This window comes from Physcomitrium patens, chromosome 5, assembly GCF_059467195.1.
Source record: "Physcomitrium patens ecotype Gransden chromosome 5, ASM5946719v1, whole genome shotgun sequence".
Classification (NCBI taxonomy): domain Eukaryota; kingdom Viridiplantae; phylum Streptophyta; class Bryopsida; order Funariales; family Funariaceae; genus Physcomitrium; species Physcomitrium patens.
The window spans coordinates 3,944,387-4,016,011 of record NC_143414.1 but is presented as its reverse complement, the minus strand read 5'-3'; the positions used below and the strand labels follow the sequence as shown (position 1 = coordinate 4,016,011).

At 35.1% G+C, this 71,625-nt stretch overlaps 4 protein-coding genes and 2 long non-coding RNA genes across 27 annotated transcripts in view; 2 read left to right on the top strand and 4 right to left on the bottom strand.

Annotated features, from left to right (window-relative positions):
* The window catches only part of LOC112282691 (uncharacterized), a 3,640-nt gene extending 167 nt beyond the window's left edge, over nucleotides 1-3,473 (top strand). The window contains exons 1-8 of the mRNA XM_024520652.3: nucleotides 1-191; nucleotides 563-625; nucleotides 753-911; nucleotides 1,020-1,208; nucleotides 1,808-1,954; nucleotides 2,286-2,411; nucleotides 2,613-2,816; nucleotides 3,049-3,473. The exon at nucleotides 1-191 is cut by the window's left edge and continues 167 nt beyond it. Coding sequence (XP_024376420.1) covers nucleotides 123-191; nucleotides 563-625; nucleotides 753-911; nucleotides 1,020-1,208; nucleotides 1,808-1,954; nucleotides 2,286-2,411; nucleotides 2,613-2,816; nucleotides 3,049-3,276 — 1,185 coding nt within the window. The 5' untranslated portion in view covers nucleotides 1-122 and the 3' untranslated portion in view covers nucleotides 3,277-3,473. The remainder of the gene's footprint in view (nucleotides 192-562; nucleotides 626-752; nucleotides 912-1,019; nucleotides 1,209-1,807; nucleotides 1,955-2,285; nucleotides 2,412-2,612; nucleotides 2,817-3,048) is intronic.
* Nucleotides 3,474-5,387: 1,914 nt separating this feature from the next.
* Nucleotides 5,388-9,748, bottom strand: LOC112282690 (autophagy-related protein 18c). 2 transcript variants are annotated; one of them, XM_090250288.1, is made up of 7 exons: nucleotides 9,594-9,748; nucleotides 9,216-9,403; nucleotides 8,192-8,577; nucleotides 7,521-7,995; nucleotides 6,622-6,901; nucleotides 6,137-6,263; nucleotides 5,388-5,945 (listed from the first exon to the last, which is right to left on the bottom strand). In XM_090250288.1, exons 3-7 carry the CDS (start codon nucleotides 8,518-8,520, stop codon nucleotides 5,840-5,842), a joined length of 1,317 nt encoding a protein of 438 aa, XP_090106414.1. In that variant the 5' UTR covers nucleotides 8,521-8,577; nucleotides 9,216-9,403; nucleotides 9,594-9,748; the 3' UTR covers nucleotides 5,388-5,839. The 2 variants fall into 2 exon arrangements, with proteins under 2 accessions (XP_090106414.1, XP_024376418.1); XM_024520650.3 differs by lacking the exon at nucleotides 9,216-9,403.
* Nucleotides 9,749-12,675: 2,927 nt separating this feature from the next.
* LOC112282671 (uncharacterized) lies at nucleotides 12,676-16,197 on the bottom strand. 17 transcript variants are annotated; one of them, XR_012217579.2, is made up of 5 exons: nucleotides 15,952-16,182; nucleotides 15,567-15,786; nucleotides 15,071-15,287; nucleotides 14,838-14,974; nucleotides 12,676-14,288 (listed from the first exon to the last, which is right to left on the bottom strand). It is a non-coding gene; the product is annotated as an uncharacterized LOC112282671 (long non-coding RNA). The 17 variants fall into 17 exon arrangements; XR_016502863.1 differs by having other exon boundaries at nucleotides 15,071-15,786; nucleotides 16,111-16,197; XR_016502867.1 differs by lacking the exon at nucleotides 15,071-15,287 and having other exon boundaries at nucleotides 16,111-16,197.
* A 27,192-nt stretch (nucleotides 16,198-43,389) lies between these two features.
* On the bottom strand, nucleotides 43,390-48,041 carry LOC112282988 (uncharacterized). Of its 4 annotated transcripts, none has more exons than XM_090250285.1 (8): nucleotides 47,863-48,041; nucleotides 46,903-47,712; nucleotides 46,301-46,618; nucleotides 45,761-45,905; nucleotides 45,510-45,609; nucleotides 44,414-45,220; nucleotides 44,093-44,166; nucleotides 43,390-43,925 (listed from the first exon to the last, which is right to left on the bottom strand). In XM_090250285.1, exons 2-6 carry the CDS (start codon nucleotides 47,450-47,452, stop codon nucleotides 44,711-44,713), a joined length of 1,623 nt encoding a protein of 540 aa, XP_090106411.1. In that variant the 5' UTR covers nucleotides 47,453-47,712; nucleotides 47,863-48,041; the 3' UTR covers nucleotides 43,390-43,925; nucleotides 44,093-44,166; nucleotides 44,414-44,710. The 4 variants fall into 4 exon arrangements, with proteins under 4 accessions (XP_090106411.1, XP_090106412.1, XP_090106413.1 ...); XM_090250286.1 differs by having other exon boundaries at nucleotides 44,093-44,153; nucleotides 47,863-48,032; XM_090250287.1 differs by having other exon boundaries at nucleotides 46,903-47,641; nucleotides 47,863-48,026.
* Nucleotides 48,042-50,475: 2,434 nt separating this feature from the next.
* LOC149989237 (uncharacterized) lies at nucleotides 50,476-51,712 on the top strand. 2 transcript variants are annotated; one of them, XR_016502857.1, is made up of 2 exons: nucleotides 50,476-51,100; nucleotides 51,449-51,712. It is a non-coding gene; the product is annotated as an uncharacterized LOC149989237 (long non-coding RNA). The 2 variants fall into 2 exon arrangements; XR_016502856.1 differs by having other exon boundaries at nucleotides 50,741-51,100; nucleotides 51,589-51,712.
* A 557-nt stretch (nucleotides 51,713-52,269) lies between these two features.
* LOC112282183 (uncharacterized) lies at nucleotides 52,270-56,165 on the bottom strand. The gene is made up of 3 exons (XM_024519531.3): nucleotides 55,359-56,165; nucleotides 53,896-55,124; nucleotides 52,270-52,716 (listed from the first exon to the last, which is right to left on the bottom strand). Exons 1-3 carry the CDS (start codon nucleotides 56,148-56,150, stop codon nucleotides 52,599-52,601), a joined length of 2,139 nt encoding a protein of 712 aa, XP_024375299.3. The 5' UTR covers nucleotides 56,151-56,165; the 3' UTR covers nucleotides 52,270-52,598.
* Between the last annotated feature and the right edge of the window lie 15,460 nt (nucleotides 56,166-71,625).

Below are 71,625 nucleotides of genomic sequence, written 5' to 3'. Positions count from 1 at the left end.
TTTGATGCAGTTTCAGTGTTGATATCATAAAACACGCAACTCTTCCTGAATTTCATGGATTCATAGAACTGTTGTGAAAGTACGTGTTAGTGTGCATGTGATTGTGGTAACAAGCAGCATTCATGGAGGCCGTCAGTGTTCACCTGGGCGGCAGTGCGCCCATTCATGCTATTGCGACGAAGCAAGGAATCGTAAGATCATTCCCAGGATTGGCTTGCGTTGGTAGTAATTACTTCAATTATGGTGTGAGTAGATTTGTATTAAAGGAGGACGCCAGTAGTTTTTTACACCACGGTAAGGCTTTCGATTGGCAATTTCACGTGCGACGGCAAGGAAGACGTGCAAGATTATTGCTGGAGTGTCGATTGTGCTAATTTCATGAAACTAAATGAACGCAGTATCCTAAGGCAATCTATTTTAAGTTCGGTTGATTGTGCTTCATTTGTAACAATGAGGATTGTACACACATGTCAATATGAAAAACCTCTAGTATCGAGTTCCACTTGCAACTGAGTTGTGGTGCCACTGTACATCATTCGATAAAATGTGTCCATGCCTGCAGATGTTCTCAATGAGCCAAGTTGCAGTGGAGGTATTCAATGAGAATCCAGCAGCGTTTGGCAAGGTGGAGTAGCCTTCCTTGCCTTTACTGAGTCTTTCTCTGGATGGGTTCTGCCCTAATATAACATCGTGCAGTGAGTTAATAGCAGTAGTGCTTGATCGCTAACTTAATCTTTCATGTTTGAGTACAGGAATTGCGAAGGCAGAGATACCCACGAGTTCGCACTATTGACACTGTGACTCTAATGCGGTTGGCACAACTGGGCATTCCACCTGAATCTGCAAATGTAGTAGGAGCCACATTATTGCCGCCGAATTCGCTACTGCGCATCCTTGACGATAGACGCCGGGTAAGAGAAATTGGTATTATGTTCATATGGCAAGCTCATGAACTAATTTCTGCCTTCATCTAAGGTGAGAATAATGTTGCAAACTTCTAATTCTCATAAATTTTGCAGATGGATTTGATTCCTAAAGTGCAAGCTGCTATGTTGAAGATGATCACCAAAACGGTGACGGATCTGATTACCAGGGGCCACTACGAAGAGGCATTGCCTTTTGCAATGGATGCAGTTGCCAAGGGACAGACCCTGTATTGGCCAAGAGAACCACTCAGAATGGTTCCATTGTACCTTCTTGCAGTCAAGGTTAAACGTGATCTGCAAAAATAAGGCTGAATATTGCAATTAGCGTGGTCGGGAAGTGCGGGAACATTATGCTTATTCCTTTTACTGGCTCCACCGTTCTGTAACCCTGATTCAAGTAGCCTTTCGCCTCTACCTGGAGGTCTACAGTCGAGTTCCTCTCCACGAAAATTCTAATACGAATGAACCTGCGTCCTCGCTTACTAACCATTTCCCATCGGTTTTTAATAAAGTATCAACGTGCATGGTTTAGGAGGTAACACCAAAGGTTGCTAAAGAAGACCAGGAATCGTATCCCAGTGTCTTGTGTTACTACAGACATAAAAGTATTTAAATGTAATAGAGTTCTTGGGTCAAACTGATAACTAGGCTTCTCAAGGGTATATTGGCCTTCAGGGAAGAAAAATTGGATTGAATTACTCGTAGGATGGTCCAACTCTTAAGCAAAAGGCACTGAGCTTAGAAAGAGATTGTTGTTGTTTTGAAGGTCCAGTATCCTTCAAGTTAATTTTTGGTGATAGTAGAAAATATGTACTTGCTGCAGGACCAGCTCTGCTAAGGCTATCAGAAAATTCTTGACATTTCCTCACATATGCATACAGGTCAATCTGGGGTTGTGTAGGCCAACGCAAGCTCAAGATCTGCTGGGTGTGGGAGCTTGGCTCCTTCTACAGGATAAATCCGATGGACCTAAAGATGAATTACGAAGCGAGATAAGTCAATTGTTTGGAAAGCTCTCCGTGCTTAATGTATTCATCAAACTTTTCATTCTACATTGCATGAGCTCCAAGGTAATCACTAAGAGTGGTCATGCTACCCTATGAGTGGTTATACCAGGCAGATTTAGCTCATCTTATACAGTCGATAATCCCAATTTTTACTAAACAGAATTGTCAAATCGATAGTCATCAAGAAAGAAGGTATTAACAATTGTAAAAGAAATATGAACTCCTTGAGGTTCATATAATTTCGAATGCGCATTATGAGAGCCAAGCTTTAGGTAAACATGCTCATTGCCACCTGATACGATTACTTTCTACGTGGCATTCCATCGACAAACATGGTGTGGTTAGCCTGCAGAATCTTCCGGATGCATCACTGAAGGCATTTGCAGAGGAGGTTTATTACAAGTCAAAAGAATATGGAGTCTACGACGTTCGCACGAGTATTGCCTTCTACAACTTATCGAAGGTCTTTTACAGTATGGTAAGTTGCTTCATCTTTGTTGCCAAAACCCTTGTGATGATATACATTGCAGGTGAACATGCCAGAAGACATTTCCCGACAAAATCTCCTTTTTGTTTCCATTGGCGTAACCATTCCTGATGGTTGATCACACGTTGGTGAACTTCGAGCTGGTTCGCTTCTTTTTCAACTGATAGATGTCAGAATGCTGACGTATTTCAGAATCAAATAGACCATGCGTTGGCCTTTTGGGATGTTGTAATGCGCTCATGGAGAACGGCGCTTGAGGAGGTGGTACTGAATATTATACCTTCGAAGGAGCTGCCATGGGGAACGAAAGAATTTGAGGGAAAAAACCCTGAACGACTGGATCCCAAGCTGGTGATTGCCACGGTGGAATTTCCCATAGTGTTTCATGTGCTACAGGTGCTTTGGATTTGACATTGATCTGAAGCTTTTGTGTGCAACGGTGTGTTATTAACATATTGTCGATTGCATGCTAGTTTGCAAAATTTTCAGAATTTGAAAAGTTATATAGTTTCTTTGTCTTATGGTGCACTGGCTCTCTCAGGTATACATTTTTCAAGCGCGGTCTTTTTGGCTATAAAGCATGTGAAGTACTGAATGCTGACAAATCAGTTGAAATATGTATTTACAGGATATATGCAGATTAAGGAGTGAAAAGCTCGGTAAAGATAATTTAGCTGTTGGAGAAGCTTGCTACGTGTGTGGCTTGGCTTTCAGTCACGCCAATTATAAGATAGCGGCCTTGGAGCACTTGCAGAAGGCACAAGAGATACTTACGCAACCAAATTCCATGAATCTCTACGACTCCATCATTCAAGCTATAGAGCTCCTACTCGCACCTCCTCTGCAACCACCGTAGAACTGCCCACTTTCGCCATGAAACAGGATGTACAAGATCCTTGCTTTTTAAGTCTGTCTTAAAAATTTCAGATTGACATCACGAATATTCAGTGCCAAACAAATGTTTCTTACAATTCATTCTATGTACATTCCTTTACGCTTTACCTGTCTCCGGGTATTTAATTGAATAGAATACGTCTATCAACCGATGAAGAACCTGAGCATACAGATACAGCACAACAAAGCCAGTCGGTCCACCTTCAATCTAATACCAACTGTTTGCGTTCTACATTCATAACTGCAAGTGACAAATTGATTGTGGACTTCAGGAGCACAACATACAGAATGTTTTCTCAACTCTCACACAATTTCCACACCTCGCATGCACATTCATGAGTGCAGTGTAGGTGTAGAGACTGGGAGGGCATTCCGCTTAGCACATGCTTTCGACATGAAGCACTGAGGGAGGTTTCTGTAGGTTCACAGGAAAACTTCGTCATAATATGAAAAGCTTTTCCCACTAGTGTGAACCACCTGATCTCCTCGTAAGCGTCTTTAGCATGTTAAAAACAAACCGCATCTAGCCTAAACATTGATCCCTGCGGGATCCATTAAAAAATCTAGACATATGCCAAGACCTAAAATAAAAAGTAGCACGGCTCGAAACAGCTTCCGCGCGGCAATCCCTGGTAACTCTTTCAAACACAAAAGGAAGAAAACTTTGAATGAGTTGATTCTCCCACCTCACCTGACACAAAAGTGCGAAGGTTGCGTAACGAGCTTGTCTTCTTGCTGCACTTGACGTTAACGTTGCCGCATTTCGGTAATTGTCTTAACCAGATCATCCCTAGGAACTGATACAGCGGGGAAAAGCGTCGAGAATAATCCACTTATTCCAAGCATACTCGTGTGTCGCAAAACTCCGCATTAAGGGTGCAGCAATGGGACTCAGAACAGGAGGTTCTTGTGAACTACCTTCTGTGAGTCCAGCCTTGTCCTTTAAGGAAAATTATTCCTTAAGTCGCCAATTAGCATTCTCAGATTAAACTGTGTAGGTGCAATTCATCTTCACTCGATCTGACAGCAGATTTCATGTCCTGTAGGATTCAAAAAAGTTATGTTCCTGGCAAAGATATTCTATATCGAGTGCTCCTTCACAAATTGAAGAAGATAGCAGAAGTTCAGCCGTCGAAGTCATGGTTGCTCGTTACCATGACACCGAAAAGAGCTCTAGGTCATGCCGAAGTATGACTTGCAGCAGTGGGCACGGAGTTTAGAGCATTTATCGTCTTGGCGCAATATCGTTGCAACGCAAAACAGTCACTTAACTGGTTGGTTTCAGTACCAAAGTGATTCTCTGATTCTGCATAGTTAAACCAGAATATATCATAGGAAGCAGGGCCAAACGATCTGTCCGATTCAACTATAACACTCATCTGCGTAGTGTCCGAGCAAAGAATCCGTTGCCTGATGTGGAGATTTGGGTCCTAAATGTGTCGGAAACATAGAACTGAAGCACTTAGAGGGGAAGAATTTGCACGGTGCAGTTCACTTCATCGAGATGATGGTGGACGAATAATAAAATATGAGAATGTGTTATTTTCGTCAAAGATCACTGGAAATGTTGTACAGGAATAGTAACTAAACTAATCTTGTAACTCGTACTTTATAAGCTCAAAATGACAAAATTTGGGCTAAAACTAGGTTGTGATTTTACAGAAGATAATACAGTACAACTCCAACAAAACATAAGAAAGGAACACAGTTGGATGTAAAATGGGATTAAAAAAAACTCACAGGCACAGACGCAACATCTGCATGGATGGTTCATAAAGCTGTTAAAGCAAATAATAAAACATAAACTACTTATAAATCATATAAAACTAAGATGTAGTTTATCTTCATTTTGACTGAGTTGGTACCTGTTTGTTTTTAATTTTAAATATACATTTTATTAAAATTATAGATTTTTTCATACCTAAAACTTTTGAATCACAAGCTGACTACTTGTGCAACTTTTCATGTTTCACATTTCATTTTAGAAATAATAACAACCTAGTTAAAATCTGAAAAAATCCATTAAATTTTTTACTATACACTACTCGTACGTTCATGTAAAAATTCACACGGTTGAAATTAAAATTGCATCACATGAAATAATCTTATAAAACATTCTGTCAATCTTATGGTGCAGAACTATTTCATACAAACCTAGTCATGTGGTTAGAAAGGTGAGGCTAGGATACTGTACTGTACATTTTCTTTACACTACATTCCACCACTGTACAATTAAAATATGAAATCTCGTTTAGGACTACATAAATAAAAAGAGCAATAGATAGGCACAAGCTTCAAGTCCGGCCTCTTGATACAAATATGCCCCTTTTCAACTGACAGCCTCTAATTAGTCGCTTAATTTCAAGCCCGAACGAATGCTGAAGCTGTTAAAATTCGTGGGTATAACTGCAGCAGGGTTTCACACACATTTCGGTCTTCACGCAACTTGGATATGACTGACAGAGGGCCGTTATTAGCTCTCCCTTTCGTTTAAAGGTTGCAAGTCTACAGCCTAACTCAGCAACTTACATGGACACGGTTTCCTCAGTTTCTTCAGGCTTCATATAACGTTCGTATTCAAGTTGTACCATTTCTCCACCCTCCTTTCCATCAAATGAACACCTGTAGTAACTGCAGCAAACAAAAAGATACGCATGAATTGCACAGTACTCTCAGAAACTGATCTCCGTGAATTCTTTTAATCAACCCAACAGTCACCCGAAGGAAAGAAAAAAGAACAACACTAGAGCTCTCATCAGATTCGAACAAACTACAACCTTTCAAAGCAACATCTTTAAAGCACTGCATAATGAACCACATACCTCCCGTTGGCACACACAATAACAATCGTATTCTTCATAGACCCGAATGCTACTATAGCCTTGGTCTCCTCAGGCACGCGGAACTGTGAAAAAGACCACTCTGAACTAAAGTACTTGGGCAGAACACCTGCAACAGTTATCAGATGCAAGTTCAACATGAAATAAATGCAGTAAGGTAAACTGAGTCCATAGTGCTGATAACTACGATCAATAAACAGTGAACGCATCCTCGGTCAAAACAATGAAATGTGTCTACCAGTCGAACCCACAAAACCCCGAAGGCGTGCAGCAACTCTTCAGAAAAGCAAACTACGCATCAGCATTCACTCTACACAAACGCGTTACTTTCGGATCAAATAGCGCATCGGAGAAATACAGTTTACAAGATAAACATCCAACAGAAATTTCAGATCTAAGCCGGGGTCTGTGTATGTGTGTGCCTGAGAGAGAGAGAGAGAGAGGAGGGGGGATATGAACACGCTCACCCTTCATGAAGGAAAGTGATGAGCCCGCATTTGCAGATGGAGATGACATTGATAATGAAGAACTGCCCAGAGGACTATCATTGTTCTTGCCGGGAGATAGAGCTGATCCATCTGCAGAGGCAGAGGAGGTGTTCGCGATTGCCTCAGAGCGAGCTTCTTCAGTGGTCGGTTTAATTGTGAAGACATGGACGGTGCCTTTAGCACTAGAAACGGCAAGCCAACGAAGATTTGGATGAAAAACAAGACTATATATCTCCGCACGTTCTACTCCACGTCGAAGCTGTTAACACAAAACAGATGATCAATGTTGGCCTACATACCAGTGAGCCACGAAGCAGACCAAATTTTAGGCGGCTTCATTACTTATTTCCAAAGGTAAAACACAAAAAAGTGCACATCTACTTACCCTTGCAAGCTTGGGTGTGAAAACTATCAATATTCATGAATATTAACAAGAACCATGCTTGCTCAAAACGCATTTTCTAAAAAGTCAACCGACTTTGAAGACGAACTTAACTTTCACATAATTTGAATCTATCAGCAAATTCTTATTCATTTGTAAGGCAGCTGCATTCAAAAACTCTCATAAATATTTCACAATATTTGAAACCTTTTATATAAATTAAGTTTTCGATGAAAGCAAAACAAAGTAACGAAGATTTTACAATGTGAAGGTTGATGTAGAGGCGCACGACTATTAACTATGCAAAAAAAGAAACATCAAAAATACATGTGATAAAAGTCCCAAGAATTTGCGCAGAAGCATCCAATTCTGAGATGCTTGCTAGCACATACACTGGCAAGCCAAAATCATAGATAATAGTTCTATTGATGAACCACAAAAAAATCGGAATGAATTCTAATATATTTCCTACGGGTAATGGAAGAACATCACATACCTCTTGCAGCTTAGTGCCATCGGCCGTGTTAAATATCCGAACAAGAGTGCCCTTATTGCTCGCAGTGGCCAAAAGAGACCCATCCAGAGAAAGTGAGAGGCAAGCTAACGAGGAATCATGCGCCATTATAAACCTTGTTTTCTTTGAAGTGTAAAGCTCAACCCGTACTTCACCCTTCCGCTGGCCTGGGCACGCAAGAACACACGTTTTTGGCGAAGGAGAGAGTGCACAGATTCCTTTCGTGTTGGACCAAGTTTCGATTTGATGAAGTAGCTTCAAGTCAGCGAAGTTGTACACGTAGATTCTAAATTGCAGGACGACAATGATCCTATCCCTCCGAAGACGGACAGCTCGAACTTCGGTTCTGAATGACAACTCTCCTATGCACCGGCTCAGATGATCATCCCAAATCATCACCTTATTGGGGGAGTACCTCGGTGATTTACCTCCACCAACCAAAGCCAAAATGTTGCACCTGGCAATTCTTCCGCAGATTTTAGATGTTACACACTAAAGCATCGTAACCAACACCCAAACTCAATATCCCAAAGGTTGATTAAGAATTCATATCAAACTTTGGGGAAGGGTGGGTTAAAGAAGAAAGAAAAACTAGGAAGAACAAACACACAAATACACACAGTGTATCAGTTCAGAATTGGAGAAGTACGCACCTAAACAGCATTTCCACTATTGCAATCCCAGCCCCATCGAATTCCCGACGAAAAGTTTCCTTGAACGGATCACAATTATAAATACGAAACCCTGTCTGTGTGCCACATGCAAAGCATCCATGATCTTGATTGAAGGCTACAGAGAGCAGAGCATCGAGTTGCGTAGATGCTTGTGGAGCCTCCAATCGCGGCGAAATTTGGGGCGAAGCCGCAGCGGAGGTATTTGAGGTTGGTGAGGAAGGCATGGAGTCATCACTCGAGTAGGGGCCTTTAGAAAAACGATTCAGTGCCGATGGCGGCACTAGGAGGGGCGGTGAGGAAAGATCCATTCGGAGATGAAGCGGCGTGATGCTCAATCCTCAGAAACTAAAGAGGTCAATAATTGTCTGAAACAAACAAGGTCACTGCACAGTTAGAACTTTAACAGCTGGACACCCCACTTTTAATCCATAATAAATCGGCACTTCGTCCTGCAGTAAAATATCACAAATGAATAGTGATCATTCCAGTCGAATACAACCACAACCTTGCAAACACACAACCGCCAAGACGAAGCACCAGTAAAACCTAAACCTAAAAATTCCAGTTAAAAATCCAAAATATACACATAAGAATCAATACCGATGGTCACCAACGATAGCCAATAAAAGTAGGTGATGTATTTCAAAGATAAATGCCACTTAAACGGAAAGAGTGGACAATAAGTGGTTTATAATCTAATATTCTATAGCCCTATCCAATACGACGAAATTACGGTTTGGCATTTAAAGCAATTAGTGAATTGATCCTAGGAGCAATGTATAGTCATCTCTTCTTCGAGAACACGAAAACTCTAGACTACAAGTGCAATCACAATCAGCAAAGCCTTGGACATATCACGTCTGAACCACCCGAGATTACGCGCAAGTCGAAACAAATGTCAACCCTAGTTGAAGCTCAATAACCAGAATCAATTACCGCCCAAGTATGAACAAAGAACGATCCATTCTACTCCTCAAACCCTGAAGTTAATACCCATCCGCACCATAGGAATGACATTGCCCAAGACAAAGTCAAACAAATCCCTCTTCAACAGGCACCATCTCCTCCACCAAAACGCAATAAAAGATTCCACGCCTCCTTAGAATATTTCACACACCATCGACCTAACCCGGCACGACACGCCTAGTCAAGGCACCAATTATATCCAAAATCATCGTGAACGGATCGCATCTGCAATTCAGGATCAATTTCAGACGCTCGTGCGATGCAAAACGGAAAACCCGTAACTTAAAACCAGAGACAAAACCTGACATGGATCCAAAGGATCTGATCCAAACCCCAACCGGCAGGGGCTAGCTCGCCGTGCTTCCCACAGACCCGCCAAAGCATAGGGGAGACAATCACAGAGGCTGGAACAAACCTTGCAATCCTCCCAACCAGATGAGTGTGGAGACATGTAATTGACGAAGAGCGGCGATGGCCAGCGTGTGGGTAAATTCCCCGTTGTCCGGATGCGAGAGCGGTGCAAGCCAGCCAGCCAGCCAGCAAGCGAGCAAGGAACCAAAGCAAAGCAAAGCACTGAAAAACGAAGAGCGTTGTCGCCGTCAGGAAGCCTTTTGCGGGTCGTCAGCGCACAGGAATAGGGGAGGATTGTCCACCTCGGATTCTGCAAAGTATCGTCCAATCGAATGATGTCTGCCACGTTGGACTGTTGGATGACTTTCGTTGCAGGAATTGGATGAACCCCGACGAAAACTTCTAGGCCTTACTGATCCAGCACTTGTGTTGTTTTTGTTGTTGTTTTTGCAGGTGTGGAGAGAGAGACTACAGAGCTTCGGCATGGAGCTCAATACACCAGGTTCCGTGCTCCGCACTCTACTGTAACGTTCATTCCGGCATTTTTCTCGCACCGCTATATCCTATTCTTCTCTTCCTCCTATCGCTCTTGTTCGAACCTGCTTTATCCGGAAAAGAATTGGTATATTCGTTTTTATTTCTGTGCAAAGTTCTATTTCTTCGATGGAATGATGTTGCCACGGAGTGGCGCTGGTCGTTTGAAGATGCATCAGTCATGAGATCGCTTTCGTCTTTGATTTGTTTTGAAAATGACCTTCTGAATTATGTTTTCTATTATTAAATGGAAATAAAATAAGGTATTCTACAGCGTTTTGATTGATTTGATTGCAACTCTTCATAAGGAACGCTTGATTTCTTCTTCAAGATTGTAGATTAAATTGATGAGTGACTTTTACTTTTGTGAAACGTAGACTTCAAATTTGGTATAGTTTGGTGCGGTGTGTCCAAAACAAGATAATCGACCAATTCACTGTCGAATGAAATTTTTCTTTCTATTGTGCTTGTTGAATTTAAAGGATCGTATTTGAATCTCGCTTTGTTTGGGCCATAAGTTTTGAAAAAATGTTCCATGAGTGTAGACTTTATCTAAGTTTTTAATTCCTTAATCATCGGCTGATTAAAATGTTACTTTGAAGACCATTTTTATTGTAAAATGTATATATAATATCTTAGTATCTTTGACTCATCGACAATCTTAGTTTAACTTTAAACAAGGAATTAAAATTTTAAAAATTATAATAAAAATTATATATTATATTTCAATTATAATTTCACTTTCAACAAAAAAGATACTAATAGTAATAATTTTCACATGTATCAATAAAAATAATCGAATAATTTAAAAAAGACCAAAGAAATACTAAGCTTAATTTTTATTAAAAAAGTAAAATTATAAAATAAAAAAATGAAAAAAACATAAAGTAATATATGATAATTTAAAGACTATAATAATTGAACATCTTAAAAGGTCATGACATCAAATGTACACTTCTTAGTGTAAGATTTATTTTTCATTCATATATAATTACAATCAATCAATTGAATATTCTAATTTACAAAAATAATTTTTAAAAGTAACAAATCCACTAATATATATATATATATATATATATATACAATTATTTAAAATAGCTTTTAGATAAATTTTATTGGTCACAAAAATATTTAAATTAATTAAATAAACATGTTTAAAGATGTGACTGAATTAAACTTGGAAAACTAAAATTTAAAACTTACAAGTTTGAAACATATATATATATATATATATATGGAAAAATAATAATTTAAAAATAGGATTCAATAATAAATTTAAAATATTTAAAGAATATTTAGAAATTAATTTATAATACTTCTACTTTAATAAATTAAAACCATTAAAAGTGTATGTATATAAATTTCAAGTTTAATATAAGATTAAACTAACAACTAAACTTGTATTGGCAAGACGAAGCTATCTCTAGTCTTCTCTATTTTTTTTATTTATATTATGATAATTAATTTTTTAAAAAAATATGCAATAATTTAAAAAAACTATGGGTTTTTTTTTTTTCAAATTTCAAAAATATTTTCTACCAAAAAAAAATTCAAAATATTAGAAAGATTTCTAAAATCCTATTGAAGGTTTTAGAAATTATAAATATTTTTGAAGATCAATAGAAAATGCTAAGTTTTACAATGTGTTTGAAGTCATACTTTATTGTGTATTTATTGCAGAAAAGATTAGTTGTTGCAATATTATTCCAAAAGTTTAAGATTTGAGATAACCTTCTTCAAAAGTGGTTATTATTATTGTCCTACATTCAACATAATATTTCTTGAAAATTTATAAGTGCAATATGTATTGTTAATGAATATATATATATATATATATATTTGCACACACACTTCAAAAATATTCATATTATTTTCAAAAAAAAAATTGTAGCATGTTCATGTGATATCTTTTGAATCAAAAGTTTGAATGCTTTATAAGTGTTTTAAATTTTCCGCTACTAAGCTCACAGAGACGTAATGCCATGATGTCTTTTTAATAGTAGCTAGTGATGATTGTAGCTCGTTCTCTCGCTACATTTCACATTTATTTTATGTATAATAATAATTAAGAGCTTATCCTTCGGTGAACCAAGCTTTTGACGTTGTTTACACAGTCGTAATCCACTAATAGGGCGAAGGTGTTGCTGTCCTTATTTCTTGTAAAATCAACACTACACATGACAGTCTATGCCACTATGAGGTGCCTCTGTACAGTTGTTGATACACCTTTGACAGGATGATGAGTAAATGATGATCGAGAACCATGAAATCTAGCAACAATCCAGCACCCATGACAGTCAATTGGGCTGAGTTGACCAAGTTCTAGCAACACTGCTTGCAAAGTGGCTGTTAGAAGAACATTAATATTGGATACGACAGCAGTCATTCCGTGCCACTCCGACAGTCACCATCGGAACAACGATTCATCCCGTGAATGTCACAAGCCCACTCGAAGTGAAGTAATGGACAGAATTCATACACTTACAGCATAAAGCCCTCCTAATAGACGGATGAAGTATACATACAAATAATATTACCTGATTTGTGAAATGGTGTACGTCTTCAATAAAATTCAATATTTTACGCTACTGTATGGTACAATCCACAAGAACTTGCATACAATCCACTTGCGTGTACCCGGCGGCCACCGCTTTATTCCGTTTCCTATGAACACTAGTCCAACACACCATAGCGGAGTATCTGCATGAACTTAATGGTACTGGAAGTGAAAGCAAATCGACATCAATGGGGATTCAGGGATTTTTAGGGCGGTTGGATCCCTGTTCACCTGTGCACTCTAACAATGTACACAAGCTGAAATATTCCAGAGCTTGGAAGGCGAAAAGAAACTCTGCTGTGCTGGGGCAGATAAACCTCATGAACAATCTCGCTTAACTTGTCTTTTTATCTAAGCGCAGAATTTTCCTACAAAATGGAATTATCCCGGACTTCTTTTTTTTGAACCCTGCCTCATTGTTTAATGCCGGTTTCTTCCATTGTGAAGGTGATGGTCGACAGGCTTGACAGAACGCGATGTCAACTCCAGGATTGCCCTGCACAATTGTCCCTAAATTTCTACTACATGATGCACAGTCCAGCGTTTCAGGACTTCCACACACTCTGTCTGTGTAAGCGCGTGCCATCTCAATCACAGCATCTGCGTGCGCACCACCCTCTCGCATCGAGATGGCCTTCTTCAGCATTGGATTTGGTGCTGCAGCATTTTGACATGCTCCGGAGTTGTTGTAAGACCTGTGTAGCTCTATGGGTTTCTGGTCACACAAGCGACCACACCTATACGACCGTGTTCTTTGAAGTCGTCCTCCTAGTGCAGGGTAGGTCTTTGGAAGCTGTGAATTGTTCAATTGGTCCATAGATAGTGCGGACGAACCATCCCCACCATTTGACGTTTTGTGCACGACTTGTTGTCTGCAGCTTGCAGAAATATGACCCGTAGAAGCTCTTCCCTGTTGCACCGCAATCACATTATCGGCAGTAGCATTTCGCTGCGATGCCTCCAAAGAAGAATCCATTTTTTCCAATTTCGCAACACCCTTTTCGCTTTCTCCATTCGGGATCGCCTTACCAATCAATGAACAATTTCGGTTATCAGAATCACAAGTGTCATCTTTGCAAACCATGTCATCATGTTGCGACATGGAAACATCACTATTAACTGAAGGCCCTGGATAGTAATTCCATTGATCCAGGGAGCCCATAGGGGAATTCCTCATCGCACAAGATGGGGTGTGAGCATCGTCAGCTGTCAAAGGTGTCGACTTATGAATTTCAGCAGCAACGCCACACCACCGTTCACTTTTTGTTCCTGCACCTGAATTGTGCAATAGCTGAACCTTCTTTAATTTATCGGCTCACTGATTTTGCCAAGTTTGCGTTTCAGCCTCATCCATGAAAAGCTCAGGCATAGATTCATCCCGATACTGCTTCTCCAGTATTTGATCGTCTCGGATCCTTTTGAGGGATATCTCGGATGCAGAATTCACTCTCTTGTGCTGAGTGAGAACACATGAAATCTTCACATTCCCAGAGCCATGGCAATTCTTTACTCCACCATTCACACCTTCCAGCACAAAAGTACCCTGGACTGGGTTTGATGAGAGGTAACGAACTCTTTCCGTCTGGGAGCCAGAATCAACAGTTGGCAATCTTGAGTTTCAAGACATCGCTTCAATGACATTGTACTTCGTTAGAGAATCCTTGCACTCTGCCATGTTCCAAATGGTCAGATTATGCAGGGTATAAGAAATCAATGGAACTGCAATAGATTTCCGGACATTTACAAGTTATTCATTTTTTTCGCTTTTCACGAGGACTGAGGCCAGCCCTCTACATGTAGGAGTATAGATTCCATTAATTTAGACAAGACCTGTATTCGTAAGCTAGAACTGGACGCCGAGGATATGACATGTCTAAGTTACTGTCTTACTTTAACATTTCCAACCAGGAAGAGATTTTTCTGATGAGATTACCTTAATGCCAAATTAAGTGACTTAATATAAACTATATATCTGGTTTAACATGGAGATTTTACGAAACAGAAGCATGGAGGCATTAATTGGATGCTACTAGTGATCAACATAAGGTCAACATGAACCAGGTTTTAGGGTTTAGGTACCTAATACGATTTTTCTTATCGAATATGCAGGGAGCCAAGATTTCCATTGTTTCAAAAACAAATTCCACCCGTTTAATAGCTACTGTATTGGACTATCATTGTCAAGGAAAACGTAATGGGAGAAGAGTTTAGACTTACGTTTATTCACTTAATTGTCATGCTCACTTTGGCTGAAGGAGCAGCAAATCTTAAGGAATTACTCTAGTATCTAACTTTAGTATCTTCCCGAAGTTGTCACGAACAATCACGTCCTCCACATCTCAATTCCCACAAGCCTGCTTCACAAATAATTCGGGTTCCAGCGCTCAACAAATTTTCGGATTCCCACCAGAAATCTCAAAACTGGAGTACTATGTCAACATTGAAATTACCCATTTTAAGCATGTCGCTGAGCTGGAACTTCTTTGCTCAGCATCCCTCAAGCACACCATAGTTCAGCGCACTTCTAATAGGAGAAACCTGAAATGCACTTTCCTAAACGCATTCTCAAAGTGTATGAAGTGGGATGCCTGTGCAGAACTTGATTTATCACTAAGTTAGCCCTCTGCGAATTTCGAAATCACTCCAGAATATCCTGACTCTGAATTTCTGCAGATACAGAAGACAGGCAGGAAGACACAGAGGGTTGGATCCTAATCGCTCTTATTCAGTATCCACAGAATAAGAGTTACCATCAGTAACACGTGAAGTGAAGTGCAAGTCTATCTTAACGGAATCTGACGGCCCGCTCTGACGTTGATGCTAAATGGCTCACACATCCATCATGTTTCTGATATCCGTGTAGAACACGAAATACCCTTTGTTCACCAGAAGCATACTTGAAATCAGTGAATAAGGTTTCATTCGGCATGAACAATCGTCTCTCACCACATACACTTCCTCAGAAGAAGTGATCAACCAAGCACACACCGCGCGTAGAGGTGTCAGCGTTTGTCATGACGCACGCACTTAAGTCCGATTCCGTTTCTGCTTCACGATATTGGAGAAACATTCACAACGTTGCAGGATCCATTTCCGAAAATGATACCGCAAAAATCAATACGCGCGGTACTCTATTCTCTCCGTTCACCTCCTTGTCCCTCCCTGCCTACAAACAGTTATTAATAGACATCAGCCTTCATACAAACCTTCTAGTTCTTCACTTCGTCTTCCCTTCCTCTCACATTCCTTTTCACCTCCTCAAATTCATCTAGGCACAAATCAACACACAAGCATACTGGAGCTATGAATAAGCACACAGTCTTGAACCAACCATTGTCGAGAACGCAGAACACGAAAAGGCTTCCCTCCTCAAATGCAGCCGGAAATTTGCACCAAAACAAATCTGCATGTCTGCAAATAAACCAAAAAAGAAAAAGAAAAAAAATCTAATAGTCTCCGCAAAGATTCGCGAGGAAGGCGAACTCCATACCGCATCCAGCTCACAAGTTATGGCGCATGGGAATCAAGCGACCACCCAAGACCAAAGCGACGACAAGCCGAAAACAACAAGGGCAGCGGCAGATGAACATGCAGCTAGGACTAAGGGACGCGCACGCCTCGAGACCCGGATTCCATACCCGGTTTCAACCATCTCAGGGTATCAATCCAGATTGAAGTGAGCTCAACAGAAACGTCAGGGATCACTATTCCTTTTGTCTTTTTTTGTTTGTAAGGGGGCACTTTATTACTGTACTCGTTCATTTCACACTTCACATCATTGCATTCACTGTCCCCCATCTACCCTACTCATTTACCCATCCCCGATTAGCTCCACCATTATTTCACCCAACTATACGAGGCCCTCAATAAACTCTTTATGTTTGTACGAGGACAGTAACTTTATACCACCTGAAAAAGCAAAAGGTAACTTTTCCCAGTAACATTAAGATAGCGATAAAGTTACCTGAAGTGGTGAAATCCAGCCTCGGAAGGTTCTCGTAGGGTGCTCAAATGGTTCCCAGTGACATTCCCACTGTGTGTGGACTGGGGTGCGTTTACTTTAACTTTATCAAAAAAAAGATGATGCCATGAAATTGGTGGGAGTAGGTGAAGGGTGGATACAACTACAATACAAAAACATTTAAAGCAATGGAAGAGTACCCCGGATTTGTCAACCTCAAAATAAATTTTATATTAATATATGATGGAAAAACCAAGAAGAATAAGACACAGAAGCAAACATTTGAGCCTCGGTAAGTACTCGTTTTTTTTGGATAATTAGCCTAGACAAACATTTTGATTTAACATTTGTTGTGGTTTCTTTTCACTAAGGCTATTGTTATGTCTATTATTTTTTTATAATTTTTTATAATTTTCTGTTGTGATGGCCAAGGTGGGGTCATCTGGATTCAAAGATCAATGGGCCTTTATCAATGTCAGTTAACCCAAGTTGTGGTATCAAACAAGGTGGCTCTGACTTCATTAACTTGGCTGCTTCAAAGCTTGAAAAAATACATAGACCCTTATCAAAGCATGGAACCATCAACATCCAACAAAAAAAACTTACACAATAATAATAATAATAATAATATAAAAATAAAATAAAGAATGGACGCACATGGTGTGGGTGATGACCTAAGTTCATCCATTCTCCGACTCCTTTCACAGCTTATTTCCACTTGACCATCTTCATTTCTTGTGTTGTTTTTCATGTCTCATGCTTCTTATTGTTTTGCTAACAACATTTTGATGATAACAAATAAATACTTTGAATGGGTTGATTGAAGTTTCATGAAACATATTATATCTACTTTATGGTTTATTTATTTTTTTATTTTTATAACTGATGTGATGGAATTCATTTTTAATTCATTTCAGTTTTTAGAAATCATGCTTTGAATACAAAAAAGAAAAAAAATACATAATGTAATGAAGATTTGCAACAAGGTCTTCAAAAAAAAACTTTGATTCTTTTTTGAATGTTGTGAAATCATGCAAAATTGTAAATATACGTCAACTTCAGACTTCCTTTTTTTTGTTTTTTGTTTTTGTTTTTTTTGTGTGTGTATGTGTGTGTGTGTTTTTATAGTTAGATTATTATATAATTTTTCATAAATTAATAAAAGAAAAAAATCTGAAAATAAATTCAACTTGAAATTAGGAAATATTAAATTTTAATATTAGTATAAAATTTATTATTACATATTAAAAAATGTAAATATGTGTAATTTTTTTTAAATGAATATTCTCAGCTTAACGATTTTTTTATTATTATCTTACTATATATCTAGATTATGAGAAATTTTACTATTTTTTAGATTTATCTGGTTTCAAGTTTCTAAATAAAAGTACAATAAATGACCCTTAGGGAATTAAATATATTTATATTTAAAAGTGTTTATGTTGCCTAATAATTTTCATGGTGTTTTTAGTGAATTTTTTTCAAAGTATTAAAATTATGTATGTATTTTTTTTTGAAATTTATTCTAATTTAAATATATATATATATATATATATATATTTGTCACGGACCAAAATTACAAACAAGAAATCTAAACAAGAAGTTTAAGAAGAAATGACAAGAACTAGATTATCAGATGAATACAAGAGCAACGCCAAGAGAATTGAGCTAGAGCTTCAAGAGATGTGTTGTCGAGACTGAAGAACTCTTCAGCCTCGACTCCTATATATACTATTGGCCTATGGTTCTAAGGAAGCGCATCAAGAAGCTTCCCAAGAACTACGAAGCTTCTTGAGCAACTACCCAAGAGTTAGGAAGCTTCTCAAGTAACTTCCTAGAATCTACTAGAATATTCTAAGAATCCTCTAGAGCCTTCTAAGGGAATCTTTAGGGAATCTTTTAAGAATATTCTAAGAAAATATTCAAAGAATCTTTTGGAAGTTTCTAGAGACTTCTTTCTAGAAGGTTCTAGAAACTTGTCTCTAGAAAGGTGTAAGGACTATGTCCCTAACATCACCTCCTCCTTTAGCTTCGAGGTCTCCGAGAAGCAATGTTATCGTCAATCAATACCAATGTAAGAAAATGAAGATCTATCGCATAACCTCTGCTATGAACTCCAATTGTTGTTCACGAGGCAAGTGATTCAATAGTCCTTGAAGCCAACGGTAGTGGCCCACGCCTTCAACTTCTGACCAAGCATGAACCTCCGTATCTTCACTGTGAAATTGTCCTGCAAACACTCCTTCTGGCTGACCATTGTAGGCAGGCTCGACCTCAAATACAATCACCAGCGATCTGTTGCTCGGAATCCTTCGACGTCGTCGTGGTGCAAGCGGTTCTTCATCTCGCGGTCGTCTTTGTGAGCTAGTTGCTTGAGATGACATGACAAGTGTAGTATCTTGGCTATCCATATTCAAAGGCTAAAACAATAAGAACAAACTTGGGCTACTAACAAAGTTCTACGCTATCTTGGAGAGAATGAGTACATCAACTATGGATTTTGGTGGTGCTCTCTCCTCTTTTCTGTTTTCTGGATGAGCAAGCTTCAGTAAGAAGCTATCGTCGAATCGGCTTGGGTTTCTCAGGATATCGTCGATGAAACTCCTGTACCTTTTGCGGCGCATTCGCGAGATTTTTGGCCGGCTCCCATGTTCGTTCATTAATATCGTAACTGCTCCAATGCACAAAGTATTCTAATTTACCCCGTCTTTGCCATGAATCCAGGACCTTTTCCACCTCGTATTCTTCGTGGTTCTCTATTTCTATGCTAGGTGGTGGACATTGTACTCTTCCAGGAAAAGACAATTCTCGATAAGGCTCCAACAAAGAAACATGAAAGACAGGATGTACCTTCATAGTAGCTGGTAACTCCAGACGATACGCTACAGGATTGATCTGCTTCTAGATAACAAATGGTCCCAATCTCCGATAGTCCAATTTGTCACATGGCCGCTTGGTCTTCATATTTCGTCGAAGCAGCCAAACTTTGTCTCCAATCGTGAATTTAGGTGCTTGATTCTGAAATTTGTTCGCGGACGCCTTGTAAGATTCTTGGACAGTTTGCAATTGAAGCTTCAATGTAGTTTGAAGCTGCGAAAGCTCCTTCACCAATCCTTCAGCTGCCGGATTGTTAATTGTTGACGAACTCCATAAGTCAAGCTTCGGATGGTATCCATAATTGGAAAAGAATGGCGTTTGTTGAGTTGACGCATGAAGAGTGTTGTTATATGCGAACTCGGCTAGCGGTGGATATGCGACCCAATCATCTTGTTGATAGTTGATGGTGCAACGTAAATATTGCTCTAAAACTTGATTCACCCGTTCTGTTTGGCCGTCCGTTTGAGAATGAAATGCCGAAGAAAGCTTGATATCCACCTTCAATATTTCAAAAAGAGATTTCCAAAACTTTGACACAAACTGGGTTCCTCGATCCGATACGATATCATCTGGTAGACCATGATATCGATACACATTATCAAGAAAGAGTCTTGTTGTGTCTTCGCTTGACGATGTCTTCTTGCAAGGGACAAAATGCGCCATCTTTATAAGCCAGTCTACGACAACAAAAATGCTGTCAAATGAATTCGATGGTAGTAGATCTGTAATAAAGTCCATGGAAACCGAAGACCATGGTCGGCGCGGAATAGGCAATGGCTGTAGAAGTCCATAAGGCCGATGTCGAGGGTTTTTGGATCTTGAACAAATGTCACAAGATACAACAAAATCTTTCACATCCTTCCACATTTGAGGCCACCAGAAATCGTGGGAAATAAGTTCCAAGGTCTTATTGAATCCAAAATGTCCCGCAGCTGAAAAGTCATGACAAGATTGAAGAACTCGGAGTCGTGTTGGCCCTTTTGGGATATACAACCGCTCTTCGAAATATACTAGATCTCCTTCCATCTTGAATTTATCATCACTAGCATGTTGCTTGATATCAAGGGCTAGAGAATCTTCAATGGTTGCGGCCCGTACCTGGTCGAGGAAGTCAGCATCAATTAGTACAATAGCTGCGTTGAGCCGAAATTTCTCTGGCTTCAACAATGTCGCGCACTGTTGATCAAATGCTGCATCTCCAGCCTTTGGCACGAGATATGATCTCCTTGATAATGCATCGAACAACCCTTGTTGCTTCCCAAGCCGATAAGTAATAACAAAGTCGAACATGGATAGCGACATACTCCACCGAGCTTGACGCTGATTCAAAACCCGAGCCAACATAAAATACTCCAAATTCTTGTGATCCGTATATACGGTCACTGGATGTGCAGTTCCTTCGAGAAAGTGGCACCACTCTTGGAAAGAATCTACTATAGCAAGGAGTTCCTTATCGTGGATCTCATAGTTGATCTCAGCAGCAGAGAATTTTTGAGAATAGAACGCAACTGGATGGAGCTTCTCATCTATGCCCATCTGCGAAAGTACAACTTTCAAAGCAAAATCCGAAGCATCTGTCTCTAAATAAAAGGCCTTTGTAAAGTCCGGATGTACCAAGATTGGAGCTGTAGTAAATACCATCTTCAAATCTTGGAATGTTTTTTCTGCGATAGGTCCCCATTCGAGCTCGTCCTTGCACGTTAACCGAGTGAGGGGGGCAGCAACTTGAGAATAATTCTTGATGAAGATCCGATAGTAGTTAGCAAATCCAAGAAAAAATTGTACGTCCCTAACCGTCTTCGGAACTTCCCAAGACATGATTGCTTCCACCTTCTTTGGATCCATCTTCAATCCTTCCGTAGTCGCGATGAATCCCAAAAACTCCATCTCAGTTTGGTGAAATAAGCACTTCTCTAATTTGGCATATAGTCCTCGCTCCCATAGTTTTTTGAGTACCAAACGAACGTGCTTCTCATGTTCTTCCTCGTTCTTAGAAAATATCAAAATATCATTTAGATAGATGACAACAAAATCATCTAGATGCTCTCGAAAGATGTCATTCATCATGTGTTGAAAGACCGCTGGAGCATTAGTAAGACCAAATGGCATGACATTGTATTCAAAATGGCCATACCTTGTTCGGAACGCTGTCTTCCATTCATCTCCTTCCTTAATTCGTACAAGGTTGTAAGCTCCCCTTAGGCCAATCTTTGTAAAGATCCTTGCATGCCCAAGTTGTTCTAGAAGATAAGAGATCAAAGGCACTGGGTAGCGATTCTTTTTTGTCACCTTGTTGAGACCTCGATAGTCCACGCACATCCGTAGTGAGCCATCCTTCTTCTTCACAAATAAGATTGGTGCCCCAGTTGGCGACTTCGAATGACGGATGAAGTTCTTGGCTAGATTCTCGTCAATGTACTTCCGCAACTCAGTCAACTCCATCTGCGACAAATTATAGATTGGTCCAAAAGGTGATTGTGCTCCTTCTTGCAATTCAATGGCACAGTCATAGGGTCGATGCTCTGGCAGCATATCAGCATTCTTCTTTTCAAAGACATCTTTGAATTCTTCATACTGCTTTGGAATAACCAAAGTCGGAGTTGCATCTTCTCGAGTCGGAGTTGCGAAGATGACAAGAGGTGTATTTTGCTTGGCTTCCTTCATGAAAGCCCTTGCACCTATAAACAAGGATTTGTTTCTAGACATTGTCTTGGCAGATTCCACCTTCAAGGAATTTGTTGGAAATGTCACTTTCCGCAACTTCCAATCTATCAATGGATTATATCTATCAAGCCAAGATAGTCCCAAAATGATAGGACATGAAGGGGTCTTGATAACATTAAACACAATATTGCTCTCATGGTTTTCAAGACGTACCTTCAATGGTTTAGTTTCATGGATAACATTGTCCAAAGACAATGGTCGTCCATCTATGACTTCTACATGGACAGGCTTAAGTTTCTTTACAAGAGAAATATTGTGAAGCTTGGCAAACTCTTCATCTATAAAGCAAGCGGATGCACCCGAGTCTAATAAAGCATCGACTTGTAGTTCTTGAATACCCAGATATAAAGGTACCATAAAACAATCTGAAGGTTGAGCTGAGAGAAAGGGACCTTGATTAATTTTGGATGTTGAGATGTCCAGCCGCACGGTCCCTATTGTGGCTGGGCGTCCTTGTTTTCCTGCATGCTTGTACTCCTAAGTCTTGTTGTTTGAGGCTTCTATTTCTTCCGACAATCTACAGCTTTATGGCCCGCTTCTCTGCAATATAAACACAAGTTTTGTTCAAACCGTCGCTTCCTTTTCTCAGCTGTGAGGGGTTTGAAACGTACCGCATCAATTTGCATGGGTTCAGGATCTGTGGAGTGATTCTCTGGACCTTTTGAAAATGTAGCAAATGCTCCATCATTTCTCCAGCTTGATCGTCTTTCTTGTCGTAATTCAAAGAGGCAGTTGTCACAAATAATTGCCTGAGATATAAGTTCTTCTAAAGTATCCGCCTTAGGCATGGTGATCAATAAGTTCTTGACATCATCTCTCAATCCATATCGAAATCGTGTCATGAACGCCTTATCATTCCAATCAAGATCATATGTAAGCTGTTGAAATTCTGCAGCATAGATTGCAGCAGAACGTGATCCTTGTCGCAGATTTTGTATCTTTCTTTCAGCCACTCTTTCTCGATCGCTATCTCCAAACGCAGCAGTAAGTCTCTCTATGAAAGCCTCTAGGTCGTACAATATTGGAGAATCCTTCTCCAATAGTGGAGCAAACCAAGAGCGAGCATTTCCTGATAGAAGAGTATCTATGAAAGCAACCTGGGTAAATCCATTCGGATAACGAGAAGGATATAGTCGTAGATAAAGCCGCACTTGTTGCATAAAACCTCGGAAGTTGGCTCTTGTTCCGTCAAACTTGTCTGGCATACTCGCTTTTGGTTCTTTCGTACTAATCCTTGAAGTATCCATAGGGGTCGTATGTGACACATGTCTTGCTTCTCTCAGTCGAATAACCTCTTGTTGTAGGCTATGAATTTCGAGTCTAGCTTCTTCGGTCACTAGATCAATTTGAGGTTCTTTACTTGGATTGCGAAGAAATGCAATCTCTTTTCGTACACTATTCATAAGAGCTTGAAGATCTGCAAGAGTTGCCACTCTATTGTCTACTTGTGGAGATGCACTGTCTATGACCTGGTCTACTTCCATATTTAGAGAATAGATGGATTAAAATTTTGAGAGAAGAAGAAATTGCTAAGTCTCTTGGAGAAAATTGTAGCACTACCTGTCACTAAAACCTACTCGGAGAAAAGAAAAAAAATACTAAACGATTTCAGTTTTAGAGGAGGGTAATCTGCAACCTCTAAAAATGCCTCAATGCTTTCGAGAAGAGGGGTAATCCGCACTCTATCAAGAAGGCAAAGCTCTGAAATCGATGTTAACAGTCTTTTTTACTAGCTATGCTAAACAAAAAGAAGGAATTAATATCAGTCCAAGAGAGGGTAATCCGCAACCCTTAGAACGCTCAAGTATGTCCAAGGAAAGGGGTAGTCCACTCTCTGCCTCAAAGAACTAAGCTCTGATATTGTGATTGAGAAAATATCAGTTTAGAGGAAGATAATCCGCAACCCCTAAAGCGCTAGAATACCTTCAAGAAGAGGGGTAATCTGCTCTTAAACAAGAAGGATTCAGCTCTGATATTAAGATAAAGGTAGTCTCGACAAACTGTCACGGACCAAAAATACAAACAAGAAATCTAAACAAGAAGTTCAAGAAGAAATGACAAGAACTAGATTATCAGATGAGTACAAGAGCAACGCCAAGAGAATTGAGCTAGAGCTTCAAGAGATGTGTTGTCGAGAGTGAAGAACTCTTTAGCCTTGACTCCTATATATACTACTGGCCTATGGTTCTAAGGAAGCGCATCAAGAAGCTTCCCAAGAACTATGAAGCTTCTCGAGCAACTACCCAAGAGCTAGGAAGCTTCTCAAGTAACTTCCTAGAATCTACTAGAATATTCTAAGAATCTTCTAGAGCCTTTTAAGGGAATCTTTAGAGAATTTTCAAAGAATCTTTAGGGAATCTTTGAAGAATATTCTAAGAGAATATTCAAAGAATCTTCTGGAAGTTTCTAGAGACTTCTTTCTAGAAGGTTCTAGAAACTTGTCTCTAGAAAGGTCTAAGGACTATGTATCTAACAATATTTTATCAACCAAGTTTATCATGTTTATAATTATATTCAATACATTTCTTTTATTCAAATATTAGACTACTCTATGAATCTAAAACCATTATAGTTTTTTTGTTCTTACATTATACAAAAACACTCACTAACATTCAACAACCATAATGCCTTCATAACTTTGAACTGATTAATTTTTCATATGAACAATGTCCTATTAAAGATAAAGATTTGGCCACAGATTGTATTTAGAGATTTGTTGCTTATAATCAATAAGAGATTTATTTTCTATTTTCAAACTCTTTTAACTATAAGGAAGACTTAAAAACTATGTAAAATCAATTCTTTTCTTTTGGTGAGTATAATTTATAGAATCCTCTAATTTGATTTTATATATATGACCTCAAATTGTATGTAAAATAAGCTACAGTAATATTAATTATTTCTTGAATATTATGTTATTTTATAGATTTTTTTTATTTAAAAAATATTACTACTATAATACCTTATTTTTTTTGTAACATTTATAAGGAAAAAAAAGATATCTTAACAAATCTAAATCCGCCAATCCTAGATTAAGGTTAGATCTAAATCAAGTAAGTCTTAATCTCCATGATTTTTCAAAGACTGCAAGACCATTTGGATCTTAAATGTGCAAGTTTGGAGCCACAATATTTCTTAAGCTTGTGTATATACCAAAGACTTATTTTTCTATTTTCTTCATACAATACTTTTGAATAAGGTTTTTTATATCTAAAAAATATTAATCTACATGAATAAATTACAAGAAATGTCAACCTCTTTGTTATAGAGGCTAATATTGTATAGCTTAACCACCAAGATTGTTACATGAACTATCTTCAAGTATTTGGTCACTTTCTAAGATTAAGGCTTTTAATGTTCCAAGAGGAAATAATCAACAAAAAAAATTAGTATATTAAGAGAGAAGGAGGTCTCTTACTTTCTATATAACTACAACAATAGTCGAAATAGATTGTTTCTATATAGAATATCATCCATTCTTCCTTCTCATTAGATTTACATGATAAATTTTTATTTACATGAATTCTTAATTGTTATTAATTTAAATAAAAATGTACAAAATTTCTCTTTAACATGCTTTTACAGATTGAAAAAGAATATACAAAGATATTATTTATCTTAAAATAGAGAATACTTTTTATTTCTTTAGAAATAATTATTAATTAACAACATGCATCATAATTTTCTTCTCTTTGTTCCTTTTCTTTATCCTCTTCCATGTATTTTATGAATTTATGTTTTTCAATGTAAAGAAATTAATGATTCCATGAAAGTCTCGAAACTAATAAGTTAAATATAAACTATCATTCTAAGATATGTTGTTCTTTTCATACAAGAATATAAATTTTATAAATCTAAAAGAAAAGAGTTGGAAAATTCTTTCTAATCCAATGCAAGATTTCTATCCAAAAAAGAGATCTTAGATTTATCAATAATTTAAATGTGGCATATGTAGGAAGGATGTAAATACTTATTGTATCAATATTAAAGCATTTTATTAGCAATGTAAAGGTCTTTTGGACCAATATAGAACTATAAGTCATTTTTAGTGGCATTCTATGAGACTTTATTAGTATTGCCAATAATTATGAATCTAATAATTTTAAAGAAAGGAGCCAACTATGGCTTAACTTTTATAGATATCTTACTATTTAGCTTTCTATTTATTTTGAATAGAAATTAAAAAATGGTAAAAAGATCATATAAAAAGTATTTCTTTATAGGTAACTATTATCTAAAGATAAAAGAAGTATTTAGAATCTCATCAAACCTTGCCTTCTTTTGGCAAATGTATTTAAATATGAAAGACTTATAAACTATTTATTAGACAATAAAAGCCTCAATTTTAAAGTTCTTATTAAATACAATATATTTTACATATGTTATATATTTATTCAAAAAAAAAAATAATTCAAAGTCATAATATTAAAAAAGACATGATGCTTTTGGATTATCTTATTATAAAATTTTATTTTTTAATTTCACTAAATAAAGCCAAAGATTCTCAAGTAGAATTCTCTTGTATAAATTCAATATCTTCTATCTTGTTGATTTTAGGATTTTACAAAGAGTATCAAAAATTTGGTCAAATCATTAATAGATAAAATTTTTTATTCATAAATTACAAATTTTTATCAGATTTTTAAAATCTTCTTATAAAGAATAATTGGCTTCAAGGATTAGAAGATATATAGAGCTTCAATAAGTTCATGAGAAGCTACAAGAAAATCCATAAGACATTGATTTATACACTCTACTAAAGAGACTTCAATCTCTTATCACCCAACATGAAGATTAGAAACTTAAAGGCTAAAAAATTAGAATTAAAATCCAATAGAAGAAGTTTCAAGATAGATATTTAAAGTATTTTTTAATACTATCAAACTTATCATCTAAGATCAATCATTAAAAAGCTTAAAGATTCATTATGTATGATAAAAAAAATTAAAAAATTTAACAATATATGCTTCAATGCTTATTCGAACTTGTACAAATAGAAAAAGAAAAAGAAAAAAAAATGTGATGCAAGAATTTAATCTAATTTAGGATTAGAATGCAAAAAATATCCTTCTATCATCTTTGTACTTCTTTCTTATCATTTGAATTGGTTCATTAAAGATTATACAACAAATCAAATATTTAATAAAGAATTTTTAATAGAAAAATGATTTTACTTTAATAAGGGCTAAGGTAGCATGGTCCATGTATTATAGAAGTTAAAAGCTTGTTGGATTGAGTTTAATTGGTCCAAAAGAAGATACAAAGTTCTTCTTTACAAAATAGATTATTAATATTCTAAAGCTTGCTTTTGGTAATATCAACTTATTTCTTAGATATAGAATGATAAATGTTCTTTCAAAAGCCTTATAATTATGGCTTCTAGATTTTCTTTTGACCCTTTCATATATCATATAAATCAATGTCTTATAGATTTTCTTGTATAAATCTATAAGACATTGATTTATATGTCTTATTGATTCTTTTGTATAAATCTATAAGACATTGATTTATATGTCTTATTGATTTATAAAATCTAAATTATAAATGATATATGGATTCAAAATTTTGAAATAAAATTGACAAAATTTGAGCACAAATGAGTTTTAATTTTAAACTTAATCTTCTATTTCTATTCTATAAAGTTTACAATAGATTTCTATGGTATAATCCAAAAATAAATCCGATTTATCAATATATTGAATTTCATAAAATTATATTTTTTCACTTAAATGGAATTCAAAGAATTAAAGACTTACTCATTATTCATACATAACTTGATTATATTGAAGAAGAAATATTAGAATATAATGAGGAGGTATCATACTATCTATATTTATATATAAAAATCTATTACTATCTCTACAAGTCTTGAAAAAAGTTACTTCAAAAAGATAAAGCCTTTTCTATTGTAAAAGATTAAGTTAGATTAGAAATATTAAAAAAGAATTACTAACATTTAGCTCTTTTTTAACTTTCATGCAAACTTAAAGAGATAAAAAAAGATAAGTAGTTTGTTCTACCATTAAAAATAAAAATAGTTATTTTTGTATAGATTCACAATTTATAATTCTATCATACAATGAGACTCTCTTCTCCAACCAAGCTAATCTACAACCTCAAGAAAGAAGTAGTGATATAGCTAGATTTCTAAAAATTACAAAAGTGGTAAATATTAGTTTTAATATACAAAGATATTAAAAAAAATTGATATCTTCTAAGGCTCAATTAATTAACTAATTTTTTACTCTTAATCTTATTGATGAGTCATTAGAGATGAATTTATGACCTACTTAGCAAAACTTGGGCAAAAATATATACAAAGAAGCTCTCTCTCAATTAACCTTATTATTTAATAAATAAAGTTTTGTACTTGAAAGTGACTTTTTTCTCAAATAAAATGATATTTGGTCTAAATTCTATCCTAATAAAGTGTCAAGGATATGAATCTTGAAGAAAGAGAATCCTCAATACACTCTTCTATTACTGAAGAGAACTAAAAAGTCACTCAAAAGGTGATGTAATATTAATTATAATGAATATTACCAAAAACAAGAAGATTAGAAAGTCTTGAAACAAGACTAAGACTAGAAAGGCATTGACAAGAGTTAAGAAGGCTTCAGTCTTGCCTCCATATATACTAACTAACTAAGAGCTACATAGTGATGTCCTAAAGGACCTCCAACATGTATTGACTTTGTTAGCCATATGTCTTATCTTGCAAGGCAAGTTATATATGTATGCGCCATGTAGTTGCCTTGTTCCACAAGCTACTAAATGGAGATAACTTGTTCCACAAGCTACCAATACATGATTAGCTTTTTGGCCAAGTTTCTAACCTACAAACACATCTAAAATCAAAACCATATCTATGAAGCTTTTACAAAGCTGTTTTAGAAGACTTTATGAAATTAATCTATATTTATCTATTTCTACTTAATCATATAAGTAACTATTGAAGTAAATATATATGTCCGTGATATTACCCCCCCCCTTCTAGGGACGAGTTCTATAAGGAGCAGTTTTCATATGTTGAGGAAGTCCAAGATGTAGCAAATTATATTTGCTATATACTCCGATCTTTGCTTTCTTCGAAGATGGTTGATAGGTCCTGTCAACCATCTGTAGTGTCTTATACCAGGACAAGAAGACCACCTTGCTATTTGATCATTGTTGAAGCCTTTGTAACTTTCTTCAAATAAAATATTTGGAACACTGTTAGAAATTGTTCCTACCTCTAATAAAATTAGTAAACATCGGGAGTCTTTTCCAAGGTTGTGATACCAAACACGTTGTATCTCACCATCTATTCAAGGAAAGACATGTTGTTCTTAAGGATCTTCATCTCGATTCCATCATCTTGAAGGTTGTGACAATCGTAATGTCTCATCTCGTAAGTCTGCAAATGAAAGTTTTTGAGTTGAATCTGTTGGTTGTTGGTGCTCCATCTCATCACAAATACACAAAAGCTACAATGAAAGATAGAAGGTAGAATGTTATTTTCTTTTGATCTTATTTCTTTTATAGCAAAAGTTTGCTATTCTTCATCTTGATTTTGATGGATGTTGTTGATGAAAGACTTCAACTTTCTTTGATGTATTTGTAAGATTCTTTGATGGCTCCCATGTGTGTTCACTAATATCATATTCGTGCCAATGAATAAGATATTCCAACCTATTTTGGCACCACCTTGAGTCTAAGACTTCTTTCACCTCAAATACTTGGTTATTATCCACTTCTATATGAAGAAGTGGCATTTGTCTTCTTTCCAAGATATTCACTGTCTTATATGACTCCTGAAGAGACACGTGAAATATAGGGTGGATCTTCATAGACTCCAATAGATGTAATCGATAGGCAACAGGATTGATTTATTTACAAATAGAAAAAGGTCTCAACCTACGATAATCTAATTTATCACAAGGACAAGTAGTCTTGATATTACGATGAAGTAACCATATCTTGTCATCCATATTATATTGTGGTTGCTCCTTGGGATGGACATCTACGTTGGTCTTTTGTAGTTCTTGAGCTTCCTTTAATTATATCTTCATTGTTGTATGTAGCTCTGATAAGCGATTCGCTAAATCTTCCACTGCAAGATTATCAACTTTTGAAAAGTATGAAGACATAGATGACAACCATAATTGACAAAGAAAGGTATTTTTTGAGTGGAAGAATGTACCAAATTATTATATGTAAACTCTGCCAATAGTAAAAGAGTTGTCCAATCATCTTGATGATAGTTGATGGTATATCTCAAATACTGCTCCAAAACTTGATTTATCTATTCCATTTATCCATTAGTTTAAGGATGAAAAGGTGAGGAAAGCTTTATAACCACCTTAAGAATCTTGAATAGGATTCTTCAAAATCTTGATATAAATTGAGTCCCCCTATCCGATATAATATCCTTTGGCAATCCATGATAGCGATAGATATTATCAATAAAAAACTTAGGTGTTTCTTTACCTGTGATAGATTTTGTATATGGTACAAAATATGCCATCTTGGTAAAATGATCTACTATCACAAATATAGAGTCATAAAAACCTGAGATTGGAAGATCCGTGATGAAATCTATAGAAACAAAAGACCTTGGTTGTTCTAGAATGAGTAACGGCTGAAGAAGTCCATAAGATCGATGATGAGAAGTTTTTGATCTTAAGCAAACATCTTAAGGTTGTACAAAATCTTTGACTGCCTTCCACATTTGTTGCCACCAAAAATCCTTGGATATTAGTTCCAAAGTTTTATTGTACCCAAAATGTCCTTCTACTGAAAAGTCATGACGAGCTTGAAGAAGACGTAATTGAGCTTCACCTTCTAGAACATATAGGCATCCTTCGAAATATACTATATTATTGTTGAATTCAAACTTGGAAGTATTATGGGACTTAAAGGAAGTAGCTTTGATATCCTAAACAAAAAATTCAGAGGACATGCTTGATTGAATTTGCTTCACAAATGTTGAATTTTATAGCTCGAAGATGAAAATAATCGAGCTTCAAGTAAATTGATCTTTGTTGATCAAAACATGCATGTCTTTTTTTGATGCAAGATAAGAGTGTCCAATAGACTTTGTTATTTTTGATGTAAGATAAGAAAGTCCAATAGAAAGAGTGTCCAATAGACTTTGTTGTTTTTCGAGTTGATAAGTAATCATGAAATTGAATCCAGATAAAGACATGCTCGAACAAGCTTGACGACAATTCAAGACACATGCTGACATGAAGTACTCAAGGTTCTTATGGTCTAAATACATGGTGTTGTGTTGTAATTTATTCACAGTATAAAAATAATGGTTATTATATTAATGTTATTTAATAATGACCTTAAAAAATAATGATTTATTTTCTATAGAATTTCATAGTTTATAGAAATCTTAAATAACTTGTGTAAATTTTCTAAATAAAAGTAGAAGTATTAGGATATTTAATATGGAAGATGTAGAAAGATATGGATATTGATATTATATTATTGTGGCCTTAGGACATCTATGTGGATAGATAAGGCAAGGATAAGAGGATCTTCACTCTCATTGGCTATAGATCATGACCAATGAGCTTCAAGGGGCTGTCTCAGAGAAAACCAAAGGAGAGGCCACTTCTTCAAGCAGATTTTTCGAGGATTTAGAGGAGAGATTCAGAAAGCTTGCATTTTGGGCTATAATTTTGGTGTATAAAATTTTTTATTTGAGTTTTGTATAAAGAAATTAAAGTTTTTTGAAGTTAGAATATGAATTGTTTACCAACTGTCACTCTTTTAAGCATACAGAAAGTTGTAGAATGTTTTCTCGAAACAAAAGATATCATTAGAAAGTTAATTTAAAGGACTACAATTTTCGTGAAAGGATTGTTAACTTTGAGTCTACAATGAGAGAATTATGGCTATTTAAAGTCTAGATGTGAAATTTGTATCTACTGTCACTCTTTTGAGCATACAAAAAGTTGTAGAAAGGTATTTAACAATTGAAAGGTGGAGTTGGAAAGTTGACTTGAAGGGCTTTTTCTATTGTGCAAGATTTGATGAAATCAGATCTGAAGTGAGGAAGAAATGGCTGGTCGAAGTCAAAGCTTGCAAATTAAGGAAGTAAGTAAACTGAATTGTTGATGATTATGTTTAGATCTATTTTTTTTGAGCATTTTTGAATTAATTTTGGCTCAAACTTACCAAAGGTGTAGTTATAATATTAAAAAGCTACACAAAAAAAATTCATATCATTTGAGAATTGGATTTGTAAGAAATTACAAAATCAATATATAGGTGTTTGTAAGTCAACATGTAAAGGTTGTGCTAATGAAATTGTGTTATCTAGAGTTTTTTAAAGAATTGACAGTTGAAAATTGGATATAAAAGAGTTAAAGGTACTGCCTTACTTTTCAAAAAATTTGAGCTCATTCTAATAGTTGGATTGAGAATTATCAAATTTTAAAGTTCAATACATCAAAGGGATTCGGTATTGAAGGAATTATGGAATTACAAGGATTTTACTACCACAAAAAGGGTTTTGGAAATTATGAAAGATTTGGAAATTATTGATTGATTTTACTATTACTAGATGTTTGATAATTATTATTTATTGCTATAACTTTTACTATTATTAGAGGCTCGATAATTATTATTTATTGCTATAACTTTTACTATTATTGGAGGTTCAATAATTATTATTTATTACTATAAATTTTACTATTATTAGAGGTCTAGTAATTATTATTTATTACTAAAACTTTTACTATTACTAGAGGTTTGATAATTATTATTTACTACTACAACTTTTATTGTTATTGGAGGTTTGATAATTGTTATTTAATGCTACAAATTTTACTATTACTAGAGCCTTGGCATTTGATGTTTATTGCTACTATATTTAATATCATGGAAAAGAATAAAAACAAAATTATAAATAATCTTAGAATATTTTTTATCTTATGATTAATTGAGAATTTAATATCAGCCAAAAGTCCAGCGCTTTCTCAAGGCAAACTCTCTTTTCCTTTACAACGGTAACTGGACTTGAGGTGCCTTCTAGATAACGATGCCATTCTTGAAATGAATCCATGATTGCAAAGAGCTCTTTGTCATGGATCTCATAATTAATCTCGTTTATTGGAAATTTCCTCGAATGAAAAGCTATTAAGTGGAGTTTGTCATCTGTTTCCATTTGTAACAATACGACACCTATAGCAAAATCTAACGCGTTTGTTTTCAAAAAAAAAAATAACTTGAAGAAGTCAACACAATATAAGATTGGTGCAAAAATAAAATCCTTCTTTAAAGCATCAAATGATGCTTTTGCTTTTTTATTCCACTCAAGTTTGTCTTTACAAGTCAAACGTGTAAATGGAGCTACATCTTGAAAAAAATTCTTGATGAAGATTCAATAGAAATTAGCAAAACTCAAAAAGCATTGCACATCTTGTATTGTTCTTAGAATCTTCCAATCTATGATAGTTTGAACCTTCTTGGTATCCATCATAAGGCCTTCGTTGAAAATAATTTTTACTAAAAAGACAACTTAAGTAGTGTGGAATACATACTTTTCCAACTTGACATATAATCCTACATTTTTAAGTTTCTGTAACACGCAACAAACATGAAGCTTATGTTTTTCTATGTTGTTACAATAGATTAGAATGTCGTCTTAATAAAAAACAAAACAATCATCTAAAAACTCACAAAAAACATCAATCATAAGATGTTGAAAAGCGGTCGGTGCATTCGTGAATACAAAAGGCATGACATTATATTCAAAGTATCCATACTTAGTTTGAAAAGCAGTCTTCTATTCATCTCCTTCTTTGATACAAACTAAGTTATATGCTCCTCGTAGATTTATTTTGATATAGAACTTTTCTTGATTGAGTTGGTTAAGAAGTCTTAAAATCAATGGCAAAGGATATCTATTTTTGATCGTGATCTTGTTGAGTCCTCAATAATCCACACACATTTGCAAAGATCCCTCTTTCTTCTTCACAAATAAGATAGGAGCCCCGACTAGAGATTTAGAATGGCGCATGAAGTTCTTTGCCAAATTTTCATCAATGAGCTCTTTTAATGCAGCCAACTCATTCTGTGATAAGCTATAGATTGGTCCAAATAGTGGTTGAGATCTTTCTTGCAAATCAATTGAATAATCATAAGGTCGATACTTAGAGAAAATATCTACATTCTTCTATTTATAAACGTCTTAGAATTCTTGATATTGATTAAGAATACTACTCGACGTTGTTTCACCATTAGAAATAGATGTAGCATATATATCAAAAGATGATCCTTCTTTTTCAACATGCATGAAAGCTTTTGCACTTACTAGTAAAGGTTTGGACATACTGGATTTATATGCTTCTACTTTACTAACGCGATCTTGGATTATACTATCAGAAAACTTAAGGTTACAAGAAATCTAATCTATTTGAGGATTATATTTTTTTAGTCATAATAATCTTAAAATAACCAGATTAGAAGGAGATTTTATTACATTAAATACTACTATGTTGTTATGATCTTTAATTGCTACATCTAAAGGAATAGTTTCATGGATAAAATTTCCAAAAAACAACGAACGACCATCTATGACTTCTACATGTATGGATTTAACTTTCTTCATTAAAGGTATTTTTTGATTTTTGGCAAAATCTTCGTCTATAAAACATGCTAAAGCTCTTGAATCTAACAAGGTAAAAACTTTGTGATTATTAGATCCTAAATATACTTCAATTATAAAATAAGGTGATGGGTTTGAGAAGAAGATAGGATCTTTATTAGATGTTCCATATGATTCCAGCCACATGGTCCCTATTGTAATTGGAGATACACATTTTTTGACACATTATCTTCTTTGGTAATTGTACTCCTCATTTTGTAATTCTGTTGCTTCTTTGGACATTATTGAGCAATAAGCTTAGCTTTTCTACAATATAAACACAACCCCTCTTAGCAATGTCGAGTCTTTTTTTGCTTTGTGAGAGGTTTAAAATGTATCATATCAATTTGTATTAGTTTCAGCTTTGATGAATACGTTTCAAAAAACTTGGGAGCTGTCGCCATTACTTGACTTGTTCTTCTTTAACCAAATCTTTGTTCTTGATGCCTTTCAAATAAACAATTGTTACATGCAATGACTTAAGTAATAAATTATTTCAAAGATTCTATTTTTGTCAAGGACAAGAACTCGATGAAAAAACAATTCAGACAAGTGAGCCTTCACTCAAAGAGAGGTAACAAAATATATATAAACAAGTATATATATTGAAAGAGAAACTGAAATGGCTATTGCCAAAAGACAAGAAAACTAGAGACCCTTGAAACTAGACTAGAAGCAAGAAAGGAGTTGACAAGAGTGAAGAAGCCTTCACTCTTGTCTCTATATATACTATCTAACTAGGGGCTACGTGGCGACGTTCTATAGGACCTCCAATATAAGTTGACTTTGTAGGACACATGCCTTGACTTACAAGGCAAGTTTTTCTATGTGTGGGCCACATAGTTAGCTTGATCTTCAAGCTAATAACATGTGTGGCACATGGCCAACTTGTTGACCACGTTTCTAATCCAAAAAGTCAATTAAAGACACCTATGAAGTCAAAGCAGCATCTAAGAAGCTTTTAAGAAGCTTCCATATTAAATATTATAGAATTAACTTACTTTTACCTACTTTTACTTACTTCTACTTATTTATATATGTAATTATTAGCTTACATGATTATGGCTGTGACAATTTTTTACATTGTTAATAACAAATCTTTGACGCTATCCTTCAATCCATATCAAAATTGGTTGATAAGTGCTTTGTCATTCTAGTCCACATCGGAAGCGAGCTTTTGGAATTTGATAGCATATATAGTGGCTGATTATGATCCTTGTCGTAAGAATAAAAGCTTGGTCTCTGCTACTCGTTCTTGATCACTTTCTCCGAATGTGGCCATAAATACTTCTAGGAATGAATTCAAATCATAAAAGAGTTGTGAATCTTTTTCTATTAAAGGTGCAAATCAAGAGAGAGCACTTCTTAATAGTAGTGCACCTATGAATCCGACTTAGATAAATCCATTAAGATATTGGAAAGGATGCAACCTTAGAGCTTGACTTATTACAAAAATCCTCAAACTTTTCATCTTGTTCCATCAAACTTCTCAAGCATACTAATCCTTGTCCTTGTCATACTTCTAGAAGCAAAACTCCTTGGATTTGGTTATAACGTTGATCTATTTGCTTCTTTCAACTGCACAACTTCTTGCCGCAAACTCTAAACTTCTTCCATATGTATAGGCATAGTACTTCCATGATTCACATTAGAAATACGTGAGATTTCCACTCTTAGAGTATTGACAAGCTCATGAAGATCTACCATAGTTGCAAATCTATTCTCACTTCCGTTGAGAGTAGAATCCATAATCTTTCCTTTCATAGACAACTCAAACAAATTCAAAAGTTAAATTAGAGGAAAATAATCCATAATTTCTAAAAATAAATCCGACTAAGAGAGGTAATCCTTTGTTTTTAAGAAAAAGATTAATGTTAGAAAATATATATATATTTTTTAAATGTGGATAGTCTGCAATCTTCAAAATACAACAATAGAAGTGGGGTAATCCATTCACTTCTAAAACAAGATAGAAAAAATATATTAGCACTCTTATCAAACTGTCAAGGATATGAATCTTGAAGAAAGAGAATCCTCAATATACTCTTCTATCACTGAAGAGAACTAAAAAGTCACTCAAAAGGTGATGTAATATTAACTAGAATGGCTATTGCCAAAAATAAGAAGATTAGAAAGTCTTGAAATAATACTAAGATTAGAAAGGCATTGACAAGAGTGAAGAACGCTTCAGTCTTGCCTCTATATATACTAACTAACTAAGAACTACATGGCAATATCCTATAGGACCTCCAATATGTGTTGACTATGCTAGCGACATATCTTATCTTGTAAGGCAAGTTATATATGTATGCACCACGTAGTTGCCTTGTTCTACAAGCTACTAAACGGAGATAACTTGTTCCACAAGCTACCAATACATGGTTAACTTTTAGACTAAGTTTCTAACCTACAAACACATCTAAAGTCAAAACTGCATCTATGAAGCTTCTAGGAAGCTTTTCTAGAAGACTTTATGAAATTAATCTATATTTATCTACTTCTACTTAATCATATAAGTAACTATTGAGATAAATGTATATGTTCATGACAGAAAGAAGCCATTTTTATGGCTCATACAACACAAAGGAGAAGTAGTAAATACATAGGGAAGACAAGCTAGTGCAACCATTAATACCAATTATCTCTTATTTTCTTTTTTTAAATCTAAAACTAATCTAGAAAATTTTTAGAAATATCAACAAGTACCTAAAATTTGAGACTTTGTAACCTCGTTTGATAAACTTATTGCAAATCCTTAAATATAAGGGATTTTGGAAAGCATTTTTTTTTTAAAATAAGCTATCTTTGAACTTATGTTCTTTTATTTTTTTAATATAAAATATGGTTTCAATTCAAAATTTTATATTTATAAACTATGAGGATTCAAAAAAACAACTTTATCTTTTTGGTATAAAATATAAAGTGACCTCCATGTAAAAATTCTAATTTAAAAAGATTTAATATAGTATGGATAAATGAGTTGATCAACTCTTAATAAAAAATGGTAAAGGATTTTAATTAAGATGTTAGCTTTTTCAAGAGATGGAATAATTTTTTGACTGCAAAATATCTTTTAGATACAAGAACAAATCAATCAATTAAATATAATTTTAGAATGGTATAAAGTGGCTTAATTACAAAAAAAAAACTTATGAGTTTTAGTTAGTAGTTACATGACTTAAAAAAATACTTTGCTTCTTTTGGTATTAAGGGCTAAGATGTCAATTTGTATATTATAATCTTTACTATCAATGCATTAAAATTAAATTCTACTTTAATATTAGATGTATAATTTATATTTTTTTAAAAAAATTAATCACTAAATAAATGATTTATTATATCCATCTTAAAGTTATATATATAATAAATAAAATAAACAAAGAATATTTTCTTAAATATTTAGTAATTCTTGCTATTTGATGAATTTTTATTTTTAATAAATATAAAATATTAAGATATTTTTAATAAATATTTTTTAGAAATTATATCAAAATTTCTTAAATTCTTTTTATGTTTATGTCTTAGAACTTATTATTAATAAGTATAAAATACATAATATACATGTTTGCATATTATACACTCTATTAGGATTTTAAAATAAATAAAATGCCAAAAATTGCAATTATAATACTATCCAAATACTTATACAAAATCCAAAGGATGTAGATTTATAAAAAAAATAATCATATTAAAAATTTGTAAGTATTTTTATTTTTTAGTTTAAACAGTCTTTTGAACTAAAATTGTATTTAATATATATATATATATATATATATATATATATATATATATATATTAAAATTTTAAAATTCATATTTTAAAATTATTTAATATAAAATATACATGTACTAATAAGATATTGTGTTTTATAAATCTTATTTCTTTAGTATTTAATTTTTTTCATTCACAAAAGATAATTAAAATTACAATAATTTTAAAAAAACATATGTTTATAATAATTTGCCATACACATCCATGCTTTAAGAATTATCTTTTATATCATGTATTTTGTTAAAAATAACGATAAATTTCAATGAATTAGTGTAAACTATGCAAAATGATTATGTTTTATTATTTTTGAAATTCTACAAGTTCTAAGCTTTTACTTAGAATGCATTGGCTTCTAATGCCATATATTAGTATTCTTTTAGTTTTCTTTATGTCTTTACTAACCTATAGAAAATACTTTATTAAACTTTGAATAATTTTTATGGTATGAAAAATTTATTCTAGATTATGTTAAAAATAACAAAATTATAGATGCATGCAAAGATCAGACAATGAAAGAAAAGAATATAACTCGTCAATTTTTAAAAATTTATATCATTCTGAAAAAGTTTTATTTTGTAATATAGATAAGTTGGATAAGTACTTAAAAATATATAAATGATATATATATTTTTAAATTGAATTATTTCTAATTATAAATTTTTAGAAAGTTTAAATTTTCAAAAAATCCATACCAAAAGACAAATGTATAATACTAATTGATATTAAAACTTGAAAAAAATAAAGTGAATTATAGGAGCTATAATACTTTGTAAATTTTTTGATGTTTGTATGAAGATTACAAAGTAATCTACATATCATGTTATAACTAATTAATCTTGTTTCTATGGCAAATAGACTCTTATATTATAATCTTATTGTATTAAAACTATTAAGATAAAGATGAGGAATTTTTCTACCAGAAGATATAGAAATTTAAAAATTAAAAAGGTTTTTTTGAATCTTTTATTAGATAAAGAAGTCAAAACAAAGGAAACTATTTTTTATTGCAATTTTAATTATATATAATAGTATCTTCAATTTTTTGGTATATACAGAATACAGAATACATATATAAAAATACAGAAATTATTGAATAATATTTTAAATGTATATAAAAAAAATAAAAATTCAAAAACAGCATGTATTCTTTTGATTTTTTGGCCACATTGAGTATTATATATATATATATATATATATATATATATATATGGACATAATTATTTTTCTTAAAGATTAATTTAATGAATGATATGTTTATTTAATTTTAACCTTCTTTTTTTTTTGAAAAGATAGATTGAATTCTCAAAATTTAAATTTCATAGTTATAATTATAATAAAGACTAATAAGTATATAGTTTAAATAACTTTGAAGTTATTTTTGTATTTAAAATTTAAATGTTAAGATATTTAGGCTTTGTAATGTATTTTTTAAGATATTATCTTAATCTTAATACTTTTAAATCATCTTCACATGTTTTATTCTATAATACAAAAAAGTCTTAAAGAAGAAAATTTTAATTCTATTTGATCTTAAAATATTTTTATTCGGAAAATCTTTGATGGCCTTATATAACTTTAATGTAGCTAGAGTTTTGAATTATGATAGATCGGCATTTTAATCAAGCATAGTCATTAAATCAAGTCAATCCTTAAATTTATCAAATAGATCAAATGTTTTATTTCTATCTTTAACATACTTAAAATACTTATTTATAGAATTGTAATTTTCTTTTCTTGATCTAAATGTATATATTTAAGATATTTTTATTTGCAATCATATGATTCAAATAATTATTTAGAACATTAGATTTTTATATATTTTTTAAATTATTACATTAGTTTTTTATTATTTTTTTCTTTTGAGTATCTTATAATTGGACGTGATTTTGATTTAATGTTATTTAATTATTTTATCTTTTATATATTGCAATTTTTTTTTAAATTTTATAACCTAATTTTAAATATTATTTCTATTCTAATATTTCCTTTGTAAACTTGTTTATCTTGTCTTTTGCAAAAATGCCTATAAAATCTTAGAAATAGTTAGAATTTTAATAGTAAAATCTATAGTATCATTTTACATTAATATTCCTAATACTTTTTCTTGAGCTTTTTTATTTTTTTACATATTTATATATATGTAATCTATCTATTTCTTGATACTTATAACAAATTGGAATAATTAAACCAAAAGAGATGGATCTTTTTTTAATTTATATTTAGAAATTATTTAAATTAAAACTTATTAAATATACATAAAATTAAATAAATATTCTAAAAATTATTAATCCACTTTTTCTATTGTCTTACAAATATTTGATTGCATTGTTTATAAGCAAGTAGTTTATAAGATTCAAATGTCTTATTCATAAGTCCTACAATGTATGTTTCATTTTAATATATATATATATATATACAATCTAGTTTATTTATAATTAGTATTTTAATTTTAGAAATAAATTTATATATATTTTATAATCTACCATTGCTATTGGTATGATGGTATATAAAAGTACTAGTTCAAAAAATTCTATTAAGATATTCTATAAGATAAGTATGATATTCTAATATATAAGAACAATGCAATAAAAGATATTAAACTAAAGATTAATTAACATAATACTCTTTTGTTTTTTTTCAATTTTCTATTTTAGTATAATTAGGAGTCTCTTTTATAAATAAAAATATAATATCTTTTAGAAGATATTACAAAGTTCTTTTACAAAAACATCATTTAATTTTGAGTTCTTATAAATGAAGCATATTCCAAAGAAACTTAATCAATCCAATATAATTATATCTTCTTAAGGTTCTTAAATCTTGTTAGATTATATAAGATTTCATATAAATTTATATAATATTTTAAAAATTTAATAATAAAAAAAAATTATCTAAATTCTAATTCAACATGTAGTGATGCCCAATTCTTAACTATAATGATTTGTTGGATTTTGTATTAAATATGTTCCAATTATTTCTTTGCTAATTGTGTATTATGATATCTTTTTCTAATCTAATATTTTTAATGTCAATAGAGGGATGTAATTTGATTCTTTATTCTATTCTTTTTTAAAGAATTATTTTGTAAAATTATATATTTTAAAGGAACTAATAAAATTTCACACCTTACTATTAGCAAATCAATAATATTCTAGCATAAGCACTTTAAGTTGTGCAAATTTTACTCATCTTAACAAAATAGTTGTAGAACAATCACTTAGTATTTAAGCTATTAATTTTCTTCAAAATCCTAGTTATTGTATTATTAAGATTGGTAGAATATTTTTCTTACATCTTAATAAAAATGATAGTTTATTGAATCAAAGGTTTCTTTTTCAGATTAATACATTCTATGTGTAAGGAAAAAAACCAAAGATCTTTTTCCAAGATTTTTTCTTTTTTTCTTTTTTTCTTTTCTTTTTAATAGTTTTTTTTTTTTTTTTTTTTTTTTTTTTAATCTACTTGCATCTTTTTACAAATGACCTATTAGATTTACTATGATGTATTTCTTTTTTGTTTTTTCTTATATCATTTATAAATATTGTTTGAATTTTTACATGATTTTGTAAACTTACCTCTCTAAGTTATTTTTGTGCAATTGATTATCTAATTTAACTGGAAATATGAAAGACCTCATTGAGTTGTGATAAAGAATTATATGTCATTTGATATTACATTATTTTAGATTGTAAGAAGATTTTTGTTACTTGTCACTTTAGATATTACTTCCTTGTTTTGTTGTGTTTGATAGTGATAAGATTCTTTTATATCCCATTACTAAGTTCTTAAAGTTATCAATGATGGTAATTTTTTCTAGTTGTAACTTATAATTAAAATACTTTGTTAGTTCTTTGACAACGTTTTTTTTTTATTATATAGAAATGGAAATGATTTGAAAAAAAAAATTAATAGTTTAATTTACTATTGTGATGACTTCTTTTATTTTGCATGTACTTGCTTTTTGAAGTCTTTGCCATTATTTGTATGAAGTCATTGCCAATTGTTTGTGGATTTTTTCAACTAATAATTTTTTAGATCTATTTGCCATTGCAAGCAGTTTTTCTACATTGTGATTATTATACTTCTATGTTTTATTTTGAAGAAATAATATTAAAAAAAAAAAACTCCAAATCATGTTATTGTAGATTATGTTTAAACTTTTTGGCAATTGATAGTCCTTTATACTATATGTGTTGATTCCAAACGATAGATGCACTCAATTGGCAATGGCAATATGTAGTTGTCATCAAAATTGTTTGTATAACTAAATTTTCATTTAAAAAAACTTATATGTAATTTAGTTTGTAAAAATGCAAATTTTTTTATCACAATTATTTGAATTCTTGTCTCATACAAAATTCTGACTTGTATTTGCAATGATAGCATTCACCTGCACATTTATTTAATATTATCTGTTAAAAGACATTTGTTGGAATTCTTATTTTGACTTGTATAAGTATTAATACAAAAGGATTCAAGTTTCATATGCTTTCTATAATGGTTCAAATTCTAATTAGGCTTTGATAAATATATAGTAATAATGAATTTTGGTTCAGTCTAAAGGTCATATTCTAATTAAGAAATACCCGCACTACAAGTTACTCAATAGTCAATGTTTGCTTGACCTTCTTTTGTAGTTTTATAAACCATTTTTTTAATGGAAGATTCTAAAATTTATCTCCAACAAAAACGCCAATTCTATAAACTTTTTATATATAACATTCTTTGTCTGACCACTTAATCACCTTCCTCAATCAACCAATTTCAATTTCAAAACAACAAACCTCCAAATCTGTAAAAAAATGCTTCCAGAAGTATATTCAGTGTTCCATAACATCAGATCAACGTCTCCAATTCCATCTCTCTAATGATGTCAAACTTTGTATTAAAGTTCTCTGTTGATTCTAAGGCAAAACTCTTTCAACCGTGCAGTAAAATTGCTAACACCCAAACCATAAATCTAAAACTTGGGCTAAACGTCATGAATCATGCTTATATCTTAGAAGGGACAAGATACAGAAGTAAGAACCGAAGTTTTTTACAGTTTCATGCTGTCGTTTAATGTATCCCTTCCTGAAACATAATTACAGATGATTCTTATTCTGGATACTGCAACAGCGAACATCAGATGTAAAACAACATTCAAATTAACAAAAAAGGACCACTCCTCTGAATCCTCTACTTTAGTTTTAACAAGATGGTGTACACATTCTACACCATCCTATTAAAACTATCAGGATATTGTGCAGCTCCATCAAACTAAAATGTGGAGCTTTGCTGTAGAGCTCATAATTGTTTGTATAAAATTCATCATATATTCCTGAAAAATCTGCATACAAAACACACCCGTTCCATGATTTTTTTCATGAAGTATGAATGGAATGGATTCATGAGAGAGCAATGGTATGAGAACATGTACACCTCCACTTTATAGCTACTAGAGTAGTAGCAGTGAACATTTTGATTGAGACAACGCAAACGACGCACTAAACTCACCTCACTGTTCTTGAGCCTTGGTTTTTATGATTCTTATGCTTGGCCTTGCCGACTTGTGAGCCTGGAAACGCACACTGCACATGCAATGTTAACTGATGCTTATTCTGGATTTCAAATGCTAGACATGAACTTCATTCTTCACCGCCAAACCGTGTACGTCTATATCCCAGTGAGGCAAGGAGGGCTCGTCACCATTCAGTTCTTATTCCAAATCTTTTGAAGTGAAGAACAGCGAATATAAAAGGGGTTTCGCATGTTTTAGAAGCTCACTTTCCGACACACAAAACGGATACTCAATCAAACATAGAGTACTTGACTCACGAGTCACTCAACGTTCGTCTTGGTCTTGTCTGATTCCTTCAAAAGCGACATATCAAGGCGTTGCTTGATCTTGATGTGAAAAGCCCAAGAATATGTCTTCAGAAGATGTTCAGGTGGTTCGTGAACCAAAACAATTCCAGCCATACTGAGCGTGTTGCGCACGATTGGCTTCAATCCAACAACATCCAGGGGGAATGTCAGCAATGGCATGTCATCATCTGAGCAGGTAAAGTATATAACATGCAGCAACGGATCCTCAAACGCAGCGCATGGCCGTCTAGTTCGAGATTCGAGGTTCTAGATCCGTTTTCTTGTGACTCTTCCCTGAGTAGACCTGACTAAGACCCGTTCAAGGAACTTCCGCAACCTCGGTAGGCGGTCGAAGTCATTCACATTGTTGACACTATTTTTCCAGCTTCCATTTTTAAAAAGGCATGTTTCATCAACCACCACTTGGCAACTGGATGTCAGATGTTTTAACAACTTCTCCAGTTGACCAATATGAATAGCAACTTGTTGACTTTTGGCATAGTTCATGCACGCACGATGGTAAAAGCACCCGCTCCATCCATAGAGATTGGCATACACGCGCATCTTGAAAGGCAGGCTGCCCTGCTTAGCCAGCCAGGTCCCATACAGCTCATGATGGTTGACGTTAGCAGCATGGACGTAATTTCCAAACCAGTCGATGTAATATAACAACGGAAAAGCCTCTAACACTGTAGAATATCGTCGAGCGAACAGAAAGTTAATATTGTGGGAGCCATGTGGAGTTACGGCGAAGTCGGCAGAGGCTATCACTTTGACCTGCAGGGGAACGTTATCAAGAAACATTAAGCACCTGAACCATCACAAGAGTATAGGACCAATCAACACTAAGGATTACATCATGTAAAACAAGTTGCAACATCTATGAAATCACAAATTAGGGTTATTGGGGTCTAAACTATCTGAATAAACCGTATTATTCACTCCATCAAAAGTCTGAAAATGCCAAATTCTTCCAGTGCGACAGAAAAGCACACAATCATGCTTAACTCCAACATATACAGATAAAAAGCTAACAAAGAATAAGTCTGAGGAGCAGAAAACTTACCTGATCGCAGAAATCACCAACCCCACTGGTCACAACCTTGGGAACAACCATGAGCTCTTTCTCAAGTGTATATTTTACTTCATCCATGTTTGCTATGGACCTGACAGGATAAATCAAGTCAACTCGTTGACGTTTACTCGTCCTATTCAGGTATGCAGAAAACTCAAAAACCTAATCGATTTCATTAGGATGTCAAAGATGTATATTTTGACTGCATGCAATTCAAAACATAGATGAAAATAATCATTTACCTGGAAGAATGGATACGCTCTACGATGACCACGTTGTTGACTGGTCTCGATGCATCTAGCACAGGTATGTTACAGAATCCCAGTACTTTTTCTCTGAGCCAGGCGTTCGCTTCGCGTCCAGGCACGTAGCCTGCATTAGTGAGTCCTGGAATACGAGAACGACGTTATTTAATCAAAAACCAGCTCGTTGAACCAAAAGGAACAAGGGCGGGTGATGTGCATAAACTTGAAGTGCAATGAGAATCACCCATAATGAGATCCAGGATGCTATGAATTTCTTCACGGAAAAACGTATGACCACAATATCTGCCGACAAATTTAAATGTGTAAAATTTCTCAACCGACATCAAGAAAATAAGAGCTTCTAACCAGGACTAAACTTTGTAGTTGCCTCAGTTGCCAGACACTGCCAAAATTCCTTAAAGACGATAGGACCCTCATTTTGAGAACCAAAAAAGATCCAACGACCATAGAAGACTAACGTAAGAAACATATTTCAAACAAAATTTGTGCTAATTCAGAATACGAGAGATACAATACCTGAAAATAAGATTGCGTCTTCAAAGCAGATTTGAGGTTCATCAGGCCCAGGAACATCCATGAACTCCACCTTCATGGTTTCCAAGAATACTTTGATCAAACCCAATGACCATCTCGAGATAGTCTTGGGGTCTCGGTGAGCAAACCAATATAACGTGGAATTCCTGAGACCATAGAGATGTGATAACAAAACGGCCGGAATGAGCTTTTCAGCCTCATGATGAGGGTTGGGGCCAACTTTTTTACCATGAGGCATAAGCTTCACATCTGCCACCATTTGTAATCCTCGTATCCAGTGACCTTGCGTCCTCTCACCACCTTTTTCAGTCAAGGACAAAAGAACGTTTCAATATGTGAAGCAATCAAGCGTCACTACTTTGTGCATAACAACAGCTACTCATTGCATCGCCAGCAGCAACAAGCGCATTCGTAGCCACGAGAAAGATTTGCAACCCACAGAGTTAAAATGGTTGACACATACAATAAACATATACGATTAAATGTGCATCAGAGAGTTGTAATTCGAGCATCTTTCAATCGGAATTCTCGGCAGAACAACACTAAAGTGGGAGTACGAGACGGCTGTGTTAAAGAGGAGGAACCTGAGGCATCAACAGGTTCGTGTAGTCTCGAGTCCCATCCGGGACAAGTTCCTCTCTTCACACGAACACGATCCCTAGGAACATTTGTAATGAGCCGCAGCGTATCTGGGAGACCACCTCCTGCTTTAATGATATCTTTACTAAAATATGGCAGATCGTCGCAGATTGTGACCTGTGTTCGAGAGATGCACATGCCGTGGACACGAGGGAAGCATACTTTCCCGCATGCGTTAGTGCACAAGTAATGCTCGGAAATCTGATAATCGGTTCCTTCGTCAAGGCACGAGGAAGTGGTTCTGGCAAAGCTGAGCGGAGGTACTGAGAGGAACCACATCAAAGGGTAGATGGCGGCTATGCAGAGGAGAGGACCCAATATTAAGGCACGGCGAAAACGGCCAGAAAGTTGAAACTTTTTAGACGGCCGAGCGTTAGAGCGATCAGCTACCTTTCGCAGAGTCCTTGATCTGCCCAAAGGAGAAGAGGCTCGGGGCCTCGGGGAGGAAATTCGCGGTAATGGGGCCGAGACCCTCGGTCTCTCTAATCTGTCCATCGAAAAAATGCATACCTGCACCACTCACCGAGTCCCTATTGCTTCAGATCCCTCACACATCCCCAGTCTAAGAACCATCTAACACATCTTCTGCTCAATAGATATCCCCTTGAAAATCCATGATTTCGCCACCCCTTCGCCCGTATCACTGCATGCGGTCACGTACATATCTTCGTCCCTGTTGCTAAGCTGCTCAATACTACCAGACAAGCCGGAATGTTACAATGTTGCATTAGAAACATCACGTGCCGCTTTGCGACCTGGATGACATGTCCAAACAGAGGGTTACAAGCGCATTCTTCCAAAAAAACCAACACACAACTCGAAGCAATCCCACCGACCCACTTCCAGGACCATTACCAGCACACATCCCACCGGGTAAAATCCAAAAAGGAACGCGAGCACCGCACCTCAGTGCACAACTAGCGATGGTTGCACAGGCAGCTGCGCGGTAAGCTCAGGGCCACTGAAGGCAAACGACCTCCACAAAAAACGCCGAGCGCTGGCTGCTGCTGCCGCTGCGCTCGCGACCCCTGGTTGCAACGCCGCTCTGCTCTGCTCTACTCAGCTCTGCTCAGCTCAACATAACCTCCAGAAGAATGTAGCGAAATACAGCTGTTATTCTTTTATTTACCCATACGTGACGGATCGTAACCCACGATGCAGTAAATCGACTATCCACTCCCCTTTCCATCCTTTCGTCACTCTCTCTCTTCTTCCTTTATCAATGTCGTAAATACACAATACAGTCGTCGGCGGCGAGGTAAAGGATTGCGCAACGTGCCCCCACATACTGGTTTCGTCATAACATTCCATTCTCCTCTGGATTCGCATCGCCGCCCCCACGATTCCAGACACACTTCTCACCAGATTGTCCGTTCCTGAGCCTCTTCTCTACTTTCCTCCACGTCTGTCTTCTGACCGTCTGTGTGTCTGTCTGTCTGGCTGTCTGTCTCGTGGCCCCCATCGCCTCGCGTGCTGTCGCTACAGTGAAAAATCACGGCCCCAGATAATCCAATCTCAAGTAAACGCCGCTCGCTGCCATCGTCGCTCCGGATACCACCTGCCGTGCCTCCTCCCTACGATGGCTGGCTTCGTTACGCTGCTAAATTAGGTTAAAACTGCAGCAAACTCACTCTTTCTTTTAAAAAACACGTTCGTCTTAAAATACTCTTCTCACAGGTTGCATTCATATTTTAGACCACCTCAGGTTTTGTGCATTTTTAGACGTTTTTGGATCTCGTTGTTTTTTTTTAGTATCTTTATAGAGAAGTAGATCCAATGTAGATCTATTTAATGACCACTTGAGATTTGTTTTGGATTGTGATTATTTGGTTACATTTTTTTTTATTCATTTAGTCTCTTTGATATTCTAGCAAGATGGTGTTTGCATTTGGTTAACATGCATTGTTGCATGCCAACGTTTGTAGACAATTAATATGTTTTGTTTATTAGTATTATCATTTTTTATTGGACTTTGACCAAGTCAACTATATGTATCGATTGTCTTTTTTCTTTTCATTTTGTCTATTAACAGACATGTTACTTTTCTCTCTTTTCAACTACTTTTTTGTTTGTGTTATTAAACTTCAAATAATTATCTATTAGAGTATTTGTTTAAAGTGTTTTGATTTTAATCATTCAGATTCCTAATTTCAATAGTACCAAATTTTATATCTATAGTTATTTTTATAAAGTTAGGGTATTGCTCATGTCACCACAACTTGCCATCCACCACTTACTATCATAATTTTTGCTAATGCCATCACAACTTGTTCCTAAACTAGTTTTATATGTCATAATGCACTTTCATAGAACATTATAATGATGACTCATAAGGGAGAGCCATTAACATTTTTTAAAAAACCTACTTTATCAAACATTTAAAATGATTTTTGTTTTTGTTTCCACCTTAAAAACTTAGTTAATAATATTTTTGATAACTTTCTTAAACAAAATAAGCATAGAATTAGAACACTTTCCTTTATAAAAGATCAATATCAAAGAGTTGTAACAAACTTTTAACTTTAAATAAATTTTATTAAAAAATATATGTGATTTGTATATGTTTAATGTTTTAGCTACTTGTAGTTGAAGTTCGGGTCACAACTTTATTGATCTAATTTTTGAAAATTAAAGTTAACACTAAAATTTACTTAAAAACTCTACTAATTTGTGGGAGCAAATAAAGTAATTAATAGTATCAACACTTTATTTTTATTTTTTTATTGTTTAAGTGACTTCTAGTAAATTTTTTAATATGTATGTATTATTATATTTTACTTATTTGTATTAAATTTAATATTATAAATTATAATGTGAAGAACTTAGTGACTCATTTTCTTTAAATATTACTTTTGAAATCAGAATTCTCTTTGTTTGAAATACTCAAAATGAAAACATGAGTATATCTAGAAAATTTTATAGATACATGTGTTACATTGTATATATATATATATATATATATATAAGATTAACATGTTGTAATATTTATCAATTAATCTTTAGAAAAAAAAGTGAAAAAAAGAAAGAAAATGTGATGACTGAATGAATTGTAACTTCCATTTAACATTATCCAACTAAAACTATGAATTGATTGTTCAAACTCCTGTATATTTCAAAATAAATTGTTCAAATTATTTATTGGCTAAATGTGCAGGTGCTGCATAGAATAACTTTCAATCAATGTTTGACTGAAAATATATTTCTTTAAAAATTAATTAAAAAAATAAAATTTTACTTCTATTACTCATTTTCTTTAAAAATAAGTAATGTGAACGTAAAATTTCATGTTGTTCTTGTAAAGTAATGAATTCTAAGAAATTCAAAACTACTCTATAGCAAAGGAAATCTTGTTCAGAAAGTATAGAGCATTCTTTTGGAGCCTTTGCATTGTTTTTTTTTTAACATTTAAAAGAGTAAAAAAAATAAAACTAAAAATAAAAGTTTTATTACTGGAATTGCTTTCCGTTTCATATATATATATATATATATATATATTGTAACCGCAGTAATCACGTACTATTTATGTGAATATCAAATATGAATAATTCCATGAAAAATATAAATATTTGTAAAGAATGGTTCTAGTATGTTTCTGACTAATTTTGGACAAATTGTGGGTTAGATCTTAGAACTGTCGCCCACACTATATTTTGAATTATAACTGTCGTCTACAACATGCTCTGGTTCAGAATTGTCGTCTACGTCATGTTCTGATTCGAATTCGCTAGTCATGACACGTTCCGAATCAGAATTGTCGTCTTCCTCAGTTCATGTGTTGGCCTTGAATATGAAGGCAGCATTGCGGCCCCCCCTCCGTTTCTTCATTGGTACCATCGTCTTTGCTTTTGCAGTTCAATGCAGTGGAGGGAGGCATTAAGATTCAGGGATTTATTGGAGTGTGATTGTTTGTAGGAGAGTGTACAACAGCCTGTGTTGTTGGAGATCAACGGACTGTCTGTCTGGTGGTGTGATTGGTTTCATTTGTGAAGCATCAACAACATGGCGGAGTCGCCGCTGAAAAAAATTGAGGACAACCTGCTCGTGAATGGAGTGCGACTGGATCATACTCGGAATTGCACTCTCGAGTTGGTTGCTGCTGCTGCTGCTGTTAAGGATGTTCTTCTCAGTCTTCCTGATAAGAAGGTTAGTGTGCCAGTTATAAAATCTCAAGAAAAGTAGAAGGATTAAGTCGCATTTGCCTCTCCTCACGAATGTGAACTGTGGAGGGACTTCAATTGATTGCTGCAAAAACCTCATTACCTACTTAGATTTGTCTTAGTAGAGAATTGAAGAGGTTACTATGAAGTTTATTTGTTTTTCGTTTGTGTGATTGATCTTTGTCGGTTACTTTTACAATCACTGAGTCAGAGGAAATCAGAGGGCTTTGTGGTATAGATTTTACAATGCGAACTTGAGTTTTGATGTCCTGTGAAATCGTAGACATACTGATAGCGCTGCTGGTGGTGGTGGTGGTGGTGGTGGTGGTTGTAGTTGTTGTAGTAAGAGGAGTTGCTCAACCTGCATCTTGACACAATAGAAGTGCACTCCAAGATGCAACGAAGAAATGCACTGCTGGTTCTGAATCTGATTCTGACGGATTATGGTGTTGTTAATGCATGAACAACCTGGAGGCATGGTTCACAATCGTCAACTGTTACTTGGCGTTCTTAGGACATCCTTAAAATAATCGCGAGGGAATGTAACATTTTCAAAACTGCTGCAACTAAATTGAAAGAATGATCTGATTTACCAAAAGGTTCTTGTGCAGTCTTCTTTTGAATTTGCAATTGTCTGAATTGTATGCAGTGCTATTGCCTAATATCCAAATAATGAAAAGGTTAAGTCACTGTTCAGTGTTGCAACAGTGTCTTTAAAATTTGGATCACGGTGATTCTATAAGCGTTATTGAGAGACTGCCGCTGATTTTAAAGTTGGCATAGGATAAGTAATTCTATGTCGTCTGCTGTCATTTGTCTTTTGTAGCTAATTTTCAAAATAACAGTATCAAGCTGTGATCAATCTGTCACCCAAACCATGAACTTTTTCGACTTGAAAGATTAGGCAGATACTTTCTAATCAAGGCTCCACTCAAGTTAATTTTATTGTGGTTGTCTCCTGCTGTTAAGGAGATGGATGTCAGGACTGCAATTGAACACTTCACCATTATACTTCATCATGTGGAGAAGTTTGTTTAGGATCTGAAGGTTTACTTCGACGCTTTCTACTTGTATTTTGTGACTTTTTTCTCTTCCTAACATCCTCCATGGCAGTGAGACTTGTTTCCTCTGCTATGGCACATCTAGAAAGACCAATGCCATTTGTATATTGCAAAAAGTCAACACTAAAGATATTTGAAAATGCAATGGCTGGTCGTGATAACAAACTCCTCATGCTGTTTCGGCAACCTTCCAATGTCAATGACCATTGGTGATTAGAATTGCAGCATGATGGTTGACGTTTGGATGCCTCAACATTTTCCTTATAACCTGAATGGAACGTATGGGTATCAGTCTGGGACTTAGAAATGAGTGTTTTTTTTCACACATTGGTCACACTTGTGTAAAATTATTACTGAGTCGGTAAGAACTACCAAATATTTCTGCGAAGCGTTACCTGTTGGTGTTGGCAAAATGGAGCTACACTACAAGTTCTTCTCTCTAATCTCCAATTGTCTCTCTAATCTCCAATTGCCGTGTGGATCCATCATGATACTTTCTGTGAGGCTGCTACATCTTGCTGTTCTCTTGACCTCAGTGCACCTACTCTCAAACAATAAATGAACACCCATTCAAGTTTTATTACAAGCTAAGTTTTCTTGTCACCAGAATCAGTTAGATGTATTTTTAATTACGTATCTACCTTGAGTTGGTCCTTGCAAGAGGTTTTCAAGTCAGGCCAGCTGGACAGTGGCTCCTTCACTGCAGAAACTACAAGGTAGTTTATATTTTCAATAGATTTTAAGTGCTTCTGATGTTACATAAATAACCGCTCTGCAGCACGTGGTTCTGGTTAATCTTTGTGGCGCTATGCGACCCAAAGTAGGTCAAGTTGTAGCTTTGAAAAGATACTGGTTTCCTTCTAAGAATTTCTTATGTTCTCTCTTTTTACTATTTATAACACCTTTTGAATAGAAATACCATTGGATGCCAGGTCATGTAAGCTTTAGCACATCTTTAGGCAATTTAGTTTCTTTATGGTTCTGTAACTGGTTATCATATATTTACTTATTATTTATTATTTATATTTAGTGTTCTCTCATTCTTTTCCTTCTTAAGTGATAAGAATTAGAAGTCTTTTTTTTTTTTTTTTTTTTTTTTAAATTTTTAAGAGTTAAGTTTTAGGGAAGTAAGAGTGACTTTGAATAAGAGTGAGATGGTGATTCAGGCTGAAGGGCTTTCACAAACGAAGATTGCTTCATCCCATGGGATTCAGTAGGCTCAAATATTGTCCCATCATGATTGAAGGATACCTCAGAACATCTGTACTAATAGATATATTGTATCTCACACATAGAGTTGTTATTAAAATACTTCAAGACCAAAATTAGACTAATTAATATGCTTCAAGAAAAATGTGGCACTCCAATGCTTGACCAACTCAACTGAATGTACTATCATAAAAAATCACACCCTAAGAATTCAAAATAAAAATAAAAAAGCAAAAAACAAACACAAACACAATCAAACACATGCGTAATTTTGTTTAAAAAAAAAACGAAAAATAATGTAACTCAGGAAGAAAGGTTTCAAACATGAGTTTGTTTTATATACTAGACTTGGATGTAGTGATGTTGCCCACCAGTGCAAAGCAGCACACGTGTCTCTTTAAACGGGGAAGTTGTAAGAAAAAGTAAAGAAAATGTTGTTTTGGAAAGTAATGAAAAGTCGAAAATCAGAAGGAAAAGAAAAAAAGAAAAAAAGAAGAAGAAGCAGACTTACAAGTTAGAGGTTGAGACTTTGGACAGCGTGCGGGTGGCGAGCTTGTGAGCACGGTGACTGGTTTTAAAGTCCGATCCAATTGGGAAATTGAACGCGTCGAGGAAACTCAACCGAGAATCGATCTGCCGGAAGGTGGTAAAGATCTCATGGCAATCCACCTCTTTACCCATTTTGCTCTTCCCGAGGAAACTCCGGCTGCAAACCTCGTACCGATCCTTCTCCTTGGCGTACCCGGATCCCGCGTCGTTGCTCGGCAACTCCAGCTCGGGGACAACCCAATTCATCGACCAGGTAATATCTTCCTCCACATTCAGACCGGACGGCACCCATTTCATATACGTCTTCTTCATGAACACTTTCCGGTTGTGTCGATGCTTCGGGAGCTTGCCGATCGTGATCTGCAAACCTCCGATGTACATGTGACAACCTTTGGACTCGCGCCGGAAGCCCAGAAGAACCGCATCGACCGCCTTGTAGGTGGTCGACAACGGAACCGCCATGAAGAGAGCTTCGTCCTTACCTCCTTTCAGAAAATCCATGTGCAGGTCTTCCACGGTGGCTTGCTCCGTGCCGTTGACGAGCTCGATCAGCGTGGGACGAAACCGAGTCATGTTCCCAAGCGGGATCGCTAAAGGCCGGTCGGCGAGTGCGCCTATGATGGCTCTCTCCACAAGAGCCCCACCTATGACTGGGTGACGTCTCTTGGGCGAGCTGTATTCTCGTTTAATCGCGTTCAAGCAGGCTGCGTCGAAAAAACGGTCGGTTTGTTCGTAGCATTGGAGCAGTCGGGCGAGCTCGGCTCCCACTAAGCCACTGGAAGGCTCCCCGATCCCGTTCACGATGCGGAAATATTTGGTGTCGATGTCTCGCGTGGATTTGGATATGGGCGAGCCAAATAAGTACTTGCAGACGCCGTCGACTAGTTTGTTCAGTTCCCCGGCTTCCTTAGCGCTTTCGAAGCGGCTTCCGAGATCCTCCCTCATTTGTTCCACCACCGGCTGAGTTTGCAATACTTTTAGAGCCGATTCGAAAGATATTTTCTCTCCCTTCGATGTCTGCTGTATGGTTTGTTTCAGAGCATCATACCACGCCGAGAGATACACCGGCAGCCTCCCCGTAACATCCAGTAAGATTTGCAATTCCATCTCATCAAGTAGCTCTTTAGACGTCTCACCGTCTGGTATAGAGCTCACAAATTTCCATTTCTCCCAACATTCCAATTCTTGGTCCTGGTGTTCACACCACATACAAACACAACTTTAAAAAGCACAATAAATGAAAAATACTTATTTACTTTCTTACTTATTTACCTACCCACTTACCTACCTGTGCTTGAAATCTAATCATGAATCATTAATGCTGCGAGTTTCACATCGTAACAGTTTAAGACATCGAAGTGTAAGCAAACAGATTCTTAGAACACTCTTGAAGCGAGTGAAGAAATTAATAAAGAAAACAACTACCTCTAATCCTTCATCCCACATGAAGAGTTTGGCCGGAGGTTGGCCAGCAAAGAAAGTCTTCTCAACAAGCTCACAACTCGAGGATGCCACGCGCACCAAGCAATGTCGACAGCACATGTGGGAAATCGCGGTTTTCAGCGCAGCGATCTCAGCAGAATGGCTTTCGAGGCACTGCCACTGATCAAAGATCCACAGCAGCTGCGACTCCGTGGCATCACAGAAAGACGCAAGGTGTTCAAGCGAAGCGCAGTTGCTGAGCTCCTGCAAGCTAACGGTGTCATCCGCGAACGCCACAAACAGCGCATCCTGCAGGACCAGCAGCGCGCGGTCGGGCTGCAGCAAGCCACAGTCGAGGACGGCGACCACGCGCTTGCGGGTGAGACCAGGCGACCAGGTGCGAGAAAACTCTTCCGTGAAGTCGGATGCGGCAGCGGCAAGGAGGTGGCTTTTGCCAGTACCGGCGGGGCCGAGGACGAGGAGCTGCGCGGAGGGGTCAGCGTAGAGGCTAGGGCTACGCAAAGGAGCGATGCGGGGGCTGCTGCAGGAGCGCTCCGCTGGGTCGCACTGCGCGACGAGCTGCACGATGAGGCGGCGCAGCTTGTGGTAGTGCACGCGCCCCATGAAGGCGAAGCGGCCGTCGTGTGTGGCGAAACGCGCGTCGGCGGCGTGGACCACGGGCAGCGTGAGCTCCATCCACTGCAGCCGCGACAGTGGGTCCTCAGTCTGCATGTGCTCTCGCAGCCTCTCCATGCTGGCTATCATGCTTTGTGGCACCACCTTCGCCTTCTTCATCACTGCAGCATCCCCCACTTATTCTTATTCGTCTCATTTCTATGCCCTTCATTATTACTTTATGTGACTGTGGCAGATTAGTATAATTTTTGTTTTTGTTGTTGTTATGTTTGTGTTTAAGTTTTTTTATTTTTTATTTTTTATATCTGGTTTTCTGTGGATTAGATATGTGGTTAGTTTGTTGTGTTGAATTGGGTGGCAAGGATATGATCCTTTGTTGTTCTTAGCTTAAGCCTTGATACTCTGTGTGGGTATTGTCTGGGTTTGATTAAGTCATGCTTTCAAAATGTTGAGCATGTCAAGGATTGTGTGATTGATGTGTGGATCATAGTGGATTTGAATTTGTGGCTGTTTGGATTTTTGGTTTTGAGTTTTGTAAGTTGTTGGGTTTCTGAGTTTAGAATATTGAAGTGAGAATGGTGTTGTGGGGTGTGAAGAATCGGATTTTGATATTAGTCTTAGTGGTAAGGAATTTGTTTTAAAGGATAATTTTCAATTTAAAAGAATCAACCTTGTTTATATATTTATAAAAAAAGATTAAAACAGTAAATTATATGTGTCAGTGATTTTTTAATTTTTTTTATCCTTTTTTTTTTTTTACACCAGATTATATTTTTTTATAAAAAAACTTAACAACAATCTGATCACATCAATACAGTAATTGAAACAAAGTGTTAACAAAATTTCACCTTTAACTTTACTTATTTTAGCATGAGTATGATCGTTGATACCAAATTCTATAACACCAAATCACATGAAATCATAAGACATGTTTAAGACACCCAACTGATTATAATCATAGTGAGGGAACAAATACTTAATGTTATTTTTTGTACAATCCATGATTGCTTTGCATAGAAAGTATTTGACCATTAAAAAATCACAATACAGAATCCATGAAAAGGAATAGATGATAGACCTGCATCATGGTTAGCCTCTTCCAAGTTCCGTTTCTTCCCCACTTTATTTTCTTCCAATATTTTATCTTCATTATTGGCCTCATCATCAAATCTAGGAAGAACCAATCGTAGTTTAAATATGTCCCCACTCTTTGGACTTTGATGTTCATGCCTCATAAACTCCTCTTGAAGTGTGTAATAAGGTTCAAGCTTTTGTTGTTTGTGCATATGTAAAACATCAATGTGTGTGTGTAAAGCCTCAATGTATACTTGCATCCCAGAAAATAAATATTTTTCTCGCTCTAATCCTAAACTTGCAAGGACTTTCTTTTCACTTAAGCTAAGAAGTGTCAAAATATAATCATGAGCCTCTAAAATTGTGCTATTGGCTCGTAGTTGTAAAATCCACATCACAATTTGTTTTATGCTAGGTATGTAACATGAAACATATACTTTCATCTCCATTTTCTTGATATCAATAATCAATTATTTCAATATATGTTTGTTTAAAAGTGGAATTTGAAAATGAATCATAAATTCATTTTCAAATGTATTTTCAATGGTCTTTACATACTCTTCATATCAATAACAAAGAATTGTAGTATTGCTTGTTGTTCTACAAATTCAAATTAATATGTTGAATTTATTAATAAAATGGTTAAATTTAATATTCTTATTATAGATTATAAGCTTTACCTCTTCAATCATGTAGAAACTACTTATAGCTCTAATTATTTTTTATAAGTTCTGTCAGTATAATATATTATGATTGAGCATATGTTAAATTTTGTAAAACTATTACTTAAAATTGAAACATTTAATTAGGAAGAATGATCTTCAAAAAGAATGAGATTTTTTTTATTAAGAAAATACCTATATTTCCAATTATTATGATATTATCATTCAAAAAATTCCATATACCATAATATATTAATAATAATTTCTTCAACATTTAAAGTCAATTTGTTTAATAGAATTTCAACATCTAAGTTGCAAATGTAAGCATGATAAGAACAGGATTTCAAGACAAATAAATCTGTTTTGCAAAAAAAATTGTGTTAAGCTAATAATGCTCACACCTCATCAAAAATTGGTCTTTCTTTTATATATATGGTAAAGAAGTTCTGAGATCAATCTTTTGTAATCTGATAAAGATAAAAATCACTTAACATATTAAGTATACACAGATCTTTTTTAAAATTAAAACTTAGAAATTTATTCCAAAAGATTGACTTTATCAAAATAATAGGGAACACCTTACAAATAGTAATTGGATTATTTATGAAATATAAATTCATATATATATATATATATATATATATATATATATAAGTTTAAAATCAAGAAATCAAATGAAAAGAGTGAAACCTCTTGAAATTAAATCCAAATTTTATTTAACTACTATAATTACTATCAATAATATACTATTGATAATGAATTTTAACTTCAAAATTTGATGAAAAATAAAAATATTTATAAAAACAATGAGGTAAAATTCAAAAGCATCAGAAATAATCCTATAGGAATAGGATACATAAAGATTAAATACATTGAATAAAATAATATAATCTAACTACAAAAAGAAGTATGCCACTTTTTAGTTTTTACAATACTTCTCTTTGTTTTTCAAAATTCAACTCAATCTCCTTTCAAATCTATATTATTTAATATAAATTAATTAATGATTTTAGATTACTTGGTTCGACTCTTTCACTCTATGGAAACTTTAAAATCAACTTTCTAAATTTTTAGAACTATTTTCACGTAATCTTTGCACATTTTGTGTAATATTACTAATTTAATTCCAATATTATTAGGTATTAATTAAGAGAATTATCAAATTCTTTATGCTATGTCATGAAAGAAATTGAGAACCAAACAAATTAAAAATCTTGTAGATTTGATAAAAAAAGTCTAAGTAAACTATATAAACTCGTTTTGCCAAAATGATTTGAAAAATGTAATAACAATTACAAACTTTAAGTTGCTGACATAAAGAGTGACTATGCTTCAAATCGGAACAAAATGAAGAAAAAATAATTATACCAAACCATGTATGTGTACTTGAGGCTAAATTTCCATCAAAATATAGCAATCTGTTCATACTAAGTAATATATATATATATATATATATATATATATATTTCATATGATAAAGGATAAATTTGAAAGAATAACATAAAGATATGTGACAACAAAAAAAAATTGTAAAAGTTTTGAGAAGCAATATACTATTATGATGCAGTATTCAAAAACCACACACACACAAGGTTACATGACCAGTGCATTTTGAAGATCTTACAAAAAGAAACGTTTCCAGATTACAACACTTTTTCAAGCAATAATGATATACACATACTAGAAAAAACCTGTGCAATTCGGCATATAATGCTTATAAAAGCTTTTGAGAATTGTGTCATTTAAACTATAAGCCCTGCTTTTCATCATATCCCATGCTTCCATCTTCACAGCCATTAAGAAAGACTCTTTGACATGATTCTAAGTTACTTTAGTTACAACAGATGATAAATATATTCATTTCTAAAAAGCATTTGAAATACTTTTAAGTAAACCAAGGTCTTCCGCATATTCATAACTTCTTTTAAATTTATTTTGGATTGGTCAAAGTTTAATTAGCATTATTAAGGTTTACTTAAAATTTATTAAGATAATATTAGATTTGGTAGAATTGTTGTTACATTTCTACTTACCTTCCACAACTAAGTGCTCAGTACATTCTTAACCAAGAACAAACATAATACAACAATGACCATCTATATCTTTTATACGTACAAGTTTAGTTTTCTTGAATAAAGATATTTCTTATTTTTTGACAAAGTCTTTGTCTATAAATCAAGTTGAGAATCTTGAATCTAATAATGTAAAGACTTTGTAATTTTTAGGTCCTAAATACACATCTATTGTAAAACAAGGTGAAGGATCAAAAGATAGAATAGAACATTTACTTGGTATTACACATGATTCTAGCCGCATGGTCCCAATTGTAGCTAGAGATTTTTTTTTATATATACATTGTCTTATTTGGCAATCATGCTCCTCATTTAGTGATTGTGTTATTTCTTTAGACAATGTTGAACCATGTGCTTAGCTTCTCTACAATATAAGCAAAAACCCTCTTAATGACATCAAATCTTTTTTTGTGCTGTGAAAGATTTAAAATGTGCTATATCAATTTGCATTAATTCCAACCTTAATGAATAAGTTTCAAAAAACTTGGAAGTTATTATCATTACTTGACTTGTTTTTCAATCCAAGTCTTTATTTTTGATCCGATTCAAACAATCAATTATAGCATGTAATGGCTTAAGCAATAAATTATTTCAAAGATTTTAGTTTTGGCATTGTTAATAATGAATCTTTGACGTTATCCTTCAACCCATATAAAAACTAATTAATAAGTGCTTTATTATTCTAGTCCACATTGCAAGCGAGATTTTAAAATTTAGTAGCATATATGGTAGTTAACTATGAACTTTGTCATAAAGATAAGAGTTTGGTCTCTACTTCTTTCTCAAATACTTTCTTTGAATGTGGCTGTAAACATTTTTAGGAATAAATTCTAATCATAAAAGAGTTGTGAATCTTCTTCCATCAAATGTGCAAATAAAAAAAAATGGTTTTTAGATAGAAGGGCACTTATGAATCTAACTTAGGTAAATCCATCAAGATATTAGAAGGGATGCAATCTTAAATAGAGCTAGATTTATTACAAAAATCCTTGAAATTTTGATCTTCTTCCATCAAACTTCTTAGGCATATTAATCCTTGCTTCTATTGTACTTATAGAAGCAAAAATTCTTGGATTTGGTTGTAAAGTCAATCTACTTGCTTCCTTAAACTGCATAAGTTCTTAGCATAGGTTCTAAACTTCTTCCATAGGTGTATGAATAGTACCTCTATGATTCATGTTGGAAATACATGAGATTTTGGCTCTTAAAGATCTATAGTAATTGCAAATTTATACTCACTTCTACTAAGAATAGCATCTATAATCATTCATTTTATAAATAACTCAAGTAATTTTTAAAAAATAAAATAGAAGAAGGTAATCCGCAACCTCTAATATCAAATAAAAATTTCCACAAAGAGATAATCTACTTTCTTTAATGAAAAAAATCAATATTAGAAAATAAGATTATTTGTTTAAAAGTGGATAGTCCGCAATCTTTAAAATAGGTAAATATTAAAATAAATATATATGTCTATGACAATATCTTTTCAAAAGTTAGTAGGAATATTAAATATTTCTAAAGGTTATGTTTTAAAATAATAAATAGATAAAAAAAAATATAAAACTTTTACATGTACTTAAATATGAATATAAATGTTGTTCCTATTATATTTTAATTTTTCTATTTAAAATTTTGACTTTATTTGTCCTTTTATATGCCATAAAATAAATACATGATAATATATTAAGATTTTTTATAATAAAAATAAGAATCTATGTTTATTTTTAATAATAATAATAATAATAATAATAATATTATTATTATTATTATTATTATTAAATAAATTTAATTATATAATATAAATTTGTATGTCTTCAAATTTAAATATAATATATAAGTAATTATTGGTATTGATATTCTCTAACCTTTATTTATACCAACCATGATTATATATTTTTAAAGATTCTATTCCATATTTTTTGATGTGAAGCTGTCACAGACATACTCATGTAAGCTAGTAATTACATATACAAATAGATAGAAGTAAGTAAAAGTAGATAAAAGTAAGTTAATTCTATAGTATTTAATATGGAAGCTTCTTAGAAGCTTCATAGACGTTGCTTTGACTTCATAGGTGTCTTTAATTGACTTTTTGGATTAGAAACGTGGTCAACAAGTTGGCCATGTGCCACACATGTTGTTAGCTTGAAGATCAAGCTAACTATGTGGCCCACACGTAGAAAAACTTGCCTTGTAAGTCAAGGCATGTGTCCTACAAAGTCAACACATATTAGAGGTCTTATAGAACGTCGCCACGTAGCCCTTAGTTAGATAGTATATATAGAGACAAGAGTGAAGCCATCTTCACTCTTATCAACTCCTTTCTTGCTTCTAGTCTAGTTTCAAGGGTCTCTAGTTTTCTTGTCTTTTGGCAATAGCCATTCTAGTTTCTCTTTCAATATACATACTTATTTATTTATATTTTGTTACCTTTCTTTGAGTGGAGGCTCACTTGTCTGAATTATTTTTTCATCGAGTTCTTGTCCATGACAGATTGACAAGAGTACACCTACAATATCAGAGCTATGTCTAATCTTGATTAAGAGTGGATTATCCCTTTTTCTTGATAAGATATAAGCATATTAGAAGTTGCGGATTACCCTCTTCTAAACTGATATTGTCCTTAGTATTTTCTTTGTTTTCAAGTCCTCTCTTCTATTTGTCTTAAGCAATATTAGACATCTTCTCTTTTCTAAGTATTATCATGGCAGAACTTGTTGAAATAAAGAATGCAATGGCACAAATGCAAGAGCAATTGAGGGAGTTAATGCTTGCAATGCATCAACTCAATTTGCCACCACAAGGAGCAACAAGATTGACAAGAAGTGAAGATATAGAAATGGTTGGAGCTGCTTCAACATCTACACCAAACCATGTCCTTTCTCCTATGGTGGAACGCCCTTCCAGTGTTAGAGAACCAAGAATTGTCCTACTCGAGAAGTTTGATGGCACCAGATCCAAGTTTTGAGGATTTATCAGTCAAGTATAACTTGTGATTGAACTTCAATCCCAAAGCTATCCAACTTCAAGATCGCAAGTTAGATTCATTGGTACGCTTCTTTCAGGTTCAGCACTATCATGATTTTCATCTTTTCTTGAATGACGAGATCCAATATTGGATAATCTAGAGGCTTTTCTGGCAGGGTTTTCGATCCATGTATAGAGAACATGATGCAATTCGTGTTGCAACCAATAAGATCTGTATTTTATGACAAGGCAATCGATCAGTAACGTTGTATGCTTCACAATTTTGACAACTTGCAATTGATATCAAGTGGGATGATGCTGCACTTATTAGCCAATTTCTCTATGAATTACAATATGAGGTAAAAATATTAATGCTCAACTTACCTGATCCTCAAACATTGAGTCAAGCAATTGACTTTGCTGTGAAGTGCGACAATCGCCTTTTTGAATTTCGATCTGAGAACCATACAAGTGGACCTCAACGATAGTATAATTCAATGGCAACACCAACAACTCTTCAACACATACATTCCGAAGTAGAGGATATGTGAATTGATGTAGTATGTTTCAAACCACTTACTGAGCAAGAAAAGACTCGTCGTCGTCAAGAAGAATTATGTTTATATTGTGGAGAACCAAAGCACACTGCTCAACATTGTCTAAAGAAATGACGCAATCACAAAATGAGGAGTATGGCTGTGAAAGAAGACAATATGTCAGAAAATGAGTTTGTCCAGCTACAATAGGGACCGTGCGGCTGGAACCTTGCACAACATCTAGTAAAGTTCATATTCTCTCCTCAGAGCCCTCTCCTTGTTTTACATTAAATATTATTTTAGGACCTAAACATTACAAAGTCTCTGCCTTGTTAGATTCGGGAGCCTCAACGCATTTTTTAGATGAAGAATTTACTAAAAGATATAGCATATCTTTAATAAAGAAAACTAAACCTGTTCATGTAGAAATCATAGATGGTCGTCCATTGTCTTCTGGAGATATTACTCACGAAATCCTTCCTATAGAAGTAATAATCAATGGTCATAATAGTTTTATAGTATTTAATATCATTAGATCTTCCTCTAATCCAGTCATTTTAGGTTTATCGTGGTTAGAAAAATATAACCCTCAAATAGATTGGATTTTCCAAACTCTTACTTTCTCTAAAAGTATAGCTAACAATATAGTTAATCAAGTAGAGAGTCATAAGTCCAATTCAATTAAATCCGTATTTATAGGTGCTAAAGCTTTCTTACATCCTGCTATGAAAGAATCACCATATATTATTTATGCCACACCTGTTCCTACTGGTGAAAAGACTTCAAGTGGCATTCCAAGCCAATATCAAGAATTTCAAGATGTATTCGAAAAAAAGAATGCGGATACACTTCCGGAACATCGTCCCTATAATTACTCAATTGACCTTCAAGAAAGAGCACAATCGCCATTCGGACCAATCTATAGTTTATCACAAAATGAATTGACTGAACTCATGGAATATATTGAAGAAAATCTAGCCAAGAATTTCATACACCATTCTAAATCTCCGACAGGAGCTCTAATTCTATTTGTGAAGAAAAAAGATGGATCATTGTAGATGTGTGTTGATTATCGAGGACTCAACAAGATTACCATCAAGAACAGGTATCCACTACCTTTAATATCTAGACTTCTTGATCAGCTGAATCAAACTAAGATCTATACAAAAATAGATCTTCGGGGAGCATACAATCTAATATGCATAAAAGAAGGAGATGAATGGAAGACTGCGTTTTAAACTAGATATGGACATTTTGAATACAACGTCATACCTTTTGGACTTACAAATGCACCAACAGCTTTTCAACATCTAATGAATGATGTTTTTCGAGAGTTTTTGGACGATTTTGTGGTCTATTATTTAGATGTTAGGGACATATTCTTTAGAACTTTCTAGAGAGAAGTTTCTAGAACCTTCTAGAAAACAAGCCTTTGGAACCTTCTAGAAGAGAAGCCTCTGGAACCTTTTAGAGAGAAGTTTCTAAAAGCTTCTAGAAAAGAAGTCTCTGGAACCTTCTAGAAGAGAAGTTTCTAGAAGCTTCTAGAAAGGAATCTCCTAGATCTTTCTAGAAGCTTCCTAGTTAATAGAAGTAGCTCGAGAAGTTTCTAGAACCTTCTAGAAAGGAAGCCTCTGGAACCTTCTAGAAGCTTCCTAGTTAATAGAAGTAGCTCGAGAAGCTTCTTAAGTAGGAGTATATATAGGGATCGAGGCTGAAGAGTTCTTCAGTCTCGACAACACATCTCTTGGAGTTCTAGCTCACCTTTCTGGTGTTGTTCTTGTACTCATCTGTTTAATCTAGTTCTGTCACTTCTTCTTAAACTTCTTGTTAGATTTCAAGTCTGTATTTTGTGTCCGTGACAATTTGTCGAGACTGTACTAACTTGAGATATCAGAGCTAGTTCTTTCTTAGTAGAGTGTGGATTACCCTTCTACTTGAAGGTATACTAGCATTTTTTAGAGGTTGCGGATTACCCTCCTTTAAGCTGATACTTTTTTTGTTACAATATTAGATTCTTATTCTTCTTGGAGAGAGTAGATTACCCCTCTTCTTGAAATTCTTAAGGTGTTTTATCGGTTGTGGATTACCCTCCTATAAACCAATATTGCCTCTTATAGGGTCATTTTTGTCCTTCTTTTAGAATGGCCGGAGGTCAAGACATTAGTATGACAGAAAGTTCGGAGTCTAAGTTAGATGCTATTATGAATGCCCTCGCTACGTTATCACAAAGAACTGCAAAGATTGAAGGAGTGGTGGCAAGGCTTCATAATGATGGAGTATCTGGGATAGCAAAATCTAAACTACACCAGCCTCAAATTTTGGCACTTGGAGAAACAACTTTACCTCAGGTTCGACAAGAACCACTAGTTCTACAACATAAGGAGCCTCGAGTTAGCCTTCCAGATAAGTTTGATGGAACACGTTCCAAGTTTCGAGGATTCGTAAATCAAATCAGGTTGATAATGGTTTTACAGCCCGAACGATATCCAACGGAGGAGTCACGTGTTGGGCTTGTTAGAACCTTACTTACGGGACAAGCTCTATCATGGTTTGCTCCTTTGTTTGAGAAACGATCATCCATATTAAACAACTTCGAAACCTTTTTGGAAGCATTTGCGGAAGCATTTGGTGAACACGATAAGGTTCGATGGGCTACAACAAAGATCCGGTCGCTATGACAAGAGATGCGTTCTACATCAGTCTATACTTCTGTCACGGACCAAAAATACAAACAAGAAATCTAAACAAGAAGTTCAAGAAGAAATGACAAGAACTAGATTATCAGATGAGTACAAGAGCAACGCCAAGAGAATTGAGCTAGAGCTTCAAGAGATGTGTTGTCGAGACTGAAGAACTCTTCAACCTCGACTCCTATATATACTACTGGCCTATGGTTCTAAGGAAGCGCATCAAGAAGCTTTCCAAGAACTATGAAGCTTCTCGAGCAACTACCCAAGAGCTAGGAAGCTTCTCAAGTAACTTCCTAGAATCTACTAGAATATTCTAAGAATCTTCTAGAGCCTTCTAAAGAAATCTTTAGAGAATCTTTAAAGAATCTTTAGAGAATCTTTAAAGAATATTCTAAGAAAATATTCAAAGAATCTTCTGGAAGTTTCTAGAGACTTCTTTCTAGAAGGTTCTAGAATCTTGTCTCTAGAAATGTCTAAGGACTATGTCCCTAACATCACCTCCTCCTTTAGCTTCGAGGTCTCCGAGAAGCAATGTTATCGTCAGTCAATACCAATGCAAGAAAATGAAGATCTATCGCATAACCTCTGCTATGAACTCCAATTGTTGTTCACGAGGCAAGTGATTCAATAGTCCTTGAAGCCAACGGTAGTGGCCCACGCCTTCAACTTCTGACCAAGCATGAACCTCCGTATCTTCACTGTGAAATTGTCCTGCAAACACTCCTTCTGGCTGACCATTGTAGGCAGGCTCGACCTCAAATACAATCACCAGCGATCTGTTGCTCGGAATCCTTCGACGTCGTCGTGGTGCAAGCGGTTCTTCATCTTGCGGTCGTCTTCGTGAGCTAGTTGCTTGAGATGACATGACAAGTGTAGTATCTTGGCTATCCATATTCAAAGGCTAAAACAATAAGAACAAACTTGGGCTACTAACAAAGTTCTACGCTATCTTGGAGAGAATGAGTACATCAACTATGGATTTTGGTGGTGCTCTCTCCTCTTTTCTGTTTTCTGGATGAGCAAGCTTCAGTAAGAAGCTATCATCGAATCGGCTTGGGTTTCTCAAGATATCGTCGATGAAACTCCTATACCTTTTGCGGCGCATTCGCGAGATTTTTGGCCGGCTCCCATGTTCGTTCATTAATATCGTAACTGCTCCAATGCACAAAGTATTCTAATTTACCCAGTCTTTGCCATGAATCCAGGACCTTTTCCACCTCGTATTCTTCGTGGTTCTCTATTTCTATGCTAGGTGGTGGACATTGTACTCTTCCAGGAAAAGACGATTCTCGATAAGGCTCCAACAAAGAAACATGAAAGACAGGATGTACCTTCATAGTAGCTGGTAACTCCAGACGATACGCTATAAGATTGATCTGCTTCTAGATAACAAATGGTCCCAATCTCTGATAGTCTAATTTGTCACATGGCCGCTTGGTCTTAATATTTCATCAAAGCAGCCAAACTTTGTCTCCAATCGTGAATTTAGCTGCCTGATTCTGAAATTTATCCGCGAACGCCTTGTAAGATTCTTGGGCAGTTTGCAATTAAAGCTTCAATGTAGTTTGAAGCTGCGAAAGCTCCTTCACCAATCCTTCAGCTGCCGGATTGTTAATTGTTGACGAACTCCATAAGTCAAGCTTCGGATGGTATCCATAATTGGAAAAGAATGGCGTTTGTTGAGTTGACGCATGAAGGGTGTTGTTATATGCGAACTCGGCTAGCGATAGATATGCGACCCAATCATCTTGTTGATAGTTGATGGTGCAACGTAAATATTGCTCTAAAACTTGATTCACCCGTTCTGTTTGGCCGTCCGTTTGAGGATGAAATGCCGAAGAAAGCTTGATATCCACCTTTAATATTTCAAAAAGAGATTTCCAAAACTTTGACACAAACTGGGTTCTTCGATCCGATACGATATCATCTGATAGACCATGATATCGATACACATTATCAAGAAAGAGTCTTGTTGTGTCTTCGCTTGACGATGTCTTCTTGCAAGGGACAAAATGCGCCATCTTTATAAGCCAGTCTACGACAACAAAAATGCTGTCAAATGAATTCGATGGTGGTAGATCCGTAATAAAGTCCATGGAAACCGAAGACCATGGTCGGCGCGGAATAGGCAATGGCTGTAGAAGTCCATAAGGCCGATGTCGAGGGTTTTTGGATCTTGAACAAATGTCACAAGATACAACAAAATCTTTCACATCCTTCCACATTTGAAGCCACCAGAAATCGTGGGAAATAAGTTCCAAGGTCTTATTGAATCCAAAATGTCCCGCAGCTGAAAAGTCATGACAAGATTGAAGAACTCGGAGTCGTGTTGGCCCTTTTGGGATATACAACCGCTCTTCGAAATATACTAGATCTCCTTCCATCTTGAATTTATCATCACTAGCATGTTGCTTGATATCAAGGGCTAGAGAATCTTCAATGGTTGCGGCTCGTACCTGGTCGAGGAAGTCAGCATCAATTGGTACAATAGCTGCGTTAAGCCAAAATTTCTCTAGCTTCAACAATATCGTGCACTGTTGATCAAATGCTGCATCTCCAGCCTTTGGCACGAGATATGATCTCCTTGATAATGCATCGGACAACCCTTGTTGCTTCCCAAGCCGATAAGTAATAACAAAGTCGAATATGGATAGCGACATACTCCACCGAGCTTGACGCTGATTCAAAACCCGAGCCAACATAAAATACTCCAAATTCTTGTGATCCGTATATACAGTCACTGGATGTGCAGTTCCTTCGAGAAAGTGGCGCCACTCTTGGAAAGAATCTATTATAGCAAGGAGTTCCTTATCGTGGATCTCATAGTTGATCTCAGCAGCAGAGAATTTTTGAGAATAGAACGCAACTGGATGGAGCTTCTCATCTACGCCCATCTGTAAAAGTACAACTTTCAAAGCAAAATCCAAAGCATCTGTCTCTAAATAAAAGGCCTTTGTAAAATCCGGATGTACCAAGATTGGAGCTGTAGTAAATACCATCTTCAAATCTTGGAATGTTTTTTCTGCGATAGGTCCCCATTCGAGCTCGTCCTTGCACGTTAACCGAGTGAGGGGGGCAGCAACTTGAGAATAATTCTTGATGAAGATCCGATAGTAGTTAGCAAATCCAAGAAAATATTGTACGTCCCTAACCGTCTTCGGAACTTCCCAAGACATGATTGCTTCTACCTTCTTTGGATCCATCTTCAATCCTTCCGTAGTCGCGATGAATCCCAAAAACTCCATCTCAGTTTGGTGAAATAAGCACTTCTCCAATTTGGCATAGAGTCCTCGCTCCCGTAGTTTTTTGAGTACCAGACGAACGTGCTTCTCATGTTCTTCCTCGTTCTTAGAAAATATCAAAATATCATTTAGATAGATGACAACAAAATCGTCTAGATGCTCTCGAAAGATGTCATTCATCATGTGTTGAAAGACCGCTAGAGCATTAGTAAGACCAAATGGCATGACATTGTATTCAAAATGGCCATACCTTGTTCGGAACGCTGTCTTCCATTCATCTCCTTCCTTAATTCGCACAAGGTTGTAAGCTCCCCTTAGGTCAATCTTTGTAAAGATCCTTGCACGCCCAAGTTGTTCTAGAAGACCAGAGATCAAAGGCAGTGGATAGCGATTCTTTTTTGTCACCTTGTTGAGACCTCGATAGTCCACGCACATCCGTAGTGAGCCATCCTTCTTCTTCACAAATAAGATTGGTGCCCCAGTTGGCGACTTCGAATGACGGATGAAGTTCTTGGCTAGATTCTCGTCAATGTACTTCCGCAACTCAGTCAACTCCATCTGCGACAAATTATAGATTGGTCCAAAAGGTGATTGTGCTCCTTCTTGCAATTCAATGGCACAGTCATAGGGTCGATGCTCTGGCAGCATATCAGCATTCTTCTTTTCAAAGACATCTTTGAATTCTTCATACTGCTAGGGAATAACCAAAGTCGGAGTTGCATCTTCTCGAGTCGGAGTTGCGAAGATGACAAGAGGTATATTTTGCTTGGCTTCCTTCATGAAAGCCCTTGCACCTATAAACAAGGATTTGTTTCTAGACATTGTCTTGGCAGATTCCACCTTCAAGGAGTTTGTTGGAAATGTCACTTTCCGCAACTTCCAATCTATCAATGGATTATATCTATCAAGCCAAGATAGTCCCAAAATGATAGGACATGAAGGGATCTTGATAACATTAAATACAATATTGCTCTCATGGTTTTCAAGACATACCTTCAATGGTTTAGTTTCATGGATAACATTGCCCAAAGACAATGGTCGTCCGTCTATGACTTCTACATGGACAGGCTTAAGTTTCTTTACAAGAGAAATATTGTGAAGCTTGGCAAACTCTTCATCTATAAAGTAAGCGGATGCACCCGAGTCTAATAAAGCATCGACTTGTAGTTCTTGAATACCCAGATATAAAGGTACCATAAAACAATCTGAAGGTTGAGCTGAGAGAAAGGGACCTTGATTAATTTTGGATGTTGAGATGTCCAGCCATACGGTCCCTATTGTGGCTGGGCGTCCTTGTTTTCCTGCATGCTTGTACTCCTGAGTCTTGTTGTTTGAGGCTTCTGTTTCTTCCGACAATCTACAGCTTTATGGCCCGCTTCTCTGCAATATAAACACAAGTTTTGTTCAAACCGTCGCTTCCTTTTCTCAGCTGTGAGGGGTTTGAAACGTACCGCATCAATTTGCATGGGTTCAGGATCTGTGGAGTGATTCTCTGGACCTTTTGAAAATGTAGCAAATGCTCCATCATTTCTCCAGCTTGATCATCTTTCTTGTCTTAATTCAAAGAGGCGGTTGTCACAAATAATTGCCTGAGATATAAGTTCTTCTAAAGTATCTGCCTTAGGCATGGTGATCAATAAGTTCTTGACATCATCTCTCAATCCATATCGAAATCGTGTCATGAACGCCTTATCATTCCAATCAAGATCATATGTAAGCTGTTGAAATTCTGCAGCATAGATTGCAGCAGAACGTGATCCTTGTCGCAGATTTTGTATCTTTCTTTCAGCCACTCTTTCTCGATCGCTATCTCCAAACGCAGCAGTAAGTCTCTCTATGAAAGCCTCTAGGTCGTACAATATTGGAGAATCCTTCTCCAATAGTGGAGCAAACCAAGAGCGAGCATTTCCTGATAGAAGAGTACCTATGAAAGCAACCTGGATAAATCCATTCGGATAACGAGAAGGGTATAGGCGAAGGTAAAGCCGCAGTTGTTGCACAAAACCTCGGAAGTTGGCTCTTGTTCCGTCAAACTTGTCTGGCATACTCGCTTTTGGTTCTTTTGTACTAATCCTTGAAGTATCCATAGGGGTCGTATGTGACACATGTCTTGCTTCTCTCAGTCGAATAATCTCTTGTTGTAGGCTATGAATTTTGCGTCTAGCTTCTTCGGTCACTAGATCAATTTGAGGTTCTTTACTTAGATTGCGAAGAAATGCAATCTCCTTTCGTACACTATTCATAAGAGCTTGAAGATCTGCAAGAGTTGCCACTCTATTGTCTACTTGTGGAGATGCACTGTCTATGACCTGGTCTACTTCCATATTTAGAGAATAGATGGATTAAAATTTTGAGAGAAGAAGAAATTGCTAAGTCTCTTGGAGAAAA

Excerpts from the sequence above, each read along its gene's own strand:
- LOC112282988 (XM_090250285.1), bottom strand. The coding sequence starts at position 47,452 with ATGGACAGATTAGAGAGACCGAGGGTCTCGGCCCCATTACCGCGAATT. Across the intron at positions 45,906-46,300 it reads AGACGCAATCTTATTTTCAG|GACTCACTAATGCAGGCTAC; the intron begins GTATTGTATCTC and ends CTCGTATTCCAG. Across the intron at positions 45,610-45,760 it reads GAGCGTATCCATTCTTCCAG|GTCCATAGCAAACATGGATG; the intron begins GTAAATGATTAT and ends TTATCCTGTCAG.
- LOC112282183 (XM_024519531.3), bottom strand. The coding sequence starts at position 56,150 with ATGAAGAAGGCGAAGGTGGTGCCACAAAGCATGATAGCCAGCATGGAG. Across the intron at positions 55,125-55,358 it reads TGTGGGATGAAGGATTAGAG|GACCAAGAATTGGAATGTTG; the intron begins GTAGTTGTTTTC and ends TGTGAACACCAG. Across the intron at positions 52,717-53,895 it reads AAAGTCTCAACCTCTAACTT|GTGCACTGAGGTCAAGAGAA; the intron begins GTAAGTCTGCTT and ends GTTTGAGAGTAG.
- LOC112282690 (XM_090250288.1), bottom strand. The coding sequence starts at position 8,520 with ATGGATCTTTCCTCACCGCCCCTCCTAGTGCCGCCATCGGCACTGAAT. Across the intron at positions 6,902-7,520 it reads ATGGCACTAAGCTGCAAGAG|CTTCGACGTGGAGTAGAACG; the intron begins GTATGTGATGTT and ends TTGTGTTAACAG. Across the intron at positions 5,946-6,136 it reads ATTGTGTGTGCCAACGGGAG|TTACTACAGGTGTTCATTTG; the intron begins GTATGTGGTTCA and ends TGTTTGCTGCAG.